This window comes from Pinus tabuliformis, chromosome X (assembly GCF_031772625.1).
Source record: "Pinus tabuliformis cultivar Carrire ecotype Pingquan chromosome X, CPIR1, whole genome shotgun sequence".
Taxonomy (NCBI): domain Eukaryota; kingdom Viridiplantae; phylum Streptophyta; class Pinopsida; order Pinales; family Pinaceae; genus Pinus; species Pinus tabuliformis.
Window position 1 is genome coordinate 1,048,140,005 of NC_142308.1, and position 63,090 is coordinate 1,048,203,094.

Consider the following 63,090-nt stretch of genomic DNA (forward strand, 5'->3'; position numbering starts at 1 on the left):
AAGATTGGGGCATCTTAGCTTCTCTCAAATAAGGAAAGCATGCAAATATCAGGTGGTTCGTGATCTTCCTGACATCAGAATTCCAGACAATACAATATGCAAATCATGTCAGTTTGGTAAGCAAACCAGAACTAATTTCCCGGAGAAGGAAGGATCAGCTAGCAGGGCACTTGAACTTGTCCATACTGATATATGTGATCCAACTAGGAAGAATTCACCTCGAGGTGAAGAGTACTTCATATTGTTTATTGATGACTTTTCAAGGATGTGTTGGTTAGGACTCATGAAGTATAAAGATGAAGCTTTCAAAAAGTTCAAATCATTCAAAGCCTTAGTTGAAAATGAATCAGATCGACGAATCAAATGTCTCAGATCTGATCGAGGAGGAGAATTTACCTCAGACGAATTTTTCGATTTTTGTGAAGAACATGGCATAAGAAGGGAATTTTTTGCTACAAGGACACCTCAACAAAATGGAGTAGTGGAAAGGATGAACAGAACGATTCAACAAATGGCTCGTGCTATGCTCGATGAATCTGGAACTCCTGCAACCTTCTGGGGTGAAGCCGCATTTGCTGCAGTAACTATTCTTAACAAGACAAATGTCCGAGTAAACGACACTCAGACTCCTCATGAACTTTGGTATGGTAATACTCCCACGGTGAAATACTTCAAAATTTTTGGAAGCAAATGCTACATTAAAAGGACTGATGAAAATCTTGGCAAGTTTGAACCTACAGCAAATGAAGGCATTCTCCTTGGTTACTCTCCCCATAGCAAAGCATATAAGTGTTACAATAAAAGACTTGGAAAAATTATTGAAAGTATTGATGTAGTGATTGATGAAGAAGGAAATACCCCTAGGCAGGAAAGATCTGAAGTTTTCGAAGATGATGAGGACTATCCCTCAACGTCAAATCAGATTCATGATGAAGAAACCCATGAGGCACCAGAAGAACAAATAAGAATAGAAGAAAAGACTCCATCCAGATACATTCAGAAGAATCATCCAGAATCTCAAATTTTGGGGCAGAAAGAGGCAGATGTACAAACAAGGAGAACCATTTTAGAAGCTTCGAGCTATCTAGCATTTCTCTCCTCCACCGAACTACAAAATGTAAGAGAAGCATGCAAAGATGAATGCTGGGTCAAGGCAACGAATCAAGAACTTGAGCATATTGAAAGGAATAACACTTGGGAGTTGGTTCCTAGACCAAAAGATAAGAATGTCATAGGGACACAGTGGATTTTAAAAAATAAGCTGAATGAAAATGGAGATGTGGTTAGAAACAATGCAAGACTTGTTTGTAAAGGATATGCTTAACAAGAAGGCATAAACTTTGAAGAAACCTTTGCACCAGTGGCTAGACTTGAGGCTATAAGAATGTTCCTTGCTCTCTCTAGCTTTCAAAAGTTCAAAGCATTTCAGATGGACGTAAAATATGCCTTTCTGAATGGAGACTTGAATGAAGAAGTGTACAGTGAACAACCAGATGGGTTCATCCTTGGAAATGATCCAAATCTTGTATGCAGACTCAAAAAGGCTCTCTATGGTCTTAAACAAGCTCCAAGGTCTTGGTATTTTCGGTTGGATGAGTACCTTCATCAACAAGGTTTTGAAAAAGGATCAACAAACAACAATCTGTATATAAAGGTTGACAATTAAAGGTTATTAATACTTGTTGTGTATGTTGATGATATCATCTTTGGAAACAATGAAGAAGACATGAGTCAAAATTTTGCCTTAGTAATGCAAAAGGAGTTTGAAATGTCCATGCTTGGTGAGCTCACATATTTTCTTGGTTTACAAGTCCAACAAAATAAAGACGGCATTTTTCTATCACAAACCAAGTATCTCAAGCAGATCTTGAAGAAATATGGGATGGAGGATTCGAAACCAGTATGTACTCCTATGGTTACAGGATGCAGTCTCAACACAAATGATGAATCAGCAGCTGTACATCAACCTACCTATAGATCCATGGTTGGTAGTCTACTCTATCTAAAAGGTACCCGACCAAACATTATGCATGCAGTAGGGATAGTTGGAAGGTTTCAGGCAAATCCAAAGGAAACTCATCTTCAGCCAGTCAAGAAAATTTTCAAATACCTTCAAGGGACTCAAAACTATGGTTTATGGTATCCTAGAGATACAGATATCACACTTCATGCATATACAGATGCAGATTGGGCATGTAGCGTGGATGACAGGAAAAGCATTAGTGGTGGTGCATTCTTCATGGGTCCTAGATTAGTATCATGGTTCAACAAGAAATAAAGTTCCATTGCATTATCTACAGCTGAAGCAGAGTATGTAGCTGTTGCATCTTGCTACACACAACTCCTTTGGATTATGCAAACATTGCAAGATCTTCAAATCACTTGTACTCCACCTGTTTCCAATTTTTGTGATAATACAAGTGCAATCAACATTTCAAAGAATCTTGTCATGCATTCAAAGACCAAGCACATACCTATCAAATACCATTTTCTTCGGGAACAAGTGCTTGAACAAAAGGTCAAGTTGGAGTATGTTCCCTCTAAGGAACAAGTTGCTGATATTCTCACCAAACCACTGCCCAAGGAGACATTTGAATACCTCAAACAGAAGCTGGGGGTAGTTGATGCATCATCTTGCTGTTGAAACCTGTCTGTTTCAGAGAAATATGGTTGTACGCGAGTTGCATGAGGAGGATCTGCGTACATACGCCGATTTATGCAGATACAGTTGCGTATATGGTGGTTTGAAGGAAATCAGTGGGGATAGACTCTGGTTGAAGAGAGTCTGATATGGGTCTGCCGAGAGACCATTTGGCACAGGTTCAGGGGGAGCAGACAATCTTCTAATAATGCATTGTTGGCATTACATTAGAAGCTCTTGGTTCGAGTACACAAGTTGTTTTGGGTTTAGGTGGATCAGCTGCAGAAGGAGAACAGAAGGAGAACATGATTGATGATCTAAATAGTGTTGCTGATATTAGTTATTGGTGACTTTCATAGTCTTGCTCTAAATTTTTCGTCTCTATGTCTTTTATTGTCAAGGTCATGTAACGGCCTATTTTGGTTTCCCCACTATGCCTAGGATGAATGATGTAATGTACTTGGTTGTCATATGTAAACTTCTGATGTATCCCCACTTGTTTGGGTGGATGATCCCCACTTGGTTGGGTGATGGATGTTTGTATAGAGTCTTTTGGTGATAGGAAGGTCTTCTATGATGTATAAGTCATGGTTCTTGAAGAACATCGTTTTGCAAATCTTGCCTATAGTCAGGGGGAGCATGGTCAGCACAACAGAGCAGAGATTCCAACATGTACTCAGGGGGAGCATAACCCTTTTCCCTTGATGACAAAGGGGGAGAATGACTTTGAGGTTGCCATCAAGTCCAAAGGGGGAGATTGTTGGCATTATGACACAGGTTTGGCGCTATGGCACAGGTGTGGCATAGGTGTTGTCCTTGATGGCAACTCACTCTGGTAATAGATCTCAATTCAGGCTCTCAGAATGAAAGAAAAAAATATATACCCAGGTTCATTGTGATCAATCTGCGTATACACGCGGGTAGATGTTCCAAAGTCGCGTTTGCGTATACACGCACTTTCACGCAAGGAAAAGCGCGTACATGTGGGAGAACTTATGTTTGGTCCGTGATATTTAGTCCTTGGTATTTGAACCTATGGTTTTGGACCATAGTATCTCGTCAGATGTGTTGATCCCAAGTTTTGGGTCTATGGTATTGGCTTGTTATGGTTTTGGACTGTGGTATTATGAAAGGCCTAAGACTATAAAAGAGGAAGGAGATCATTAGGCAAGGATCATCTGATGAATTGAATATCTGAAGACATGCAAGTGATTGGTTTGTGTGGCTAGATCTGAATCAAGGAGGAACTTGAGCATTACAAGATAGACAAGTTCCGTTGGTGGGTCGAGATCTCAAGGCTTGAATAGTAGTATCTTTTTGTGACTTGATCTGTTATAATCGACGCATAATTAGATCTATAAATCTGATAATCTGAGTATAACTGAAGTCTATTTAAGCATAAAGGGTGAATTGTCTTTTATAGATCTATACGCAGGTTCGGCTCTGAAAAGGCGCGTATACACGCAGGTTCAACAAGTGAAGAAAGCGTATACGCTGGTTGACCTTGATTCAGCTGCATATGTATGCAGGGTTATACATAGTGAAGTAGCGTACGTCTCTTGAAATATGTTCTAGCTGCTTCTATGGATTACTGCAGTGTTCTCGGTTCAGCATTGGTGTCTGGTTACTAGTATTGTTTTCTGGTTACAGCATTCTGAGCAGTTATTGGTTGATTCACTAGTTGTTTGTGGAAAGGAGATTGGTTGATGCATATATACTTGATGTTTGTTTGATATTCATGGATCCAGTCTGAAAATTGATGAAACATGGTCCCTGGAAGAGAAGAGAAGGTTACAGCCTTCTATAGGTCAACACCTACGTACTAGTATCTCAGCTAGTACAAGAGCTAAGGGGGTTGTAGCTCCCATCCAGGAGAAGCTGGAGAACGAGAGAGGGTTGTAGCTCTCTGCAGGTTGCAGCCTGCGTACTGGTATAAGTCTGCACTAGTACAGAATCATTGTAAAAAGAAGTTTCTAATTAAAAGAAGATAGATATGAATTGCAACAGGTGGTTTTCACCCACATTGGGTTTCCACATTATATCTTGTGTTCTTGTGTGTGATTGTCTTCTAATATGTTTTTACTATTCCTAGTTATTGTTTATATGACTCTGATGCACATATTAATGATCAACATCTGTAGAATACATTAAATTATAAGTCTGCATGGTATACGTTGGTTTCCTTATATGAAGTTGCGTATATACACAGTTTTCTCTAACTGAAGTAGCGTATATGATCTAGGTGTGAAATAAAAAAATATTTGACTTAATAATATTGATTCACCCCCCCTCTCAGTATTATTTCCAACAGGTCAGCCATGGTCCAATTTCACATCGTGACAAAGATTGTATCAATATGAAAATCGACCATAGTCAACCATGGTCCACCATCGCATTGTGACAAAGATTGTCTCGATATGAAAATCAATCATGGTCAACCATTTTCCAACGTTGCATAGTACAATGATTGTCTCAATATGAAAATAAACCATGGTCAACCATGTTTAATTTATGATTTATAATACCTAGAGTTTATAATATTAATCCTAGGGTTTATAATCCCTTGGGTTTATAACATTAATCCCTCATATGCATAACAATATGTTAGGGTTTATAATCTTAGAGTTTTTAGGATTAATATTAAAATCCCAAGGGATTATAAACCCAAGGTAATAATATTAAACCTTGGGAATATGAACCCTTAGATTAATAAAACCAAGGGATTGGGTTTATAAACCCAAGGGAATAATATTAAACACCAGGAATATGAACCCTTGGGATAAATATTAAAAACTCAAGAGATTATTAATATTACAAACCCAAGCATTAATATTACCGGGGTTTAATGTTATTCCCTTGGGTTTATAAGCCCTTAGGTTTTTAATATTAATCCCTTGGGTTTATTATTCGCTTGGGTTTATAATACTAATCATGGTCAACCATAGTCAACCATAGTCAACAATGGTCAATCATAGTCAACCATGATTTTTAAAATCAATCATGGTCAACCATGGTCCAATGTTGCATTGTGACAAATATTTTCGTAATATGAAAATCAACCATGTTCGACTATGGTCCGACATCACATTGTGACAAAGATTGTCATGATATGAAAATCAATCATGATCAACCATGGTCCAACGTTGCATTGTGACAGGACTGTCTCAATATGAAAATAAACCATGGTCAACCATGTTTATTTTAGGGTTTATAATCGCTTGTGTTTGTAATATTAATCCTAGGGTTTACAATCCCTTGGGTTTATAATATTAATCCCTCATATGTATAATAATATATTAGGTTTTATAATCTTAGAGTTTTTAGAATTAATACTAGAAACCCAAGAGAATGATATTAAACCCTAGGAATATGAACCCTTAGATTAATAAACCCAAGGGTTTGATATTATAAACCCAAGGGAATAATATCAAAACACGGGAATATTAATGCGGCTTGGGTTTTTATATTAATAATCTCTTGCGTTTTTAATATTAATGTGTTGGGTTTATCGATTTCTTAGGTTTGCACTATTAATAATCTCTTGGGTTTTTAATTACACCGAAGGTGTTCCCTCTCTGGAGTTGGTTTGGAAAACACTATTCACTCTAGCCAATCCCCATGCTCCATTTTCATCCTCCTTCATCCCATCAAAATTTAACACATGGAAAGTCTCCAACGACTCCACAGCATGAGCGACCTCTGTCCATGCCATCGAGTCCTTCACTTACTAAAACCCGCCAAGTGTCTCTTTCAATCGTTTCTACAAGTTCTGTTCGCTCAAGTTTCGTAGAGCCGAATAAATCATGAGCTCCATCGACCTCCACATTTTATTCTTCTTTAAAATATCCATCTATCACCGAATCTCCAAATTTATTCAGTACTTCTATGCTTTCATGTCCTAGATTGGCTGATAATTTTGTACGTTGCATGACATTGGTGAAACCATCTCTTCCTTCCTCTTGGGTGTCAATGCAATCTCAGCGAAACTGTTTGTGTTTGTTCTTTCCTCCTAAGCATCATTGCAATAATGCATAAGATTTAATGATTGATGTGTGTAAAGTTAGAGTCATCAATTAGGCCCATATAAAAGTTCCTTCCCAAATCGAATCATCAATTTAACTGTCTAGGTCATTTCCTCATTCTATGAGTGCAGGAAGCATGGGAGCTAAAGACATGAAAGCAACTTATTTCCATAAACCAAAATGTCTTAGGAAGAATGTAAGGTCATTTATGAAATAGAGGAATTATTCATAAATTGGGCACATAGGCTATTCATATTATATTTAGACATAAACTGCATATATACTTCACAAAAATTGACCCCTCGTCGCATGCCACTCCAAATTTGGAACAAAGATATGATTTAGGTACTTTAAAAAACGTTTCTCCTGAAAAATTTTCAAAACAAATTTTGTCCACAAAGCAAAGTGTTTATTCAAGAGATTTGCAGAAATAATAAATGAAAATACAAGATGCTATCCCTCATCCTTAGCAACAATAGAGCATACAATATGTTCAATGGCCCATGCAACACCATGTACAACTTTATCATATTCGCCATGTATAGAAATTTTTTCAGATTGATTCATTTTTCCTATAACTATTGAAATGGTTACATGGGGAACTCGCCACTTTCTTTGAAAATTTGACGAGGTGGTCTTGGGCATGATTTGTTCCATGGCCTTCTGCATTTGGAAAATTTTCAGCTTGAAGGCTTTTATACCCTATTTGTCTTCACAATGCAATGTGTTTGTGATTTGGTCACAGATAAGGATGGATACCATGTATTGCAGAGGGGATGAACGGCTAGCTTTCTCAAAAGACCATGTAGTGGAGGGTAAAATGAACATAAGTGTGAGACTGGGGATGTAGAAATTAAGACTCGGGAAAATATCAACACTAGTGCACCATCATCTTCACAGACCAACAGTTTCAAAGAAGCATCCCATTGGATGATTATAATAATATTTGTGAAATATGCAAAGTTGGGGTGCATTTTTATGTTATGATGGAGTAAGTTGCTTGCTTACTTATCATCAATTTTGCATTGATCCTCCTCTAGATCAGGTTCCTTCTGTGGATTGACTATGCCCAACTTGTGGTACTAATAATATTTGTCTCATTTATTCGGTTTGACTTTCTCTTATTGTTACATCATCTACAACAATATCTAGCTAGAAATATGAACTATAACAATCCAACCAGCTGGTCAAATTTGTTGTTATGGAATAAATAGAAATTCAAAAGAAGTTATTTAAAAATAAATTCCTATAAGGAAAGTGGGTGTGTGATGGCATAAATAGTTCTCTCTACCTGTGAGGTTGTTCATATTGATATTCAAAACTCTTAGACTAGGAAGCATTAGTAGTAGATGGGTGCCAACGCCTTAAGTTACCAAAATCATTGCATGATTTGCATCAACTTTTTGTTGATTTATGACCTTTTCTCATTAATAAGGCACTCGAAGATAACATTATTTCAATAAACAACAATTGCATTTGCTAAAGTTGACAACACACCTTTTTAAATTACGATGCATATCAACTTATATCACTACATTTATTCACTAGGGATGAGTAAGTAGCACATTATATGAGAGGAGGAGAAAAGGAGAAATTTGGTCCTGCTAAAATCCCATCGACTCAAATCGTGCATCAGATATTTGTGCCACCCACTTATATTGACATACAACATTCACAAGTATAATTTGATAGTAGCATGGGTGTCTTTGGAAACACCTGCTTGCAATTCATCAAACTTGCACTGAGGATTGACCATACACTATATATGGAGAACCACGATGAATAACTGAACATATGTCATTGGTGAATTAGAATGAAAGTGATTACCATACCGTTAAGAACATAGAATCTAACGACATCTATGTTGCATTTGTTATGTAAAGAAACTGGACATGATAACTTTGTCACATTGTTGGCTTTTCAAACAACCCAATCAATTCAAAATAATTCAAATACGTATTCCAAACTTCCATCAATTTTTAAATCTTTCGAGGTGACAAGGAAAAGCACGAGAAAGAAAGAATGTAGAAGGAGTAAAAGACATGTTAAAGCAAAGGAGTAACTACACAATCAAGGCATAGTGACTTGAAGACCACATCCTTTGCTATTTTGGTCAAGTAATCATTGGCCAACGTGATTGTATCTATACAGAGTGTAGGTGTGCTCTAAAGCTCATAATAGTTGTGATATCATCTCTATAATCATAAAAAATCTGAAACACGCGTATATATATCCTGAGAGATACCAATACCAACCATGAAGCTATGTAGAATGATACCAAACAAAGTCAAGAAATGGCCTGGGAGCAATAAGAGAGATGAATATGAGGTAATACAATTCAATTTCACTGTGGTGAAAAACCATCATGACTAAGAGTGAAAGAAAATGGAAGGGGATGGGGCATAGTGGTGGTGAAATTGATAATTGTGGCCTACTTTGTTGGGTTTGTGTTATATTCTTTTCACAAATAGTTGCATGTGCGGGGCTAAGGGGGGAGGGTGATATCCCCCCTGTTCATTGCTCTTGGCACAAAAGGGGTGTCACAGGGGGACTGAAGCCCCCCTGCTGGGGGTTTACTACGTGAGGTCCAGGGCAACACCCCGGGATATTTTTTTTTTCTATATATATAAGGACCTACCCATGGTATTTTGTAGATTCGGTCAAGGGAACTACAATTATGTTCTAATACAGGGTTAATGGATTGGGACTTATGAATTCTTCGACATGTATATATATGTATTGTAACAATGAAAAGAACATAACGAAAAATCAATCTAGTAGTCCCAGTTCAAGGATCTAGGGGAATATCTCTGTGTATTTGTTTCATGTCCTCGCCATTGTAAATTTTCTGTTTTAAGAATTCGTTTGCAGGTAATTGCTATACAGGGTTAAAACCTACACACTCAATGTACCAGAAAAGGATACGTCGTAGTGGCGGTGCAATTGATAGTTGTAGTCCACATGCAAGTTGTTCAAAGATACGTTGTTGCATTAATGATCATCCTTGTGAAATTGTGCTACTAAAATTCATAGCACTACACTACTCATTCCATGTATTTCAGAGGGAATGAATGGCATCACATGAAGTGTGTATGTATACTCAGAGAATTTAGTGCCATCCATTTCTTGAATTGTCAACGTAATGTCTGAGGAATTTGCATAGAATTCAATGTCTTCTTTTGTTTCTTTGGGGGAGGAGTGATGCAAAGTATATGTCTTGCCATGAAAGAAAATATGTATTTATTTATTTTAAATATAGAGTAAAACTTGGACCTGAAGTTAGCTTTGTACCTTTCTCATAGAGAAGTAAGCATCAATACCAAATTTAGATACTTCCTTCTCTTTGAGAATTGAAATCATGGTAGACTGTATTGTGAAGGGCCACGACGGGAATCAATTGAACAATGAAATCATAGAATACAAACGTGCAATAAGAGGTTGTTGCAGAAATTCCTGCACTTGGTAATCAGCGGAGGATGGTTAAAGGGACTTTCAATCAATCAAGAGTTGAATTGTAAATTGTCCTGCCATCCGTAAAAGTCTCTAAGCCTAAAAATCTAAAGAAAAACATTTTAGCACTAGGAGATAGTTAATGAATGTTTTATCTTATACATTGTTGCAGATAAATTACAAGTAGTTTGTTTTAGTTTGTCCCTTAGAGTGAACATTGAAGATTATCTTGCATGGATTAGAGTAGGCTAAAGAGAAATGGCCTAGAATCAGCTAGACAATCTCTACCTAGTCAGTTTTTTTTCTTGCCTTTTTGAAGTTATCCTCTGAGTTGTATTGGCCCTCGTGAATGTAAGGATCTGAAAAGAATGATCTCTTTTAATATTAATTCCTTTGATTTATTATTATTCCTTTGGATTTTTAATATTAATTCCTTGAGTTTATTAATCCTTTGTGTTTATAATATTAATCCCATTGGTTTCTTAATTTCTTTGATTTATATTATTAATCCTTGATATGTATAATAATATATTAGAGTTGATAATCTTAGAGTTTTTAATATTAATCTTAGATTTGATATATTAATATAGAATATTAAGTTTATAATATAGCATATATTAAATTCACACCTAAAGTTTATATCAACCACATTTATTAATATGATTATTGAGTAAGTATTAGTTGACAAGCTTAATATTTAAGGTGAATTCATCTAAACTTAAATAACTATGATTTAAACTATAAATTTCATATATATATTTATTTATTTCAGATTAAAAAAATTACTCCATAGAAAAAAAAAATGTAATATTATATTATATTTTATATAATATTACCTCACCCTCATACAGATTGAACAACCCTCGCCCTCATACAAATTAAGCAAAAGATAAAAAATGTAATACTATATTATATTTTATATAATATCACCTCACCCTCATACAGATTGAACAACCCTCACCCTCATACAAATCAAGCGAAAGAGAGAAAAAAACACAATTGGTTTGATGGTTGTCTCTCTTAAAGGGAAAAAAGAAACATTTTGTTTGATGATTTTCTTTTTTTCGTGCCAATATGCGAACCAGTGAATCTCGGGTTTGCTGTGGGGTCACAATAAATCGAATCCCAACACAGCTTATTCTCCTCCAGCTTGCCCTTTTTGTCGCAATAGGATGGCACAGCTAGTGACATGTTACCAAATAGCTCTTATTAATTTTGGAATTTAAAACAAATTACATGAGTAATTTTTAAATTTTATTAATTTGAATTATTGTAAAATACATTATCAAAATAGTTAACTTAAAGTTTACACTCATACTTTTTAAGATTTATTAATTTGAGTTATGGTAAAATACAATATCAGAATAGTAGATTTATTAATTTGAGTTATTGAGTAATTGTAAAATACAATATCAAAATTACATGTGGTAGATTTTGAACCCAGAAAAACACACTGTAGTTCAAAGAAAATGAAGACATATATTATAGTGCTCTGTCTTTTGCATTATGTCCAACAAGTTCACACCTACAGTCATTCCAAACTAAACTAAAGCGGTCTAACACAACAAGTACTTCACTCATCAAGCCAATTCCAAAGTAAAGCGTTCTACCTCCAGCAATTCCAAACTAAAGCTGTGTAACAGAACAATTATTGCTGAGCTTCTAACAAGTACTTCACTGATCAAGCCAATCCAAACTAAAGCTGTGTAACAGAACAATTATTGCTGAGCTTCTAACAAGTACTTCACTGATCAAGCCAATCCAAACTAAAGCTGTGTAACAGAACAATTATTGCTGAGCTTCTAACAAGTACTTCACTGATCAAGCCAATCCAAACTAAAGCTGTGTAACAGAACAATTATTGCTGAGCTTCTAACAAGTACTTCACTCATCAAGCCAATCCAAACTAAAGCGTTCTTCCACGACATCAACGGTGAGATCTGGAAGGGACAGCCACTCTCCCTCCATCGCCTGATCAGGAATTATTACACGCTTTAAAGATTTCAATTTGATTTTATGCAGCTTCTTCAATCCCGAGCACTCCCTCATGTCCAACCATTCTAACTTTGATAGCTGATCAAATTTAGAGGGAAGGTCCTTCAAATACCCACATAGTGAAATATCGAGATATTCTAGTTTCCCGAGACTGCAAATGGACGGTGGCAACCTTGACAAGATTGGACATGTGGACAATCTTAGCACCCTCAGTGACCTTAACCTTCCCAAGTCTTCAGGCAATTTTTGGATAAGATGGCAATTAGTGACAGACAATATTTGGAGGGAAGTCAAATTGCATAGCGTAGCTGGCAGTTCCCTTAAATCACTACAGTGATCAATATTGATTTCCTTAATGTTTGGAAAGTTGGGGGCTTCCACTTCCTTATCCAATCTAGTGATATTTTCAAGGCCTTCACATAGGCATATATACAATTTTTCCAACCTTTCCCAGGATCTACAGTTGTCGTAAAGAGGAGGCACACGCAACTTATTAAGAAACACAGACCTAATCTGGACAGGTAAAGGAAAAGAGGGCAGCCCACTGAGTGTTGCACGCTGAGAACTGTAATTGTATAATATAAGAACTTTCAGTTTTGGCATGGTCTGTAAAAATGTTGGAAGACAATATTGTGCTGCGGAAAAGATTAAGGCTAAAGCTTCCACCTCAGGAAAATGAATTTGACACCAATCATGGTCTTGCATTGCCCCTGCAAGTTTCAGAAATCTAAAAAGTCATAAAAATGTATGTAAATCACCTTTAATAAGGTTGGGACATTATTGAATAGAAATAATGAATATAATTGAATGATTAGGCAAGGGAAAGGAAGCTGTTTTATTAGGCAATAAATAAATATTATGCTATCGGGTTTTAATTGAGGGGCTGCTGTATATCTTAGGCTATTTGACTTTAATTGAGCGACTGTATATGCCAAGTGTTTGTTCGATTTTGCCGGGGCTAAAATCCAACAGTGGACATATATAGGGGCCCATAGCATAGGATTTATTTGTTGCCGTTTTATATGGAGCAGCTTGATTATCACCTGTATGAATGGAAAGAAACTGAGCGCCAGACACTTGATTTGTGAAAGTCAGCCATTCTTGGGGAATGCTGTCCTGCTTGCGAGGCACGAAAAGCCTCTTACGATTGTCGATAGACTCCTTATTAGCCAGATGCACGGCTAAATCCCGCATTACTTCATGCTGAGAAAAGGAAAGCTCGGAGGCGCAGCTGTATTCCATGGCGCCACTCCTAACAAATCAAATCAAATGATCAAAATGCTCCATATTAGTGATAAAAAAAAACTCCTTTGATGTTTACTTTGTGACAACAATCAAACTCCTTTGATGTTCAGTTTGTTTTAGAGCATGAAAGGATCCAGAAGCAAGAAGTTAGACGAGTTGGAAAAAAAGAGTGCTAAGCACTAAACAAATTAGAGATGTTAACAAATTCCTTACCCGGGATTGCCTATTAAATTTATGAGATTTCTTTTTGCAAGTTCTAATAGGACCACAAAAGCATCTATCCATTCCATCCCGCGGACATATACCCAAATGTCCAATAACGAATCTACGCTCAGCTTTCTTCCTTCAGGAAATGCCCCCAAGTCCAAAAAGCACTCCTTTGACTCATCATCGAGGACATCTATACTCATTTCCAGGCGCTTAAGAAGCTTAACTCTGTGAGAATCTGATATAGGTTGTGCTTTGGAAAGCTTCTCCTCAGCACTTTGCCAAACTGGCCGGGGTTCTCCGTGTAAAGAACTTCCAATCACCTTGAGTGCAAGTGGTAAACCATCGCACTTTGCTGCAACCTACAAATATTTGTGAAAATGAAGCCGTGACTTACAACTTTCGTGGGAGTGAGTTGTATTGAACACCAATAGTTTTGAAGTTACAAAGTTGAATATTGATTGCAAAATTAGTGTTCTGGAAGGAGTTAAGAAAGATTGAAGAGTATGTATAATTCATACCTTTTTAACAAGATTCTTCTCTGCCGTTGTTGGAATCGAAGTCTGACCAAAGGCCCAGAAGCAGAAAAGTGACAGGGCATTAACTTCCTCCAACTTCTCCACTTTATACAGATGATGTGTAATATCTGTATTTGTAATGGTGTAGTCCTGTCTGGTTGTGATAATTGTCTTGTATCCTTCTACCTCAAACAGCAAGGTTTCCAGATTTGACGTGAACCAAACATCATCCAAAACGACCAAAGTTGGCTGATGACTTCTTGACTTTAGCCGTTCATTCAGCTTGTTATGTGCATCCTCTATGCTCCGAAATTTAGGCCTTTTGCCATCAATTAGCTTATCCCACATTTCCTCTAAAATCTCTAAAGGACCGTTTACATGAAGCGAGACGGTAACGAAAATGATGTTGTTTTCAAAAAATTCTGAAAATACAAAGCTAACAAGCATTAGAAACTTAATCACAAGAAAATAAACTTGAAGTCTGGAGAACAAATTCATTAAAAATAAAATGCAAATCTTACTTTTGACATCGGTATCCCTGCAAAGGGCTGCCGCAAGAGTGGTTTTTCCACTCCCGCCCATTCCGGCTATTCCAACGACATTAACATCACTCTGCAATAGAATTTGTTTGACGTCTTTGATACGATTATCCAAACCCACAACAAATTTTGGCATATCCGGCACTTGGGAGGTGCAGATGGTGGCCTGATGAGCCGTCGTAGTTTCATGCATCATATCACAGGAGGTCTGACATACCTGAGTTGTGTTGATTTGTTGAAGCATGATGGTATTGGAAGTGGGATTATTAGTCATTCGGGCAATGACACTGCTAATTTCACACTCAAATCGTTGAAAAAAAACCCTAAAATCTTCATCTAGTTTCTCCACATCAAGGGCGATAACCCTAACATCTGCATCTAGTTTGTGCACATCAAGGGCGGTATTGAGTGGAACTTGAGTAAGAAGGAAATCGTAGACTTTCCTTTGAAACTTCTGGATCTTCTTTCCATATCGGTACTTTCTGAATATATCAAAGCTGCGTACCTTCTCTAATTTATCCACCAACGTAATGCCTTCTTGCAGGACAACTTGAAAGTCTTTGAACTGGTTACGTCTGTCGGGCGATGTATCTGAAATATTCCTGGAAATTTGATCAATGGCAGGCGTTACAGACAAGAGTTTTTCCTTGAGTTCTTTACCCCACGTTTTGCTGGAAGCAATGATTTTAACGACTCCTAGCAGCTCGGTCAATGCTACCTTAATAAGCTCACCAATAACAGGATCTACTGGCCCCAGAGACATTCTCAATTCCAGAAATCAGACACTGAGCGATCAAGCGTTTGATAATGAAAATCCAGGATTGTTCAGGACTGTCCAATATCTGAGGCAAGTGAGAAAGAAATGAGGTGGGACGAGACTTATTATAGGAGGAAATGTGGCACAGTCAGGTTTGAAAGGAATTTCATAGGAGTTGTCGATTTTTTTGGAGATTTCGGTGACGGAATCTGGCGGAAGAAATTGAGTTTAAATCTTGATTTGTTGCAGTTAAAATGGTTTTTTAACTGCATATTTGGATTCAGCACCCTCAAAACTCCTGAGACGCTTTCATTGTACAGAAACTAGCTATCAAACTTGTGATTCCAATAAATTTTTACCGGATTTCGACCGGAAAAACTTGCCGAAAAAACTTTCAAAAAATCATGTTATAAACAACTGCAATTTCATATTCTTTCACTCTAATATGAATCACGTGTACCAATAAAGATGGCCAATGAAACTCATTCCACATTCGTGGACATGGCGCTTTCATAATGAAAGTGGAACCCACAGCTTTTATTGATGTAAGTCACACAACTTCCTAGCAAGTTAATCAATTCCCACATGTAACACTATTTCCCAGCAAGTTAATCAATTCCCAGAAAGTAGAACTGTAGTGGATGTCGTATCGATTGTTAATCAATTCCCAGAAAGTGGATCCCACATGTAACACTATTTCCCAGCGAGTTAATCAATTCCCAGAAAGTAGAACTGTAGTGGATGTCGTATCGATTGTTAATCAATTCCCAGAAAGTGGAACTGTAGTGGAGCTCATTCCACATTTATTAATTAATTTCTATTTCCAATAGATCGTCTCGATTCTCCTCAACTTGTGTGAATGCATACATAATCTTGTCCGGATGGCACCACAAAATTTATGAGAACCAAAAACTTGCATTTGCACCGAAACAATTTGGCACCTGGCATAATTTAAGCGGACCAAATCTTTTTGTTACTTTGACCTAATTTGAGCGGACCAAATCTTCCCACCTAAAAATTATATTAATTACTAAAAATTCTCAACTTATGTAAATCTACTAAAAAGTTTCATCCCCACTTTCATTTGTAAATCAGTGAAATTGTTTTCATCCCGACTTACTCTTCAACTTTTGTAAGTCACACCAGCAAGTTAATCAAATGGTCTCATTCCCACTTTACCTAAATCTATCAGGTTTTGTTGTGTGAAACGATCACAAAATTTCCTAAACAAGTCAAGTCAGTCTAAAAATTCCCAAACAAATAAAGTCAAGTCAATCAAATTGTCGCGAACTTTTATATTTATCGTGTGGTCCTCAGCTTTTATATTTATTGGCTTGTTTTCCACACAAGTCAATCAAACCATGACTTCCGAATAAACCAAAAGTCTTTATCATCACAAGTAATTAATACCCGTGGGTTTCAATCAATCAGCGAATGATAGGACGCCGGCCTTGTTGTTAGCCGAACAGTGGAGGAGAATCAGTGGATAGGTGAACCGGTGACTCTTACAAAGCCGACGAATTAGGAGGTACCAGATTGTTGGGTGCCCTTGGTGGGCCTTCAAACCGTGTGTTGCGCCATGTGCCCCCACTGTAGGGCGTGGACTCCAAGCCTTTGGCTTCAGTGTGTTTGATGGGGCCTAAGCGTGTTGACGTCATTTTATTTTTGTAAAACACTGTTATTTTTAGCAGTTGTCTATAATGAGACTTTTTGTCCCGATTCTCTACATCCTAGGTCTCTCTATTCTATCATCTAGGTTATATTTTTTATGTAGCATTCAGAATGAATGACTTTATCAAATTACGCTAATACTTTCGTATGCTATGGATAACGTAGGAGGCATATTAAACATTTTTTTCTCTTCTCTCTCTTTTTACTTTTTTCCTCTCCCCATCTTTTTATTTTGGGAATTACTACCACTGTCCAGCTCCGAATCCGCCTCTGACCATCAATCAAATGTGAGTAACTTGTCTTTTTAGAGGGTGCCTCTATCCCATTTTGTTCATGCTATTAGGGTAGTTACAATCGGTTAAGGTTAAAGCCACAGAAGGTTAACTTAAATCAACAGAAGGACAAAGGACGAAGGGTAGGGTATGGGATGCTCACAAACTGAAAAGGCTTGGGATCTCAAAAAGTCTGATCAAACCAACAGAAGGACAACTTAAATCAACAGAAGGACACAGGACGAAGGGCAGGGTATGGGCAGCTCACAAACTGAACAAGCTTGGGATCTCAAAAAGTCTGATGACTTTAAGCTCATATTCTTCCCCAACTCCCAGACTGGTCAAAAATCAATTTAAAATCTAGAAGAAAATCTCTTCTTATTGTGGGACGCTTTGTTGATAAATCCCACTTGTATTAGATTTACACACCGAACTCAAACTAAACTACGAATACTCTAGAATGACAAAATTATATTTTGAAGAAGTATATAATTTGGACATTCTAGAATGGCCAAATTATATCGTTTAAGGCACCCTTAAAATTTGAGTAGATAGATTATACCTTTTAAAGAGGTCAGACACCAAAATACAAGATCTTGTGGGACGCTTTGATGAAAAATAATTTAGAATAACCAAATTTGGTTATTCTAGATTATTTTAACTAAGCATATACAGCTTGATGGACAGCCGTGTGGTTGGGTGTAATGGCAGATCCCCTCGGGACTACATTACGGAGAGTAATAGCAAATGTGGCAACCTCTGTTAGGAAGGGTCAAGCTGTCGTTGAATCTTTACATCCTAACATCATTAATGTGTATACACAACCAAGAGATCAAATTTTAATCTTTCTTGAACTGATCGAAAACCACATCCCTGAAAACCGACCCCGACCTCTGGACAAAGGGCAGGGTATGGGCAGGGCATAACCTGAAAGTAAGCTCATATCTTTCCCAACTCAAATTTTATTTTAACTAAGCATATACAGCTTGATGGACAGCGGTGTGGTTGGGTGTAATGGCAGATCCCCTCGGGACCACATATCTGTGTGCCAGTATGTGGCAACCTCTGTTAGGAAGGGTCAAGCTGCTGATTAATCTTTACATCCTAACATCTACAGCTTGATGGACAGCCGTGTGGTTGGGTGTAATGGCAGATCCCCTCGGGACCACATTATTTTTAGCTCATAATGTGGCAACCTCCGTTAGGAAGGGTCAAGCTGTCGTTTAATCTTTACATCCTAACATAATGCTTAGCTGTGTGGATTGTCATAAAATTGGATTCTATGTCGCTTTACGGGTTCCATGAATGAGATCACCCCCCAATAGCTGGGGATATGCTGTGTGGATTTTCATAAAATTGGATTCTATGTCGCTTTACGGGTTCCATGAATGAGATCACCCCAATAGCTGGGATACGCTAAAAAACTGTGTAGCCACCTATGCTCGATTTGTGGAGGAAAGTTTTTCCTTCAAGCGTGGGCGGTTATGCAAAAAACTTGGTACCCACCCTACGCTCGATTTGTTACAAATTTTAAAGGCAATTTAGCCACCTACACTCAACCTTTATTCTACTCCAATAACCTAATAGATTAAATTTGTAATCTTTTTAAAGGAGGACCCTTTTGCTCAAAATATCTTCTTCTACAAATAGATCAAATTTTAATCTTTTATAAGGCCACTCCATAACCTTAACTTTTAACTTAGCTGAGTCTTTCCGGTGGGTTTTTCCGGTCAAAATCCGGCAGCAATTTATGGGAATCGCAAGTTTGATAGCTAGTTTCTGCACAATCAAAGCGTCCCAGGGGTTTTTCAGGGTGCTGAATCCAAATCTGCAGTTAAAAAACCATTTTAGCTGCAATAAATCAAGATTTAACCTCAATTTCTTCCGCCGGATTCTGTCACGGAATCTCCAAAAAGTCGCATTATAGACAACTCCTTATTTTTATTTTCAAGCTTTTATATTTTAAGTTGTATGGGGATGTCATACTCATCTCATGAGTCATGTTTTTCTTTAAATATTAAATATTGCTTTTAAATTAATTATATAAATTTTAGTTTATATCTATTTTAATTTTGGATTTATAAAATTTTAATAGGGATCGAATCTTTCAAGATATAACTCTTTTTTTTTAGATTTAAATTTGTGGAAAATTTTGCACCTTGAAAATTTGGAGTTAAAAGTTTTATTTTTTTTATATATTTGATGTAATTTGACTAAGTCAAAATATTTTAACTAATAATTATAATTACAAATTGTATTATTATTATTATTTTTTTATGTAATTTGATAGAGTCAAAATGTTTTAGATAACATAATATAACAAGACATTAAACATGTTCTACGAGTGAATGTTATAACTTAAAGCATCATGAATTATCTTTGTGATCTTCCTCACATTTTTGTTAGATACTTGAAAAAGTATATTAAATAATTGTTTCTTCAAATTAATTATAAAATAAAATATTATGAATAATTACATAGTATATCTTAAAATAAGAGGGGAGAGTACACGTAATGCCTTCACACCCACAAGAGTATCACACACACAAGTATGTTTGGGCACCTTGGAGATAATAGCCTTAGTTTGATTATCCACAAATAGTTTGGGGTATCTTTAATGTGGCACCGCATGGGCGACATACAATGTTGTGGCACACCATCACATTTTAGGCAGTTACACGACTTGGATAAATCCATGGTTGGGCAAGTAAGTGGGTCGCACACCATCACAATGACTTGGTGAAATCAATTGCACAAGATGAAGGGTGCCATGACCAAGATGCAACAGGTAGGTCGTATAACATGGATTCTCCCAAGACACTGGGTGCAACCTCATATGAGGGTGCATGGGGTGAGAGATCCAAATTTGGGGTTTCCACATCATACGACAAAGGGCACAATTGGCACAATGGCACGGTTAGCTTGGTGACCTATGACGAGGGTGTTCATCTAGACCATTGATCCAGGTGGATATTGGTGGCCACCCACCTATTCCACTTGGAACCCCACCATTGTTTCTTTTAGTTTTTCAGTTTCCTTATTTGTAGCAAAAATTACTATTTTTGGCAGTTTTTGAGGTCCTAAACTTCCGACGCCATTTCGAAGCCCTAAATGACGGTTTTTTTGGAAAAACGAGGGCCAACATGGTTAATATTCTAATGTTGGTCGCTCGAAAGTTGTAGTCCTCATATAGATCTTTCTAACGAGGTATTGTGTGCATCAAACATAGATCGTATGCCAAAGTTACGACCCTGGGAAGTTGATGTACCAATTTACCCAAACAGGGCCCATAGTTTGGCGCTTCATCTCCTAGGGTTAGGTTTTTTTATGTTTAGGGTTTTCCATTGTTTCTCAGTAATAAATAGGCCTTTGAGCCCCATTGTAACACAGTTCAGAGGCATGTAGCTGCCACATATCTTCTCAAAGATAACCTACCATCGCCCGAGCTAGTCTTATTTTCATTCTGTTTGTAAGCATATTTCAGTATTTGATATTAATGAAAGGAAGTGTTATTTTTGTTGCATCTCTATATTTATGGTTATATCTGTAATTTTTTGTGTTCCTGTTTAAATCTGGATCAACCAGATTGGCATGATGTGATGGGCATGTATGCCCAAATGAATGAAGGAACAATTGCAAAGAAAACAATTCAGTCAACACATCGTCTAATACATAAAACAACATGGGAAGGAGAATAGACACAGGTCAATCACCTCCTATATATTCACCACAAGAGAGTTCAATGGAGAGGTACATGCAGATGAGATAGAATACAACATAGTTTATTACTGAGATGAACCAAGTGAGTCATGAACCAAGATCGAAGACTTAGGTAGAGAGAGCACAACATGGGTCTAGTGTTGGACACACCTTGTCTACCAAGGAAAAATGAATGTGGGCTTGGGATCTTAGGGACAAAAAATCACAAGTTGTCAAAGTGTTGCATGATGCTACTATGGACCAAATTTTAGGGACATAAATTCAAGGTTGTAATTTGGGGTTGTAAACGCCAAATTTTAGGGATTGCACCAAGAATTTGGCATTTTCCTTAGATCTGGTGGTTTTGGCGAGGTTTGCATTAAGGTAAAAGAGCCGAGAGGGTTTTTCATTGTTAAAATTTGTCATTACATATACGTTGATTCGGGTATTAGGTTAGTGAGCCACCGACTCTATATTTGTCTTTTTGCATGTGTTTAGATATGAAATTGTACATGTTTATGGAAATTATTGTGGTTGTATACTTGAAATTGGTTAAGTAACTTATTATTTCACAAGTAATTAACTAAGGATCACTGTGAGTGTTAGGTGGACTAATCCCTCTTGTGGACAAGATAGATCTCCCTAAATATCAAACAAAATCTAGTAACAAACAAGAAAATAGTTGCTAACTTTCCTTAGCTTACGATTGATCAAAACAAATAATATGCGAGAGATCACTTACTGGTTTAACGAAATGCCTGTTGGATTCCTTTTAGTGCCTTCCACAGGTGGCTTCTCCTTGATGCTTTAGAGATCGTTCCAGTTCTTTCCACAACTTCTCCATGATATTTCGAAAGAGATTTGCGTAGACAAAAACACACAATAGATCAAAGAATCTAGTATATAAAGTGAAAGATAAATGAAAAACTTAACTCAGCTTATATCATAAATCGAATCAATAGCCAATCATAATCTATGTGAGTTATAAAGGAATCCCACAAATGATATTAGAGAAGACATGATTAGAAAGAACAAATGTTTTTTATTAAATAAAAGGGGGAACAAACTTACAACCTGAAAGCCTTGATCTTACTCTCACAATCTCCAACCTTCTCCTTGGATGAAAAACCTTCTAGCCTTATTTCTATAGCATAAGACTAACTTCAATGGTCCTCTCCAATCCACTGGCCTGTGTTTGATTTACATGCTAAGAGGAGGAGGCTTGGGATCCTCTTCCTAAGGGATGAGATCCACAAATGGCGGGATAGGGGATCCACAAAGAGAGGGAAGTAACTCCATGATGGGAGGGATCAGGGTTGAGTAGGCATCCATTTGAAGTTGTTAGTTGGAAAATATTCTACTAACAAATCTTCTAGACTTTAATTTTTATTTTGTACTTGTGTTGAGTCATGTGCATAGGCCACAGTGTAAGACACAACACACTTTTGCGCAAATTCTAATGGTCTCTTTTACGTATGCACATAAACTGACTATGGAACTGCGTAGGAAGCCTTCCACAGGTAGCTTCTCCTTGGTTCTTTAGAGATCGTTCTAGCACTTTCCACAACTTCTCCATGATGTTTCGAAGGAGATCTGGATAGATAGAAACACACAACGGATCAAAGCATCTAGTATATAAAGTGAAAGATAAATGAAACACTTAACTCGACATATATCATAAGTCAAATCAATAACCAATAATAGCATATGTGAGTGATCAATGAATCCCACAAATGATACTAGAGAATATGTGATTAGGAAAGAATAATTGATTTTTATTAAATAAAAGGGAGAACGAACTTACAACCTCAAAGCCTTGATGTTACAAGCCTCTTCTCACAATCTCCAACCTTCTCCTTGGATGAAAATCCTTCTAGCCTTATTTTTGTAGCATAAGCCTACCTTCAATTGTCCTCTCCAATGCTTTGACCCGTGTTTGATTTATAAGCCAAAAGGAGGAGGTTTGGGATCCTCTTCCTAAGGGATGAGATCCATAAATGGTGGGGTAAGGGATCCACAAAGAGAGGGAAGTAGCTCCATGATGGGAGGGATCAAGCTTGAGTGGGATTCCATTTGAAGCTGTTAGTTGGGAAAGATTTGACTAAAAAAGCTTCTAGGCTTTAATTTTTATTTCTTACTTGCATTGAGTCATGTTCCCAAGCCATAGTGTAAGACACAACACACTTTTGTGCAGACTCTAATGGTCTCTTCTACGTATGCACATAAATTGACTGGGGAGCTACGTAAGAAGCCAAAAATAGGCTTTTGAGCCTTAAGATCCATGAATTTCATTCTCTTTGGGATTTTTTGGGTTCTATCCTTACAGGGGGATGCTTTGGAACAGTTTGATGGATAATGAAATATCCAAACCAACGGTCATTTGCCTAATGCGAAAAAATGACGTGTAACAGGTTACCCCCTAAAGTGAAAAGTTAGAAGGTATATTTGATGACTGAAGTGCTTTACATGCCATGGTTTAGTTTAGAGATTGTGGACAGAGACCGGAAATAATCAATCAAATGTTGAAATGTAATATAAAATCATCCCTGAGGTAGGAATTCTTATACTCAAAGCATAAATGTCTCAAAGAACCAGTATGGAAATACATCTGAAGATCCATATCAATAAACAACATAGTATGGACACAACCATCAATGGCTCTATGTTTACAATCATGAATATATAATAAATCCATGCAGCCTAGATGGATGAAACTAGATCCAGGGTCTTGATCTCCATCCCCCAATCCATAGTACGAGACTAGCCATGTGAGTAAATGTCTCGTAATCGAACATGGTAAAAACCACTTGATTACTGGTCAACAATGTGAACCGTTAACAAGCGCAAGAGAAACCACCAATAATGACAATGGTTCTCATGGTACTTCTAGTATAATCTATGAAGTGTGAATAGATGTGTTGAAGTCAAACACTCATAGAATCATTCGATCGAAGGTCAATGATGAGAACATGCTGTCGAAGGTGAGAAACCTACCATTAAATAGTACTGGCTCCAAGGTACTGAATATTTCTAGATAACCTCCCTAGATAGTGAGATGAAATCAATAGGAAGTGGTCCCTCACAGGAGGGCCTACAACACGAAACTCATGTGAAGTTTTGAAGAAAAATAGTTTTGAGTAATCCAGGATTGACTCAGGGATGATCGATGTGATTGAGGGCTATGCATTGCAAGGTAATTTTGACTGAGGTTGGACTTCTTTTAAACATATTGGCGAAACGCCATTCTGACTTGGTAGCATTTGACTCAAAAATAATACCCAAACCAACTAAAGACTTTCAATGAGGTATGGTGCACTCAGAGGAAAATGGATTTCCTAACCTGGACACAAAAGTGACAGATTATCATGTTCAAGAGCGGCATACTACCTTTTACAATATAAACAAATGTTCTTTCCCAATTCCTCCCCGCCATTACTGAGCCTTGATCTCCATCCTCTAATCCATAGTACAAATCTAGCCATCCCCCAATTCACAGTACGAATCTAGTCGAACATGGTAGAAACCACTTGATGATGTGAACCGTTAACAAGCACAAGAGAAACCACCAATAATGACAATGGTTCTCATGGTACTTCCAGCACAATCTATGAAGTGTGAATAGATGTGTTGAAGTCAAACACTCATAGACTCATTCGATCAAAGGTCAATAATGAGAACATGTCATCGAAGGTGAGAAACTTTCCATTAAGGCATGTAGGCTCCAAGGTACTGAAGGTGTTGGCTTATGGGGGCCTAACCCAGGTTCAGATTTAGTTAGCCAAACAAATCCCTACATTATTGGCCCTTTCGGGATCAGCGCGCGGAGCGCGGACTGAAGTCTCACCCGAAGCAATATGGGGGGATGCTGGAACCAAGTTTTCACACCCTTGAGATGGATGTGATGTTGGTTTATTCCAACTAGACTTGCCTTCATGCAGGTCGCTTCATAACATGTTCTAACCTTTAGTACCTTCGCGAAGTGTTACAACTAGCCTGCACACAACCCTAACCAGGGGCTGAGATGCTTTTGCGCTGCTAAGGCAGCAAACTGCACTATTTCCCAAATTAGACTAAGTATCTTACTTATCTTGTTGACATATCTTAATTATCTTCGCGTAAGCAGATATTCTAAGTTGCGTTCACTTAACCAATACATTTATACACATTCGCACATCATATGAGCATTATAAGTTAAATTCATACGCAATCTAACAAATGCACAAACAAGAAATAAATACACAGAAATGATAGAAACTTCTCTTTATTAATACTTCCAGAAGATTACAGACTTGACTCGCCCTGCACACTTAGTTGTAGAGGTCCACGCACTCAACTGTGGACTACTAGGCCTCTGCGCACTCAGTTGCAGAGCCTCTTCCTATGCTATGACCCAAAACTAGACTTTACATTTCAGAGCTATCTCGCATACATCTTCATTAGTCCATCTATTTCTTATTATGTTTTCAAACTACTTAGATCTCCGCTCTATTTATACAATCCCATGGTCCACAGACCATGGGTAGATCTTCTACAACTGACATTAAATTATCAAAATAAGGGAAGACAACCCTATGACTCTTTAATAACTACATGATCCGCACCCACAAAATGCAGAGTCTTTACATTGTAATTACAAAGTTGGACCAAAATCTGGGCTCTTAGCCCCAAAAATTCCCTTGGGGGATCTCGCGTCTAACAGGCCGCCAACACAAACATCATGAATCACCCTCAAGTCACTTTGTAGGTGCAGAGATCTTAGTGCGAAGACCTCCCAACTCTGATTGGATCACTGCAAGTTCAGCAGTGCACTGAGCGACTGCCTGCTGAACTTCCTCCATGCACTGTTCGGTGACCGTTGTTGTTGAATTGCTACCCTGAATCCTTTCTTGAGTTACTTGCAGTTGCACAAGATTTGCTTCAATGGATATTGTAATTGTATATGCCTCATCGATCCACGATTGTAGGCGCGGTTTCAAGACCGCTTCTTTGCGCCGAGCGACATCCACCTGCTCCTTGAGCGCCTTTGCCCGCTGCATCCTTGCAAGCCTCTATGTAAGGGACACCGTCTATGCAGTCCCTTTTACCTCATCATATCTTTGCTGCATCTCGCGTGCCTCTGTCTCTAGGCGCTCTATATTCGGGTCCTCCTGTGGGGTGGTTAAGACCTTGAACGATTGTTCGAACAACTTCATGCAGTGTGTCATTGTACTGTCAACTGCCACCATTGTTGTTGTGATCGCGGTGGTACACTATTCTCTGACCTCCGGTGGAGTTGAAGGTTGAGCCTTCAACTGCTGTTCTGTTATTTGCAGGTTCAGCTCCAGCTGAACCCTGGACATTTCTGCTCTTGCGCCGCGTACCCCTGTGGCTAAATTTCGGATGCGCACCTCCATCGATTCCTCTACTTGAATGGCCAACTCTGGGACCATCTGATAGGCTTCCTCCATAACCTACACTATTTGTTTGTTCTGCTCCACTACCTCATTACGTTGTAGGCTCAACTACTCAATGTTGATACGCTGCTCGCTCATTACCTGTATATTGCAACTCTCCCTGGCCCGAAGTTCTATGGTGGCTCCATCCTACAAAAGATAGAGCGTCTCTCGAGGGAGCATAGCCATGTTTAACCCGACCCGTTTCAAACTTTTGACCATAGGCTTGTCGGCCTCATTCTCTGCGATGAGTGCTCCATCTGGTAGCACTATTGTGTTGGTCATCTTGCCACGCAGCATTTCCTCGACAGCTGAAGTGTTGACTGCGAGGCTGGTGGACACTATGCCAGCTTGTGGAGTGGGCACCTGTAACTCCTATATTTGAGTCTGGAGAGCCCCCAATACCAACTAGTGTTGTTCCTCAAATTGCTAGAGATCCTCCGCGGTGACATCCCTCACCGTTTCGCCGATATCATGTAGATCCCCTTCAGTGAGGGTGATAGGGTCGAAATATGTCTTTGAGGCCTTTGTTCTCTTTCGCGGCCCTACCTGCTCTCGTGGTCGTAGACACTTGGGCTGGGTGGATGTTGTCTACGTGTTCGCGCCACCTTGTTTTGTGTCTGTCTCCGGTTCAGGCAAAGATGACTTCTGTCCTTTGTTCTCTTCTTCTACTGTTTTCTGCTACTCCACCAATATCGCAGCATTGCGTGCCGCTTGGGCTTTAGCCGCTGCTTCTTCTTTCCTACGCTTTTCCACCATCTGCGACATCCGCAGTTTTCTCTCTTCCTTCTTCCGCTGCACAGCGGACTTTTCTGCTTCCACCTCGGAGTCAACTAGAGCGCGTCACTCTAACAGCCAAGACTTAAGGACTGCGAAAATTACATTGTCGGTCGCTAAGTATGGTAACTCATGCCAAGTCTTCATAGGGTCCTTCCACGTCCTGATGAAGACATAGTGGAAGTTTGCTTTGAATTCTGCAAAACTCTGTAAACTGTTGTAGACTATGGGCGATAACCGCGACATTCGATTGATCCCCATCTTGATGTTCATCTCCATGAGCACCCAAAATTCATTTATTTATTTATTTATGTTTTTTTAAAATAAAATAATATATATTCATATCCTAAATATAGTATAATCAATGAGTCTTAATTAAATTAAAAAATTAAAAAATAATGCTTTAATAATTAACTACATATATATTAAGTTAGATATAGATTTAATCAAATTTATTCTAACAAACAAACAAACAAATTAATGATAGGAAGATAACACATATTAATTAATTCAATTTCAGTAATTCTTAATCCCATAACAATATTTTTTATTTAGTTTGAAATTGAAATGAATTTTTAATAATAATTATTAACGGTTATACATATGAAATTGAGAATTAAAAATTTTATTATCTAATTTAGTAGTAAACTTCCCCTACCCTTGATCTAGTCAAATTTAGTTGTAGTCTAGTCAATTGTAGCGGATTTTGTGGTCCAAATTAATTGCTTCTTTCTAGCCGTTTGAATGAGGATTCTCTCTATTTATTATGCTGCAATGATCTGATTCTTCATCTTGTGTAGCGGTTTCTGTGGTCCAGATTGGTTGCTTCTTTCTAGTGGTTTGAATGAGGTGTCTCTCTATTTATTATGTTGCAATGATCTGATTCTTCACCTTGTCCTCAGGATGAACCACACTTGCTGGTTCGAAACGCGTCGACAAATGAATTTTGACGTGATTATCTCTGAAATCTGTTCTTATAACCTATTATGGATCATATAAGTCTCATATCTTCATATTCATCCTTCTTGAAACTTTATAGATCCAAAATTAAAATAAATGTAAATTAAAATTTATATAATTAATTTTAGGGGCTTTATAGATCCAAAATTAAAATAAATGTAACCTAAAATTTATATAATTAATTTTAGCTCAATATTTAATATTTAAAGGGAAACATGATGTTCATGAAATCAAGATCTCCATCCAAATTAAAATAGATGTAAACTAAAATTTATATAATTAATTTTAGCGCAATATTTAATATTTAGAGAGGAACATGATTGTGATGAAATCACTGTGAGATCTCCATCCAACTTAAAATATAAAAGCTTGAAAATAAAAGTAACATAAACTCTTGAAAATAAAAATAACTGTGTTTTACAAAAGTGGCGTTTTAAAAAAGTGATGTCAACACGCTTAGGCCCCATCAAACACGATGAGCATCCCCCTACAGTGGGGGCACATGGCGCAAGACACGGTTTGAAGGGCCACCAAGCGCACCCAACAATCTCGTACCTCCTAATTCGCTGGCCTTGTAAGAGTCACCGGTTCACCCATCCACTGTTGGGCTAACAACAAGGCCGGCGTCCTATCATTCGCTGACTGAAACCCCCGGGTATTAATTACTCGGTGATGATAAAGAGTTTTGGTTTATTCCATCGCTGGATGAGGAGGATTTCATTTTCGGAAGTCATAGTTTGATTGACTTGTGTGGAAAACAAGCCAATAAATATAAAAGTTGAGGACCACAAGGTAAATATAAAAGTTGGCGACAATTTGATTGACTTGACTTGATTTATTTGTTTGGTAATTTTTAGATTGACTTGACTTGTTTAGTAAATTTTGTGATCGTTTCACACAACAAAACCTGATAGATTTAGGTAAAGTGGGAATGAGACAATTTGATTAAGTTGCTGGTGTGATTTACAAAAGTTGAAGAGAAAGTTGGGATGAAAACAATTTCATTAACTTACAAATTTACAGAAAGAGGATGAAAACAATTTCACTGACTTACAAGTTTACAGAAACTCTTACAGAAACTCTTTAGTAGATTTACATAAGTTAAGTTGAGAATACTAGGGACCTAATGTAACTTTTAGGTGGGAAGGTTTGATCCGCTCAAGTGCCAAAAAGGTTTGGTCCGCTTAAATTATTCCAAGTGCCAAATTGTTTTGGTTCAAATGCAAATTTTTGGTCTTCATAAATTTTGTGGTACAATCGGGACATGATTATGTATGCATGTGAACGGCACCTATGTTCGATTGGAAAAAAAAATTCACACAGGTTGAGGAGAATGGAGACGATCTATTGGAAATAGAAATTAATTGACTTTGTTGGGCAAACTTCACGGCAATTCCTATTTCCACCTCCATAGCAAAGTTAATGCTATGGAGGTACCCCTCTGACAGCCTCACAGAGCACGGCGACCACCATCGACCATACATCATCTGTCTCCGGCATCCCTCTCCGGCTGCCCATCGAAACCCCCGGCGACCCTGCCCGCAGCCACCCGCAGCCTCCCCTCAGATCGTATTGATTACGTATTGATGCCGGACGGGAGCGTGTGGCCTCCACTCAGATCATATTAATGCCCGACGGGAGAGCTCATTTACCTCACGCACGAACCGGACCAACCTCCTCCGGCCTTCAAAGTCCCGACCAGCTCATCTGCAAAACCATTCCTACTCTGCGGCGAACAAAACATTATCTGCAAAACCATTCGACGAACAGAACAGAGGAGACGTTCAATACCTGGAGGAGCTGGCCATTGGTTATCGAGATTTGCGGTTGGCAAGGTTAGTGCCCCTGAAGCTTGCGAATTCTTGGTGAATTTTAACATCTATTTCCCTCCAAATTTCATTAAAAAGGAAGTTAATGATCTTATCTAGAAGTCAAGTAATATCTTTTTAAATCTATCTGAAATCCAGGTAAACAAGTTTGATTCAGGATATGAATAATATCTTATGCGTTCTCTATAAAATTTTCAAGACATAACATGGTTTGAGACTGCAACATACACCCAACTTACAGGACAGGTGGCAAGATGTGTAAATTTGTTTTCCGTCGGTCACCATTGAAACTTACAAATGCAATTTGGATCAAGTTCGTCCTCGGTCTGATTCATATAGGTCTTTGTCTGTCGTGCTTGATCCATCTATAAGTCATGTTATATCTTTTGACAAAAACCAGTTGGATTTGCTTTAAACTTTCAATATGGAAAATATCTTCTGTGATCTCTATATAATTTTCAATAACATAACTACTATTTGACATAACTTAATTGTAAAGTTATTTTGAAAGACTGCGAACTTTCATGTGCCAGCCTTTTCTTAAGGGCAATTGATCTCTTTTTTCCAAAAAAAAATTACATTCTCCAACACCATTTATCTTGTTGATTATCGTCTTCTTGGTTGCCCATTCTCACTGACTTAGATTTAACCAACATTGTATCTGGTTGATTCTCTTGTCTTCTTGGTTGCCCATTCTCACCAATTTAGGTTTATCTACCATTGTGTATTACTTGTTGATTCTCTTGTCTTCTTGCTTACCCATTCAGAGTGACTTAGGTTTGACCAATATTGTCTTCCCACACAAGAGTAGAGACAACCAAGTCATTCACCAACGACATTCAAGCAGCAAACAAGAGAAGATGTTGGAAAGGTGGTGTCGTTAATGTGAAGCGCAGAGGCGGGAAATGCTTAATTAGCACTGCAACCCTTCAATCTGCTCCAACTTCCATCCTAGCTAAACAGTATCATATATACTTATAATAGGTTGGTATATAATGAAGAACCATCTCAAGTAACTATCTCTGTTGATCCACTGATCTTTACTCCCAATGTAATCCAACAGTCTTCTATATCGTTGAGTCATGAATTCAAACCCTTGGGAAGCCATGAAACTTGATTGCTCAAACCTTTCTACTGACCAGAAGGCACTGCTTGAAGCTACCTACGTGCATGCAAAAGCTAGACAGTAAACAGAGCATAGGATGGTAAACAGTCCATTAAATTTCCATGAAAAGGTAGACCGATATTGGATTCCTTCAATAAACATCAGCCGTCTCTTACATGAGCATTTGTAATGTAGAACCAGCAACTGAATGTTACTCTTTTAAATTATAGGCTCCAACAACCCACAATCATCACCAGTCTCAAAATAGTGAAAAATCATTCCTGAAAAAATTAGCAAGCCTTCGAGTTTAACTCCTGGATTTTGTTGATCCATACACTAGTGCTGCCAATTGGATGGATAAAAATTTATGAATGCTGTAATTTACCAATTTTTCCTTCACCAATCCCAAAAACAAAAAAAATACTTCATGAATTAGCAAGCCTTCTTCTTTTCTCCTGGATTTTGTTGATCCATACCCTAGTGCTGACAGCTGGATACAAAAACAAACCTTTATGAACGCCCTAGTTTACTAGTCTTACTCTAAAATGAGATTAAGTGTGCCTAATGACAACTATTTCATGGACCTAGCTGGTTTATAAAAGAACATCACAAATCAAGAGATAACAGATGCGTGCAGAAAGAATTCAAATATACACAAAAACAGAGCAAGTTTAGCATCTTTCATGAATTTTCAATAAAAATACATAGTAAATTAATTGGGTATATTTTAGGTGGTCATGAGGAATGATTGTTATCTTTCCTAATTAGATTCAATTCTCACAAGTGGCATGATAAACTAACATTGAATATATTATTAAAATGCTTTCAAACCTTATTTTAAAATAGATTTAACCCCTCAAAAGTATTTTACCTTTACCTAAGAACAAAACGCACCCAAAAAAAAAAGCATTTCTATCTGCTTAGCATTATACTCAGAATTAATAACTCGATAGACTCATAAATAAGTCTAGACCCAAATAGACTATACAATAAGGACCTCGTTGCATTAAAAGAATACATCTGTGCGATTCGATAGCATTAAAATTTTCAAGTTCTTTGAGGATATGCGCACCACAACTAAGTCGAGGTTAGTTTACGGGTTAGTGTAAACTAAGAAAAGGTACAAATTCATTAAGAAAAAAAAAAAAGAAATTCGATGCATTTTAGTTTTAGATAAATAAAAATGGTTAAAGTTAAAAATAGTTTGATTTATTTGTATTGCGTTGTTTAATGAGAAATTGTTTAAATGATTAAAAGTGGTTTGGATTTGGGTAAAAAGTTCAAAACTTTTATTTTTGTAAATACAGTGTTTGAATTATATTTTTATAATAGAAATAAATTTAACACTGTCAAAAATTTGCAGTACACATAATTTTTATTTAGATTTACTAAAATCCCTGCAATTTTTTTCTTTCAAGAAATTCCAAAGAAAAAAACATAATCGTTAAACTAAAATCAGACTAAAATCAGTTGATGAAAGCACTTACAGACTTTGTCCTTGCCGGATGTGCAACAGTGACCACAAAAAAATAGATATGAATATTGATTTTTATTTTAATGTGTTTTTATGATGTTTTTAACAACATTGTTGTTTACATATTCATTTATAAGGAAGTAAGAAAATGGAGGAAATTAGACATGAATGGGAGGTAACTATCAAAGGCACCAAGCAAGTGTTCACTTGTCTTGTTGGTGGCTGTGCGGGGAATTTGAGTCGATCTAAGCTATCTGGCCTTAATCATCATCGCGCTACCACCCACAATCTCCCACCAATTCCTCCACGTCAAAGAGGTCGAGCAAGAGATGCAAATGCTACATGGGCGGTCAAATCAACAAGTGCAGTTAAAAGGCAAAATGCCAAAATACAATATGACTTAGATGCAAGGCTATGTCGTGCATGACAACAAGCATATAAAAGATTTGTCAATGAAGAAATTCTTTCAGCTGTAAGTATTTATTAGTATTTATTTGTATATGATTTTTTATTAATATTGTCAATGAAGAAATTCTTTCAGTTGTAAGTATTTATTAGTATTTATCTGTATATGTTTTCTATTAATATTAATTTATTGTTGTGGACTAAATTCATTGAAACTTGTTTTCATAGTCAGTTGCTACATTTGATCAGCTTAATGACACTTCAAAGCAAAGGATTTGTGAAAAAATTCAACGTTGGGATCAGAGTCTACCTCGTAGACGCATGCAGACAATGAAGCGCATAGATATTGCTATAAAAGAGAAAGCAAGCACTGAGGTTCCCGATGATGTGGGGGAAGAAGGATCAGATGGGCACAGCCATATATTAAACTTTGATGAAACCAATCAGGACAATGACAACACAGTTGAGTCCATTTTTTTGCATATATTATTTTTTTAGACATTTTAACATTAAATAATATTTATATTTATTATAATTGTATACTAATTTCTCATTGTTATTGATATGCATAGCCTAATCAACAAAATTCCCCAAATTCAAGCCACCAACCATTGCGACGCTCACCTAGATTTCAAGGTTTTCAAGGGGTTACTGGGCCAGTAAGTTTTTAATCCATATAACCTATTCCACCGAAAATATTAATATATAAATTGTTATGTTTTACCATAATGATGGGATGAGAAATGGATGTTCTGTATTATATATCCTTATCTTTGATTTTTTTATTATTATGTGTGTGTGTGTTATTTCTTATTTATGGTGCAGGTGTTCCCTTTGGAACCATCACAATCAATGAAAACCCCTTGTAGAAGCCTTAAGAAGAATGGAAATGAAATGGTTCAAATGCTACAACCATCTTCATGTCCAATGTCACAATGCAAGGTAAGACTATATTTATTTATACTCTTATAATTTTATCATATTTTTACATTTAATTCTTTTTGATTCACATACTTATATCTATGTATAATCTAATGTTCAGAGTAATGAATATACATCTCCTAAAACACCTTTGCACATATATGATGGTGGACATGATACTCAGCAAAAATCACATTCTCCTCAACCATTGCGGCATTCACCTAGACTTCAAGATAAATTAGGAGAGGTAAGTTATATACTACATATCTTAGCTCATAATAACATTGACATATTTTTTTATGACTAGTTAATGCATTTTCTTTTCATATTCCTTACATGTTCACCATATTCTCATTATATCTATATAGATTTTGATATTTATTGATAGCTAGTCAATGAAATGTCTTTTCATATTCGTTACATGGTCAGCATATTTTCATTATATCTATGTGGATTTTGATATTTATTGATAATGTTTTAATTTCCACATAAAACAAAAAAGATAAATGTTGATGCTATGGTTAAAAGGACCAAAATCACGCCAAAGGACTTGAAAGCACGTGGGTTCAAGTCACGCAAACAATACATAGAGCATATATGCTCAACTAGCATTGCTCTCACTAAACCCACTAGGTTTGCTACTTTGAAGGCTAAACATTCCAGCAAGTTTAAATGACTTAGGCTACAATAATATAACTTTAGCCATTGTTTTATCTATAAAGGGGCTACAAGGACAATTTCAATATATGTAATCTCTGTATTTTTTAGACTTTTTAATACATCATTTTTTTTTTCCAAAAATTGTTTCCAGGTGCTAAGTATGTCTTTAAAATGCCAACATCATAAAGATTTTAAATATATTTGCATGATATTCCTCTGAAGTACTGCCCTTCACTAGCTACGTTTGCCCTTATCTGTCCAACTTTATCCTAGCTGCTATCGCATCAATCCAAGAAACAGTGAATCCGTGACTTTAAAGGCGAAATAATGCACACAAATATATACAAAGGAATAAAAACAGGATAATATATTCCTGAACGATTCAGTGCTCAGTCTCCTGGCATCCTTATCAAAGCATAATTAACAAAATCTAATGTTATTAATTATTAATGCAGTAAACCGCTCCAAGACGTCATTATCTCCATATGTGACCGCATTTCTGAGCACCCATTTCAATCATCCCTCTGCTCACGTAGATAGTTTCTGGTTATGTTAATAGCTAAAAAATTATTCAAGCAAAAACACGTTGTAAGAAGTGGACATAATTGTAGTAATAGTCATCTCTATTTATGAAGGGAATCAAACAACAATGTGAACACTTTTCATGATTTTTCACAAGGGATTTTGACTAAATAGATATAAATATCAAGAACCTAAACGATTTAGTTTAAGTTCACCTAGAAAAGAAAGGTGCTCTTACACCCTTGGTGGAAGGGTCATTTCACATAAAGATGTATGCTTCTATGTTGACCATAGTTATTCAACAAAATTATTTTTGTGTAGTAGAAAAACACTCCCACATCAATGTCAAATTTTCAATTCATTTGAGAGATGAAAATCACAACACTTATTATGTTTACACTGAACTTACTTTCCATTTCCCTTATTGAAGGTAATGATAGCATAGTAAAGGATATTTATGGTCATCAAATGAGTTCATTAAGTGGATTTCCTTCACTAGTTAAGTTATGTCATTGCAAAATGGTGAGACTTATTTCTAACAAAAGGAACATGAAACTAAAACGTGTTGAGAATAATTGAAAATTATTTTATTATATTTTTAAATGCATAAACAAATTTGAAGAAATAATTAAAAATAACAATAAACTAAAAATAAAATTAAATATTTAAACCATCATATACCAATATTACCTCTATCAACTAAGCATATTAAATGTAGATTAATTTTTTTTTAAGTGTCTTCATGTCTTAATGAATAATAGTAAGTTACTGGGTGAAACTTGATGTTCATTTTCTCACTCATAGAGGATATCTACTACATTTTTGGATAGTCTTTTTCTACAACAGAGTCATGAATTTCATTGAATAATAACTATAAAATCTTTTTTGGATGAAAATCTCTAGGAAATATAAATGAACTTCAAACTCAGGCGATTTTGAAAAAGGCATCGTGTAGGGGTTTGAATCATGCTTCAGTCTATGCCCATTGATTTAGCTTCCATGGTGCCCCCATGGGGGGGTGGAAACATATCCTTCATAAATGTGGTTGTCAATCATTCTAATCGTTATCTAGTATGTTGACTCAACAATACAATCGACAGACATCCCATCAATGCAACCATACATAAGTAATTCATGGCCGTAGGTACCAGAAAGCAACAAACCTCAGCTTTGTCTCTAGAACCCATAAGAAAAACAACACAGTTAGTTGACCCTGAGAATCTTACCAACATTTCATTATGGTCTTGTTTTATCCTCTTTTCTCTTAGGAATTATCTTTGTATAAGATTGTCAAGGTGATGAGAGGATGAATGTAGACATCTATGTCCTAGATAGTTTAATCTTTGACATAAACTCTCATGTCATATAACAATACATCTCATCCTTCCCTAATAGATCTTCTCGAAATGTGACTATTCTAGAAGATTGAGAGCTCCATCGCTTTGTGCTAATGTATCTAGGGTGACAGAGGCATGTCCATTACTCATTGTTGGCTGACAACAAATAATGTATCACCTTATGCTAGGTATGTATGAGAAATGGGGCACCTAAAATGGCTTTTTCAGCGTCACAAGTGAGTGGTTGAACCTACTAACACAAATAGATTCATCAACCAAACTCAAGCGTGACAAATAGGGTTATATAATAGCATTAATAGACTAAAATTATGGAACCCATCAATTATAAACAAGAATATGAAATCCGTCATTTCAAAAATCATTTTTTAAAATATTATGTTTTAACAAGTTAGCAAATCATTAATTTTATTAGTATCAACGCCATTAATGAAAAAATCATTCTTTAAATACTTCCATTACCATGAAGTTATTAAATCATTCACTTTGTAAGCATCAACTTCATTAATGAAAATATAATGTCTTTTGAAAGTCCTACTTCTCTAATATATTTCTATAATCGAAAACTCCTCACTTACCCTTAATCAAATATATAATATGGGTACACTTTATACACAATATTAAGATAAAATACCAAAAAAATAAAATAAATAAGTTATCAAATTTACTTAACAATCAACATATTAATCATAATTATAACAACTTTAACCTTAAACCTTTAACTAATATTAAAATCATTCTTAACCATGGACCAAAACAATGCACTATACTCCTTAACAATAACTTACATCATCTGTTATGATAAAGGAGTATATTTCCTTAGTTCGAAAACTATGTCAAAATTTTTCTTACTTTTACCTTCCAAGTACCTTTTATGTTAGCATTTAATTGAATGAAAACTTTATAGATAGAAGCCAACATTGGGAAAGGGTAAACGAACAATAACTCAAGTCCCATGGTCCCAACAACAACGAGATTGCTTCAAATCACATGGTCCAAAAATGTTGTTTGGAATGGAATGTAAAATCACCATCCAAAAGTCAAAAGTCCATTAAAGTGAAGTGGAAATTTAATTATTGAATCGGACTACAAGAAAGGCACTAACATTCCATGAATCTACTAAATACAAGATTGATTAACTTTCCAAGAGTTGGATGACTATCTTATCTTACCTAGGTGCATGATCATTGATCTTTTTTAAATGTGAAAATACATGATTATCTTAGTATTGGGCATCAATTCCTAGTTTTCTCAATCCTTGAAAAGACCAACTATTTTGGAATGCTACAGGGAGATTGAGAATGATTTGATTAAGATACTTTAGTTGTGGAAAATGGTTTTAAGTGATATTAAGATACTAGAGTTATTTTTGTTGGACTGGGAGAGACAACTAAGAGGTGTAGATGGGTCATTGGCTTTGTCTTTTACCTAGTCAACTATTGGTGAAGTTATTGGAGAATTATGTTAGTTATGATGAGTAGTTAGATGTCAAAGTAATGATAATTGTAACGAGATCGTAAGTTATTGGAGAATTATGTTAGTGATGGTTAGTGGTGAGATGTGAGAGTAATGATAATTATAAAGTGTATGGTTTTTTTTTTTTTTAATAAAAAGCAAAATGTATATTTTGGAGAAATGTATTTAGTATTTTGTTGGTATGTAGGGTAAATCGATTCATCATAATTTTGATAATTTAATAATGGGTATTAAATAAAGTCCATTATTTTCGTATAAACAAATAGATTATGAACTTGATTTTGTGATATATGGGTTATAATTAATAATATTAAAGTATTCAAATTAATTTATGAAACATGATAACATCTGGTTTGTAATTCGCAATTCTCTCACTCAAATTAATTCATAAAACTTATTATATAATAACATTTAGTTTATAATTCATGACATATAGTTACTCAAATTAATTTATTAAACTTATTAAAAGATATTTATATTTTTTTTGAAAATTAAATTTATGAAACATGATAACATCTCGTTGTAATTTGCAATTTTCTCACTCAAATTAATTCATAAAACTTATTTAAACTTATTATATAATAACATTTAGTTTATAATTCATTACATGTAATCACTCAAATTAATTTATTAAACTTATTAAAAGATATATATATATATATATATAATCAGAGATATGAATTAATCAGAGACATGAAGTTTAAATTTTTATGTAATTTTATTTATAGGATAAATATGAAAATTAAATAGAATTTATAAATACATAATATAATATTTTGTAATTTTGGTTTTTATATAGCGTAATTAATAAATGAAATGGTTTTTTTAAGAATATTTTTCTCGTTAATTTTAACCAAAATATGACTAAGACTTTTAAAAACTTGAGTTTAAATTGTTTAATAGGTAGAATTTGAGTGCTCTAGAGTTTTTTTGGGGTGTTGAATCTATTTATGCATTCAAAAATATATTTTAAACAACAAAAAATCACAAATTTTCTTGAAATTGTATTGTCGGATTCCGGTGAAAAATGTCATTTAATCTATAAGTTAGTCTACACCTTTTGACTTCTACTTTTAAACTACTTTAGCTTAAAATGCTAAATAAATATTTTTAATATAAAACTTTAGTGGAAAATGTGAAAATCCTTCTTGATTGAAATTGAATACAAAATGTATACATATAGTGAAATTAATCTTAAAATTCTTAAAATTCAAGTTGTGAATCTTTGTATGCCCATTACTATTCTAAAGTGCAAAAATATATCCACATTGTTTAAAATGTTATTTCCTATTCACTGTTTAATGAGCTTACTTATTACCCATCAACTACCAAGTGGGTTTAATCTATCATTGTGTCCATAATAGATTCATTACCCCTTTGTGTAGCACCCTAAATACTCCATATTATCCTTCTTGGGCACATTACATTCCACTATTATTCACTTGTTTCATCCCAAAACCATGAGAAGAAATCATATAATATGACTTGCTAACTAATTTAGCCAATTAACACCATGCATAAGCATCCATCCATCATAGTGAAAATGTGGATATGGGGTCCGACTATGGTATTTACTCCTTGCTCTTGATTCTAGCTAATTATTTTGTTCCATGTCTTTATTGTTCTACTTTGATACCCTTATGCATTTATTTTAGTTGTATATATTCCTCCTTATAGGGTGTCTTTTTGGTTCCATGTTAACACATAGTAATTTTTTTAACACTCACACCCTTGCCATGGTGATTATTGTTTCTTCGAGTGGTGTGGCTGGCAATATACAACAACCTTACTGATTGGTTCTTCTTTCTTTCCTTCTTCAACATGTGTTTACTTTGAGTCAATTTATCTCCTTAGCTTTCCCTTCCTTATAATTCCCTTCCTAGAGTTTTTCTTCATGTATTTATTCACTCTCAAACTTTTCATTTAATGTGTCATAAGGTATTGCAATTAGATACCTTGTAAGGACTTCTTTAAGTTCTCATGTGCGTTATTCTTTCTTAGCAAGAGAAATATCCTCCAATGTAATACTATTTTTCTTATATCAAAGTTTCAAAAACTTCTTTTGCACATTAATATTAATTGTAACAACTAAGTCCATCCAAAGATGTTACGGGAGCATTGTTTAATTTTATGGTTATATAAAGTCAATGTTCTCGATACTTCCCCTTGAGATTCACCCAAAAGTGCCTGGGAGGAGGTTAGAAGGTATAAGTTTGGACTATTTAAACCACTTTTAATCTTTTAGGCCTGCAATAAAATGATTTTCTAGAAAGCTGAAAATTCATTATGAGGTCTTGGGGTCAAAACCCCTTGGGTACGCAACATAGAAATTTGTTTCAACAAAGTAATACATTTATAAAGGGTTGAAATAACTAAATCCATGCTATATTTTCAAGATATAAACTTAATAAATAAATATGAGCTAAAACAAGGCAAATAAAATATATTTGCTTGTAAAAGGGAGCTTTGTTGAGTGAAAATATGCAAATGAAAGTTAGCTACAGCTATATCTTCCTGCACATCTGCACACATAAACTAGATATACTCGTGTAAATGTGGCAAAATAATCTTAAAAATAGATATATCAATTCCTTGGCTGTGATAAATACTTAAGCTCTTTTTCTTCAAGGTTTACTAGCGCTATATATGATAGGTAAATTGCAGGAAGCTAGTAATAAAAATATAAAAGGAATTTTTTTAAAGAACTTTTAAATGATGAGATGGTTGAAGGGTGAGGTTTTACCTTTTCTGTTTAAGCTTACCGATTTGCAGAGTTGCGATCACAACCTTTTTTTTTTGTTGATTTTCCCTTTGAGACTAGAGATGAGTGGGGAGTTGGGGGCAAGATTATCCCCCTCTTTTAGCCTTGGACAACCTGCAAGAAAATTCAACCACACTAGGAGGATCTACTCCTTTGAGATCCCCCAACTATAATAGCAACACTAGTGTCAATAGCTCACAAATGTAAAGGGAGATTCCCCCCTAAGAGAGCTTGTCCAACACTTGGAAAAGAGTATTTTTGGCAACTAGCAAATTGTGAGGTGAAGACCTGGGCCTTAATCTCCCCTTCCACATGAACCTCTACAGACTGTTGTGATACTATTGTGATAGCTTAAGTATACCTGCAACTTAGTCCTTAAAAGCACAAGATTGTAGGAAAAAACCAAGAAGAAAAGGCATAGAAGATCAACTCAATGCATAAGAGAGTATTTTCACAAATAGTTTCTTTGTATTAATGCGTCAAAATCATCTCCTACTCAACAACACTTACTAGAGGAGAGACTAGCCTTTTGTAAAACTTTTCTTAATGGTTAGATAACGACTAGCTAATGGCTAGTTGGACTCTTCCTCTATAATATGTTTTTACTAGTCATCCACATGTTGAAGACTCAATAACTTTTAATTAAAACCAATTCATGAATTTTCCCACTAAGGGGTTGAATTGACTCAAGATTCCTTTGGAGGTCCAACAACTCCTTTGCTTATGGCTTGGGAGTTGAAGAATGGTCAAAGATGATTCAACATTCCACTTGACATTCCAATAGGTGTGGTTTATTTCAGAGTAATTTCTAGTTATGTCAATAAGTATTATTTATCTCAGAATCAACATTTCTCAATTTAGATTTAAATAATGTTTTGTTTCAAATTTAATACATAATTTATTCAAAAAATATTAAATATTAATTTTAAAATGTTTTAATTAAATTAGTTTAATTATATTATATTTTTAATAAATAAATTTAGGTAAAAGTTTTCCTAAATATATTTTTGTTAGTGCTTATTCATGTTAATATCAACTATGCTCTTTGGTACATATATGACATTTAAAATTAGCCTACATTTCTATTTTCTTTCTTTTTCTTTTAAAAGGTTCTTAATAGTGTCACCTTGGAATTACGGAAGATGGGCATATACGGAAGATGGGCATATACGGAAGATGTGTGCATATACGGAAACTGGGCATATACGGAAGATGTGCGCATATACGGAAACTGGGCATATACGGAAGATGTGCGCATATACGGAAACTGGGCATATATGGAAAATGTGGGCATATACGGAAACTGGGCATATACGGAAGATGTGCGCATATACGGAAACTGGGCATATACGGAAGATGTGGGCATATACGGAAGATGTGCGCATATACGGAAACTGGGCGAAGATGTGCGCATATACGGAAACTGGGCGAAGATGTGTGCATATACGGAAACTGAGCATATACGAAAGCTGTGTGCATATACGGAAACTGGGCATATACGGAAGATGTGCGCATATACGGAAACTGGGCATATACGGAAAATGTGTGCATATACGGAAGATGTGTGCATATACGGAAACTGGGCATATACGGAAGATGTGTGCATATACGGAAACTGGGCATATACGGAAGATGTGCGCATATACGGAAACTGGGCATATACGGAAAATGTGGGCATATACGGAAACTGGGCATATACGGAAGATGTGCGCATATACGGAAACTGGGCATATACGGAAACTGGGCATATACGGAAGATGTGCGCATATACGGAAACTGGGCATATACGGAAGATGTGGGCATATACGGAAACTGGGCATATACGGAAGATGTGCGCATATACGGAAACTGGGCATATACGGAAGATGTGCGCATATACGGAAGATGTGGGCATATACGGAAACTGGGCATATACGGAAGATGTGCGCATATACGGAAACTAGGCATATATGGAAGATGTGCGCATATACGGAAGATGTGCGCATATACGGAAACTGGGCATATACGGAAAATGTGGGCATATACGGAAGATGTGCGCATATACGGAAACTGGGCATATACGGAAGATGTGCGCATATACAGAAACTGGGCATATACGGAAGATGTGCGCATATACGGAAGATGTGCGCATATATGGAAGATGTGGGCATATACGGAAACTGGGCATATACGGAAGATGTGCGCATATACGGAAACTGGGTATATACGGAAGATGTGCGCATATACGGAAGATGTGCGCATATACGGAAACTGGGCATATACGGAAGATGTGCGCATATACGGAAACTGTGCATATACGGAAGATGTGTGCATATATGGAAGATGTGGGCATATACGGAAACTAGGCATATACGGAAGATGTGCGCATATACGGAAACTGGGCATATACGGAAGATGTGCGCATATACGGACACTGGGCATATACGGAAGATGTGTGCATATACGGAAGATGTGCGCATATACGGAAACTGGGCATATACGGAAGATGTGTGCATATACGGAAGATGTGCGCATATACGGAAACTGGGCATATACGGAAGATGTGCGCATATACGGAAACTGTGCATATACGGAAGATGTGTGCATATACGGAAGATGTGGGCATATACGGAAACTGGGCATATACGGAAGATGTGCGCATATACGGAAACTGGGCATATACGGAAGATGTGCGCATATACGGAAGATGTGCGCATATACAGAAACTGGGCATATACGGAAAATGTGGGCATATACGGAAACTGGGCATATACGGAAGATGTGGGAATATACGGAAACTGGGCATATACGGAAGATGTGCGCATATACGGAAACTGGGCATATACGGAAGATGTGGGCATATACGGAAACTGGGCATATACGGAAGATGTGCGCATATACGGAAACTTGGCATATACGGAAGATGTGCGCATATACAGAAACTATGCATATACGGAAGATGTGTGCATATACGGAAGATGTGGGCATATACGGAAACTGGGCATATACGGAAGATGTGCGCATATACGGAAACTGGGCATATACGGAAGATGTGCGCATATACGGAAACTGGGCATATACGGAAGATGTGCGTATATACGGAAACTGGGCATATACGGAAGATGTGCGCATATACGGAAACTGGGCATATACGGAAGATGTGTGCATATACGGAAGATGTGTTCATATACGGAAACTGGGCATATACGGAAGATGTGTGCATATACGGAACCTGGGCATATACGGAAGATGTGCACATATACGGAAGATGTGGGCATATACGGAAGATGTGCGCATATACGGAAACTGGGCATATACGGAAGATGTGCGCATATACGGAAGATGTAGACATATACGGAAACTGGGCATATACGGAAGATGTGCGCATATACGGAAGATGTGCGCATATACGGAAACTGGGCATATACGGAAGATGCGGAAGATGTGGGCATATACGGAAACTGGACATATACGGAAGATGTGTGCATATACGGAAACTGGGCATATACGGAAGGTGTGCGCATATACGGAAGATGTGCGCATATACGGAAACTGGGCATATACGGAAGATGTGCGCATATACGGAAGATGTGGGCATATACGGAAACTGCGCATATACGGAAGATGTGGGCATATACGGAAGATGTGGGCATATACGGAAACTGGGCATATACGGAAGATGTGCGCATACACGGAAACTGGGCATATACAGAAGATGTGCGCATATACGGAAACTGGGCGTATACGGAAGATGTGCGCATATACGGAAACTGGGCATATACGGAAGATGTGCGCATATACGGAACCTGGGCATATACGGAAGATGTGCGCATATACGGAAACTGGGCATATACGGAAGATGTGCGCATATACGGAAATTGGGCATATACGGAAGATGTGTGCATATACGGAAACTGGGCATATACGGAAGATGTGCGCATATACGGAAGATGTGCGCATATACGGAAACTGGGCATATACGGAAGATGTGCGCCTATACGGAAGATGTGCGCATATACAGAAACTGGGCGTATACGAAAGATGTGCGCATATACGGAAACTGGGCATATATGGAAGATGTGCGCATATACGGAAACTTGGCATATACGGAAGATGTGGGCATATACGGAAACTGGGTATATACGAAAGATGTGCGCATATACGGAAACTGGGCATATACGGAAGATGTGCGCATATACGGAAATTGGGCATATACGGAAAATGTGGGCATATACGGAAGATGTGCGCATATACGGACCTTGTTTCCAACATTTTTCAACCATGCACGACGAACATGCGACACACATAATAATACTTTGCACTTGATCGTAGACCTGCAATAACATAATTTTTAGTGAGATTATACATTAACAATATTTTTTATGCCTCTTGTAAAAATAATAAACACATCACCTCAATGCTTCAATTTCTGCAGTAGCATCATCTGTGATGAGGGCAAGAACATGCCAATGTGGTCGCTCTTTGTTTCCAATTGCAAGTAAGGCCAACATCCATTTAGAAAGATCAGCTATAGTGTTGCGTGATGATATCACCCAAGTTATTGGAACCCCATTGTGATGTTCGTCGAAAACCATTAAGGTGTAAAGTTGATACTGCATTACAAAAAATATGCATAATTATATTTATATAAGATACATGCATTAATATGAGGTTAAATAAATGAATCGGATTTAGGATAAATATGTACTCACCCCGTACTTATTTGTACTAAAGGTTGAATCCATTGGGATAATATTATTGTGAGAGTATTTCAGCATCATTGAACACATCCACTTTGTTTGTATGCCTATGATAAAAGGGATATTTTCAACAAGATCATTGAACACATGCGCATATCTTCCGTAATCCTATGAGTTTCGAAGTGAAACTCGAATTTGGTCTATTTCCAAAATGTTTGACACACTACCAGCCTTCTTGACTTGTTCAATGAGGAAAACTATAGTGATGTAGGAACACTTCTTTCCATTTTACTTGATCATAGAAATAAAATATTGAAATGTCTCAATTAATCTCTTTTCTGAAGATTCGATAGATTTCAGTGGTCATCATCATCATCATATATATAATTTTTCATGGTTTAAATTGCATTTTAGAATGTATAAATGGATTCAACTCTTTGAAAATCCTTTTGAGCACTAGGATTACATAGATTACACAAAGTAAATTTACAATTTAACAAGTTTTTGATAAATCAATCTCAAATGACCCAAAAAAATACCCGAAAAAGAGCTAAAACATAGAATAGTGGTAATACTTAAAATGTTTTAACCAAAATAAATTATATTTTCAATTATTGAAATATTTTAACCGATTTTTTTTATTTTTCAAAGTGTTTTATATGATAAATACATATATATTTTAAATATATGTAATATGTATATATTTGACATTGAAATATATACTTCATAAGTTCATTAAAATATTTGTTATAAATTCTATTTTCCATGCCAAAATGTTTTTGCAATCTTGATTATTAGTAAATAATTTTTGAAATAAACATCAAATCACTCAACTCTCCATATTGAAATATTTAATTTATAACCTATATATATATATCTATCTTGGTTGTGTTATCAATATTTTTTAAATGTCAGAAATTTAAAATTAAACAAAATACATAGATCTCTAATTATTCTAGGAAATAACTAAATTTTTTATTCTCATTTACTACATTTTTCAAGTTCAAATATTTTTTATACATATTTTTATAAGGACTTTATTTATCTACATGTATAAAGTTGATAATCGGCCTGGAGTATGCCGTAAAACTGCTTCTAAGAGCTCGTCTTCCTCGGACGTAAGGAAACAGGTTAACAGACCCAGAGGCATCTGGCAGGAGTGAAAGCTCCCTTACGGACCATTATTTCAGGTGGCGTGGTTTTCCTTGATAACGGTGATGAGTCAAACCGACATTATAGCATGGCTGTCCTCACTGTTGGTTTGACACCTGAGTTTGATAGGTTTTGCCACCTTCGGAAAAAAAAATGTATAAAGTTGATAATGCAGATATTAAGATAGTTTATTCAAGTTTTATATTGGAATATTTTTAAAGAATGTAAGAATTATGCATTTTACACACACATATATATGACACTTTCTTTTTGTAAAATTGATACAAATTATGTTATTTCACATGAACATCTAAATATTTTGTTTTTGGTTAAGAGTGAGCGAAATATTTTTACTACATCTCTTTCATATAGGGTTGTAATATTAACAACAAACTTAGCTAAAAGAGAGTGAGATTATTGATGTTTTTAATTAAAACTTTTAAAATTGATATAATATTATGTTATTTCACATGAGCATCCAAATATTTTATTTTTTTGTTGAGAGTGAGTAAAATATTTTTACTATATCTCTTTCATATGGGGTTGTGATATCAACAACAAACTTAGCTAAGAGAGAGTGAGATTATTGATGTTTTTTAATGTTTTTAATTAAAACTAACCAAATATGTATAATTTTTTTTTTGTTTTTAATTACGTCCAACATTGTTTATTATTTAGAATAAATATATATATATACTTTTCTTGCTGAGAATAAATTATACCTCTATCGTAGTATGAGCCTCTTTGCACAACTATTATATCATTATATTGACTTTGAGTTGTGTTTTTAATTAACCGTATTCCTTGAAAATTGTAGAGCTTACCTTAGATAATATATAAAAAGTAAAAGCAAATCTTCTTAATATTTTTTTTTGTAAATTTGACAGTTATACATCTTCATCATGTCCAATATATTAATTTAACACGGCGGGTAATTGAAGCAGTGTTTTAACAGAGCACTTGATCATCGTTTATCCAAGATGAGTAAACCAAATCTTCTTAAATTTTAGTGGAGTTGTAAATTGGAAAAAAAAAATATATTCAAAATTAACATTACATCGATTTATTTATTTCAATTTAATATTACGTATATGCCAATCACTTGTTTATGTAATTTTTTTATTGCCAGCCTATACTATTCATTTTTTATAAAACAATGTTTTAAAGAAAAGACTTGAATATCAAAACCAAAATTCACAGTTTGGAGGTTTGAAATTAATGGAATTCACATTTTTGGATTCCAAATATATACTTTTATCCATCGATATTTCCACTCTCAAAAATCAATATTTCACTTTAGAATATTAACCATCTCAAAATTATAAAATACAACTTTTAACTTTATACTTCCTTACTATTTCAATTGTAATTTTATTTCGGTAATCTTAATATTCTCTCTTCTCCAATCACACCCTTAACCCCATAAAACAAAAAAAAATCAATAAAGGTTAAAGAGGTTAAATAACAAGTACATGTTTATTAAATGGGTTGATTCTCACATGTAAAATATATGGAATATGAACATAAACTATAAACTATAATTCATATGTAAAGAAATAAATGAATATTCTAAGGTTGAGGATGTGAAAATATATTTAAGCTTTCATATTTTTTTCGATATATATTTTGTTTATACTTAAGAGTCGTTGTTGTATGGTAGCTTATGATAAAAATATCTATGGTTACATATTTGTTAAGAGACTTGGTAAGAATATTTTTAAAGCGATATTGGATTGTAATGTGTGGTTATTGTCTTTTTATCTAGTATCAAGTTTGAAAGGCATATGTATTTTTAGACAGATTAATCTTGAGGTGTGAGGTATAAGTCTTAAGATTACATTTTAAACATCAAATAAGATATAAATATAAAAGTAACTTAACTTATAAACTTGATAATTTGTAACTAATAAAAACAAAATCCATTACAACTATTCATCAAAAAGTAATGTAACATTGATAGAATATAACATCGCATCCACATAAGGATTTAAAATTCAATGGAGATGTTGTCATAAACACAAATATAAATTTATGTATTTTTTATTCAAAATAGGTCCAACTATACATGTTTCTTTTTTACAAAATAGAACTTCATTTCCAACATAAATAATGGAATCTCATGCCCATCAATGACATAATGGAAAAACAACATCATGATCGATCTACCGTATGGGTCTCTAAGTCACCCTCGTCCCATGAGGCACTCCCAGGTGGATTTCCAAATTGATGTCTCTGCAAAAAATTACAATAATCAATTAGTTGTAAAAATTGAAAGGCATATAATCAATTTCATTAATTCATGATGATATTTTGATCAAATACTCATTCTCACCGTGAGGATTTGAGGCAATGGAGAAGACAACCCTTCCTGGGTAGATGGCGGAGCACTTGGTGACGGATATAGGCATGGTTCAGGGGCGCTGGATAAAGGCATGGTGGATGTGAAATAGGGAAAAGGTAGTGGGTGTGGATGACGATACACCCCCACCGGTTGTACAATAGTGGGAATCACTATAGGCCGGGGGATTAACCTAGGGGGGGAAATTGGAATGTTAAGGGTGGACGATTGAAAAAATGAGAATGGTGGATGATTGAAGGGTAGGGGTGAGCATTGGGAAGGTATTACAGAGGTGGTTATAGGCATGGAAGAATTTATGGAGGAAAAAGGTGGTGGGTGTGGGCGATGATACATCTTAATTGGTTCAACAATAGGGGGGAGCACCCTTGGGGAGGATATTGGGGTGTTAATCGCTGAAGCAGTGTTCCCAATGCTAGATCTTTTTTCGGTAGCATGTTCATCGAATAAACGAATTCGACAACTTGGAATGTTGTGAGATGTGGGTCCCTCAGCTGTAACAATAAAAATAGTTCGTATAGTCATGCAAATGTGTTGAACATGATAATATATCGCATTTAACGTAAAACAATGCATAGCATGAAATTTCCATACCAATATTGGGTATAATAGAATCTTGAATTATCTCAGGCGCGTGGTCCATATTTCCTTGTTTTTGAGAAGATGACTCCAATTGTTCATCCATTCTTTTTTTCCTTGCATGAACTCGTCCAACCCTTTCAAATTGTAGTATATCTGTCCCTGACTTTGACTTGCGACCACATCGCCTCTTTTTATTTACTGGACTCAAGAAACTATGTTTTCTCTTGGTAGTGATCTTGGATGGAGTTATAGTATTGAAAAACATTTTGTTGTATTCTTGACATGCTTTGTCTACCAAGTTGTTCAATGCATATGCCTGTTCCAAATTTGTAGGTATTATGGATCTCAATTTCTCAAGAGTTGATGAGTTAACACGTTTCATCTCATCATGTTCAGAGAATGCACTATCTTGTCGCACATTGGTCGATTCAACATTGTATGAGAAATTCTCTAAATTATCAATGATTGTTTCATTATGATAATTCAGATTGGGAGGAGAATCAAAGCATGGAAAAAGCTCTGTTTGGATTTCTGGGACCAATATAGGTGTTTCATTCAAATCAAATAAAATTCTAGGCCTTTCTGTCGTGGGATCAGTGACACCAGGTGCTACATTTTCACCCAAAATAGTGTTACTCACTAACATCTCAACTTTCAATACATGTTTACAGATATTTCCATTTAGGGCCCAATTGCAATTGCAGAAGTGTAGATTAGAACCCTTATATATGACATTGTACCAAATGTCACGAGTATCCTTATTTTGGCTATGAACCCAGTAGTCATTACTCTTTTCATCAGGCACACAATCTTCATTTGGGATTTTCTTAGCTCTACACTTGGATGAATTCAGTTGTTCCTGTATTTTTCTGGGTCGTACAAAACCAACTTCTTTTAAACAGTGCATATGATTGTAAAATAATACACCCTTTGTCAACAAAACATAGATTAACCAATCAACCCTTCTGTGGCATGCATTGTTCTTCTCACATAGGTACCTTTCCTTGATATACCGATGGTAAGATTCAATGGCGTTGTTCGTATCTTGATTTGAATGTGGAAAATTTCTGTATGCTTTTTCCCACATATCTGTAGAAAGAAATTTATTAGTTATATATTAATAAGTATACATATGACATGAAAAATAGAGTCATTATAACCACCAATAAGAAGCTTACATATTTTGTTGTTGGACAGCCAAGTATTTCTAAAATATTCCAAAAATCTTTTTTGTTCACTGAATTCTTCAAATAAGCTTTCAACTTTCTTTCGCACATATTCATCATCTTTACACATGTGCATGATTTCACCTAATCCACGAAAAATGCGTATTTGGTTTTCCCTCCCTTTGACCTTGTTTCCAACATTTTTCAACCATGCACGACGAACATGCCACACACATAATAATACTTTGCACTTGATCGTAGACCTGCAATAACATAATTTTTAGTGAGATTATACATTAACAATATTTTTTATGCCTCTTGTAAAAATAATAAACACATCACCTCAATGCTTCAATTTCAGCAGTAGCATCATCCGTGATGAAGGCAAGAACATGCCAATGTGGTCGCTCTTTGTTTCCAATTGCAAGTAAGGCCAACATCCATTTAGAAAGATCAGCTATAGTGTTGCGTGATGATATCACCCAAGCTATTGGAACCCCATTTTGATGTTCGTCGAAAACCATTAAGGTGTAAAGTTGATACTGCATTACAAAAAATATGCATAATTATATTTATATAAGATACATGCATTAATATGAGGTTAAATAAATGAATCGGATTTAGGATAAATATGTACTCACCCCGTACTTATTTGTACTAAAGGTTGAATCCATTGAGATAATATTATTGTGAGAGTATTTCAGCATCATTGAACACATCCACTTTGTTTGTATGCCTATGATAAAAGGGATATTTTCAACAAGATCTTGTTTTTGGTAGAAGAAAAAACTCTCTGGGTTTTCCTTGTACCAGCACTCCACACTCTTTGGATCACTTTGATCTTTAACATACTCTAGCCTTATGATATCATTGTAAATGTTACTTATATCTTTTTTTGTCATGTAGGTATCTCGAAGTATCCCTGTGTATAACTCACCGGATCCATCCTTCACATCAGAGATGAACTTGTCCCATATCATTGTAACATTAAAACCTCTTTTAACGAAATGTTGGACTCTAGATCGCATATGCCAACTTAAATGTGGTGCATAATTGAATCTCATGGACCTTCCGATTGCATCTGTCCCATGACAAATAACATTGGATTCATCAATATGTCTACATGCAGTATATATTATTACAGCATCATCTGGTCTCATCACAAGTTGTCGCACAAAGAAGTGACATTGGCAACCAACTTTAATACTTTCATGTCGATTGCGGGTTGTCTTTGGATCTGATGATGCACTCCTAATTCTCCTTGTCGACTGTGGACCATATGAACACCAATAACTGTACGTAAAAAAATTACTGCAAATTAGATATAATATTTATGCATATTGAAAAAATTATACATATCTTGAAAAAGCATATAGAGACTCACACACTGTACTCCAAGAATGTTGAGTAATTGGTGACTTTGATATCCTCTATTTTGTTACTTCGATGATTCTTAAGAAGAAATTGGGTGGGTGCACTTTCATTTGATTCCTCTCCACTTATGAAATCATCAAGTCGACAATATGGAATAACTGCAACTTGGTCCCCCTCAATCTCTGTCCATGTTAAGTCTTCTGCTGAAAATTGTATCATATCTTCCGGGTCTTCAACTTCCAACTCGTTAATCCTCCCCCACTTATTCATTCTTAAAATACCTATACAAATTGCATTGAAAATAATTTAGCTTGAGTAAATAATATGGTCTTGATCAATGCATAGCGTACTAAGCATGGAAGTCCCATTTTTTAGTAAATATTTTATACTTTTCACGTAAACCACTTTGGGATTAAGTAATATTCAGGGGATCTTAGATGACATTGTACGATAACTAAGATCATAAGAAATTGGGTCATTAATAAGCTTAAATATCTCTGACAAATTTAGACTAACCCATGCATGACATATGAATTCTTTCTGGAGGTGGGGCCACCATGTTATTGTCGAGGGGCGACTTGTGATGAGTCGCTGCGCTGGAATTGGTCAAAGGGAACTGCCTAACACTGACACATAAGATGGTGCGTTAATGGGTCCCTTCAAATAGGGATGAAAGGGAGAGACATAAAACCTGTCCCCAACAAACCCCCAATATCAAGAGTAATAAGCTTGAAGATTACCAATGCTAGGGAATTCCAAGGTTAATAACAAATGAACAAAACAAGGCTCTGATACTGGGGTTGACCTTGGGGTACATATTGAGGCTGGGGTTGACCTTGAGGAATGTATTGTACCACAGGTATATACTGTCCTTGAGGTTGCCCCCCAGACGCAATTTGTGTCCTCACCCCGAATTCTACGGGATGTCCTCAACAATTCGGCCACGGAAACAATCTCAGGAGACTGGCCCCGAAGTCTACGGGACTGTCTCGGTAATTCCGCCACAGTTAAAGACTTTTAACTACTGCACACGCAAACAAAGTAAAATCTCAAAGCAAACTGCCTAAAGTCTCTAAAGAACCAAACAAATTTGAAGCACACGCCTAAAGAATCTAGGGCATCAAACCAAGCACAAACAGTAGCCTTTTGGACCGAAAGCGCTAGTTGGAGATGAGACCCAACATCGCCAGATTCAGTACAGAAGTGGCGGGTGGAACAGTTACCCCGACAACCTGCTTAATGAATAGATCAGCACAAGTTCCTCCACTTTAACCGTCTCGAGTGAAGTGAACCCCCCGGAAAATCCAAGTGAGTCTAGCGGACGTCTGCTCCAGGTACAGTGGGATCTTCCCTCCACCGTCACCTCGGTAGAATCCTAAAGATTATGGTCACTAAGGTTACCAACAGCAACAAGTACACCTCGGGGAACAATCTACACTCCGAAAGCACGCAAGGACAGAGTATCAAGCTCAATCCCCTTGCCGGCTCCTTGACAATAATCCAAGGTTTACCGACAAGTGACCCCTGGCTCTTCGACAATGGTTAATCCGAGGTTTACCGTTTGTAATACGTGCGTGTCTGGCGTCGTTCCCAATGAGGGAGGATTGATCCCCTCACTGGTTCGGACACGAGCTCGTGCTTCTCCTTTAAGAGGAGCTTTCCCAGAGTATAAATGAAACAGCTGGATTTAATCTATCACAAGATAAGCTACTTGTTTGGTTTTGTTGTCTTGGAGAGTTTATTACTCTCCTACTCCAAGACACTAGCCTGATCTATATTGGTGTTTCAGAGCCCTAGTAAATAAAAAGTTACTAAGTTGATTTTACTTTAAGCGTTAATTTTATGGCTTTCTTAAGACAAAAGGTAGTGGAGATGAAACTGGTGGTGTGTAGACTCGACTCTCAACCACTACAAATATGCACCTAAGATGATTTACACTACTTTTCTTTTTCAATGAATATCCTAGCTAAGAGAGTTGGAAGAATGAAAATTTTATAGAAAACAACTTTCTTAACAAAGACAATCAAAGAAACAATTTTCTTTATCTTTTCAAAACATGCAACTCATGACCACTAATTATTCACGAAATTTCATTTTTCTTCAAAAGACTACAAATGCTACCAAAGCAAACTTTGTTTCCAAAAGAATTTTTGTATTTTTCCTATATTAATCAAGCATGTAAAACTATTTATCAAAAATCAAATTTAACAAATCTAAGGCAATCAAATCAAAATCACTCAAAAGCAAATTAAAGGGAAATTTTCCTAAAAGCAAAAACTAATGAGGGTAAATGGTTAAAACAAATCCTGGAAGCTTCTGGAAGAGGAATCTTCGAGATTATTTATAGATTGGGAATGGTTATGTAACACTTGAGAGAGATAAAAACATCTTTAAATGAGTTTCCAAAGTCAGAAGTTGAAAATGCTCAAGAGATAAGAACTCATTTACATAACACACAAGAAATTCAAGGAATCATGCCAATAATAATCACATCCATCCTAAAATTGGTAGGAATTCAAGAGCATAGGCACTCACTAATAATTTGGGAAACAGTGGAGAGGTTGGAAAGGTAGCCCATGTGAAGAAATGACTTAGGAAAAACTACACAACAATCACTTGGCTATCTTTGTAACCAACATAGATATGTAGAAGGGTCAGACATAAAAGGAACAAAGGAGGAGAGAAGCTACCATAAGGCCAAAGTCCAAAATGTCAAGAAAATCTCCTCAAATCCATTCAACAATGTTGACTTATGGGTGGTAGCATAATATTAAACTTATACATGACTTTAATAGTTTTAACATCAACTTTAAATATCATCAATTGAGAATTTTGTGGTAGTTTTTTAAAGGTGGCAATATGCGTTGTGGAACACAACATTAACATTAAGTTGTGCAATTTCTATAACATCACCATACGATGAACCTGACATGTGGTGGTGGTGGTCTTTGTAAAAGTTGCAAATCAAAAATTTACACAATATCATGGAATCTAATTGTACATTCATTAAGCATTGACTTATTAAAACATCATCATTATACATCCATATGCACAATACGGAAATCCGTGCGGGGAGCAATGCCAGATTCTGGGAGGAAGGATGGCAGCAACGAGATAAATTGGCAAGGATACAAACCCTACAAGAAGTCCAACAAAAAGCGAAGAGGGCAGGATTAGAATATGTGAGGGATTACTGGAAAGAGGGAGAGTCCAATGATACATGGAAGGTTTGGAGGAGGCCAGAGGAATGGTATGAAAATATAAACCAGGATATAGAAAAATTATATACTAAGGAGGTAGAATCGAGGAAAATTAAAATCAGACCAGGAAGGGATATCCTCAGGTGGGGAAAATCTATGAAAGGAACCTATACAGTAAAAGAAGCATATTATTTAGCAACGAAACAGGAAAGGGAGGAAGGAGCTGTTGATTGGAGAGTAATATGGGAAGGCAAGTGGTGGCCGAAAGTAACAATTTTTGCATGGTTGGTGAGCAAAGAGCGGACTCTGACATGGGACAAAATCCAGCAAAGAGGCTTCTATGGGCCCTCAATATGTAGCTTATGCATAAAAGAAGCTGAAACCCAAGAGCATATACTTAATAAATGTCCATTTGCGAGAACAGACTGGGAGGAGAAGGTCAAGCCAAACTTTAAAGGGAAAGGAATGAAGCTAGCAATGGGAAGCCATAAGCCAGTCGCTCATGCCAAAGGAGAACCTCAATAGAGAGATGTCATTGGCAAGTGAAGAGTGGTTCATGAAACCCACACAATATGAAATTGAGAAGCTTAGGGTAGGGCCTATGTAATGTTGGGCACGTGGGAGAACCATTGGAAAAATGACTTCCCTCAATGGCAACAAAGTCGCCCAAGATCGTATAACGTACATGAAGAAGAGACTGTGAACGACATGGAGAGGTGTGCACCATGCATATATGCATCCATGGACAACAGATAAGTGGATCATCGGGCCTCAATAATCTAAATGGAAGGTAAGATCAATGACCAATCCATTTCTATTTTGTTAAACCCAGGACAAACTACGTAAGCCCATAAGTGGTCGAGAAGAGTTCCTTACTCAGGACAATTCATAAGGAGTCTTGGCTAGTCCAATTGGCTATTGAGACCAGGAAGAAAGTGGATTATTCCATCCAATTCATGCCTAATCATGCTAAATGACATGCCCATTGTAATTAATTTAAATTTGTTGCCCATGGGAGTAGATTATTTGGTAATTATAATATCAGCTAGTAGAACTTAATATGGAATGTTTTGTGTAGCATTGTCTTGTTATTCTTAATATGAAAAAGTAAATTATTTATGTATTCTTAAAATGGAATGTGTGTCACTTTTGTGGTGAGGAGAGGAATGTGTATAAAAAGAAATTACATACATAAAGCAAACTGAAAAATAAAGTGTTACTTTCCCTTTAAGTTAAGCTATGTGATCAATCAAACAAGGAAAATATTTTAGATTGTTTTGCGTATGATAAAAGGTCCTATGAAGACCTATTCGTCCTTTCCACTCTATAAGTAACTGGGCTTTGCGGAGATATATTTTGTGACGGGTACTGGGGCTACGTCCCGAAAGAACTGGTGACGCTTCCAGCAGCCAAAAAATGACGGGTACTGGGGCTACGTCCCGAAAGAACTTGTGACGCTTCCAGCAGCCAAAGAATGACGAGTACTGGGGCTACGTCCCGAAAGAACTGGTGACGCTTCCAACAACGAAAAGAATCAACCAAGGTATTGAATGAGGCTTTAGTGCTTCCCACACCTCCACCTATAGGGAAAGATGCCCTAAAATTTGGCCAATAGGATACCTTCGTCTCACGGAGGCAGTCGAGTCTTTAGCTTCTTAGTAATCGGTTATCAGTACCGAGCACTATACAGGTTGGGTAGCCCCATATAGGACCGCACGCACTGAGCCTAAGCCGAACCCCCTCTAAATCGGGTCTCTGTGCTGCCTGGGTTGTCTTTTCCGTGGACTGATTGAAGGATTTGAAGCACCCTAAAAGACAACTTCTATGTTTCAAAATGTAACATGACCATGGCGGCTTATTGGATGCCTACCCCCAACAGTCCTAACCTAAACTATAAATTATTTTGTGGCCCATGTGGGGAAATTTAGTTTGTTCAAGTTATGATTGCTTTTACGTGTCTTCCTTCACTTATGGTGTGAAAAATTAAGCTTAAATAATCTAAGTACAAAGGGTTTTTACACTTGATTCCCTTTGTTCAAAGTTTAGAGTAGCTTAGTGTGTGTAGTGAAATGTGTGTGTAAGTGACATAGTGAACATACAAAGTTTGTAGTCATGTGGATATTCGATGATCCTTTTCAAATTCGTCTACTTACACTAAATTATGTTTGTTCCTTACCTGCAAATAAAATAATGTGTGGTTGATGGGCCACTTACTTCCTTCCTATTACACTATGTGAGCCTAAAAAGGGAGATGAAAAACTTAGTGCTTTCAGAAAGATTTCAGATGCAAGCCCAGGATCGTCTAAAAGACGCAAGGGAAGTAGGGGCTACTCCCTTTCTTTAATAACACCAGTTCCTAGTCCCAATGCTAATGAAGTAAAGATGCTTTGGTTAGTAAAAAATATGAGTGAATTATGGGCCACTTACTCCTTTGCTAATTAAACTATTTTACTTCGGTAAAAGAGCAAAACAAATTGAAAAAATGTGTGGATTATGGCCACTTACTTTTCCCGTTATTAAGCTATGTGTGAAATGTAAAAATTTTAAAGTAAATGCTAAGTAATTTCCCTACTAATACTGATTATTAAAACAATCTGAACTATATGGAAAAAAATTGCAGAGGTGAAGGCAATTCACTAAAGGTTGCTAGTCACCCACGAAAGAAAAATTACAATGATTGTTTTTGTTCTTTGTAAACTGTGGGGTTAGGCTCTGCACAAGTGAGCGAACTGTGTGTCAATCTGCAAGAAAATGATAAGTGTTAAGCCAAATTATAGATATTAAGAGTGAGAATGATTATAAGCAATATGCATTATCAATGTTCTAAATTTAAACTTATATGATTAAAGAACAACGTATTTTATAAATGATACTATACTAGAAATAATTTGACTAAAATTTACAATCTCATTAAAACAAATTTGTATTGAAGAACTAAAGGCAAAATTTATACCTTTACCATAAAGTCAGTTAAATTAAATGACATCTTAAGCAATAACACAAGGCCATGTGCAAGAAAATTAAAGTAGAGTATGAAGAAGTATCAGAGTACTTTGTAAAATAAATGTAGAGATAAAAAACTATACTAATTATATGTTATTAGTCAATCTGAACTGCATTATCTAATATTTTTTCTCAAAACTTTGGAAATGAGTGGATATTTATGGTAGGAATGTAGCTTGAATATGATATAGATTTAATACATTAAATTTTTTATGATACATTCCATTAAATAAATTCAATAATCTAAAATTATAATTATCTCAATTTCACACAGTGAATTAAAAAATCTTAAAAAACAAAAAATCTGATAAAAAAAAAAAAAAAATTGCATCAAAAAAATTATGATGCATTCCATTAAATAAACTTAACAAATTAAAATTATAATTATCTCAGTTTCACACACTGAATAAAAAAATCTTAAAAAAATATATAAAAATAACAGCATTAAACTACATTTCATGTTTTTTTTTTGTAAGCTGAGGTGGAACCTTTTCTATTACTGAGTAGAAATTAAACCATTACATAGTAGCAAAAATGTTATAGACCCGCCCACAAGGGGAAACCGGGTACTTAAACCGTCTATAGTTTTTGATAGCTGCCCAAAAAAAATAGGCCCATAATCTGAAAATCTTAGCTAAATAAACCAGACAATCCTGAGATTTTCTCATACTACTACTCTGCAAGAAGTATATGTCTCTATCTAAATCAGACAAAAAACTGATACTATGAAGATTATGGGATTTCCTAAACATATCTTAAGTCAAGCGTTATCCATAGCTGGAGGCGGACTTGCTTCTCGCTCTGCGTCCTGTTGATTTCCCTTCAGCAGCTGAAGAATAGTGTTCATCTTTTCCTCTTGATTCGCCATCCTTATGCGAATGTAGCTCAATTCTCTGCGAAGATCCGGATCACCCTTAGCTAAAGCGACCATCTCCTTGGCTACTTGTTCAAGGGCTTTTGCCATCAGTCCCTTCATGACCCAATATATGTGCAAGGATTGCTTGAATAAGGACATTCGTCCCCTGGTATGGCCTGGATCTTGAAGCAGAAACTCCCAATCCTCCATTTCATCCTCAGACTGATCTTGGAGGGACTCTTCCTCCAGAAGCTGCATGGCTCCTCTGACTGCCGGGTTTGTGCTTCGCTGGTAGGATCTTTCAGCTCTCCTAACTCTATGATTCACCGTCCTCCTTGGCTATCTAGCGGGATTCGAATCTTGCCCAGAATTCTCCCCTTTCTCCTTCATCCTCCTTCCCTGTCCACGGCCCCTCTTCCTGCCCTGGTCCGCACCTTTGTTCGGGTTCGTCACTCGATTTCTCATGCCGTAGCGACGAACTGTCATTTCCTTCGGAGCAGGGTTGTCGTTTCCCGTATGCTGACCCTCTTCGCCTGCAGACCTGTCTTGATAAGAGGACCTCACCTTCCCTTCCCCGCGGGGCAGCTCCTCCTCGGATTCATCTTCAATTTCCCATATCTCAGTCCGTTGGTCTTCCTCCATAATTCCTTTCCCTTTCCAGTTCTTATCCTCCACAGCAGAATCATGCTTCTCCGCTGCCTCTCTGGATTTCTGCCTTGTTTCCATATTGCCCACCGTTCCGCTGCAGGGAAATCTTTGATACTCGGGCGCCTTTCTCTTAGATTGACGTCTTTCAGCAGAACTATCCGCAACTATCCCAATTTGGAAACAGCGGAATGACTGTTTCTCCTCCCCCTTGTGAGAATATATTAGATTTTTATCAACCGCGTACGTCTTCAGGTCGGAATTCATTCGCCGTCGATTATTTGCCAGGGTGACATTGCATTCGGCCATCATTTCGTGATTAATGCCCGTCCTTAGGAGGTCTGACAGACCGTTCCCACCTCCTCTAAGATTGCGATCATTTATTTCTTCACCTGGGTTTTGATCTAGGGCCGTCCCCCACGCGTGCCGCCCCTGTACTGCTCTGCTACCTGCGATCATATCCCATCTCTGCCCCGAATGAATAAGGTTCATTGTTCGGAGCCTCCACGTCCTCTTATTGTTCCAGCTCATCCACCCTCGTATCTCCGCTTGTGGCTTGGTCATGGTCTGCATTGATTATCGCTGCCAGGTCCGTCCACTCCCTATTTCCACACACCGCTCTCCATTGAGTATCCACCTTGTTTCCGTGGTTTCTGCATCCCCAATTTGCTAAGAAATCAGCCGCCTGATTTCCTTTTCTTCTAACATGATTTATAATCCTATATTCAATTCTTTTCAGAAGGTCAGCGATTTCCTGGACAATTCCTGCTGTACGCCAACTGTTTGTAACCTTCTCCCAGCTTTGGCCGTTGCTGAGTTTCTTCAGCATCTCCACCGCAATCTGTGAATCTCCCGTAATTTCTAAATTAGTGTAACCATTTCTTACCGCAATCCTCAGACCCTGATGAAGAGCCCAGAACTCGGCCTCGTTATTGGTCATTTCTCCTCCCCAGTCTGCGAAAATCCACTGAACCTGATTGCTGCTGTCTCGGAAGATACCTCCAAAGCCAACTTCGCCCGGGTTCCCCTTTGAGGCCCCGTCGAAGTTTAATTTTATGAAATTTCCTCTGGGATAGCTGAATTTATCAGGGCTTTGAGTCCGCATATCCTGTCTGGGGGTTTGTTTGTGATGGACCATCTCAAACTTAAGATTTAACCTGTTCAGGATACCTTCCTCAACCTGGTTGGTCTTCCAATCCTCCCCCACCCATTTATCAACCAGGATTGTTTCTCGCATTAACTTGACTGCTCTTCCCCAAATTATTTCCGGTTCTTTTGCTATGTTCTGAAATATTCTGCGATTCCTCTCCTTCCAGATCATCCACAGAACAAATCCTGAAATGAGATCCCACGCTCTTCTAACCACTTTACACTGAAATATTTCCTTATTCCATTGGAAAACCAGCTCGTTGAATTCATTGGGTGTAATTTCGGGTTTGTCAAAGGTACGTTTAGCATTCCTCCACAGAGTCCTTGCAAATGGACAGTTTATCAACAGGTGATTTCTGGTCTCCCCCTCAGTACTGCACAGACAACATCTCGATGGGCCATTGAAGCCTTTTCTTTGTATTCGATCCCAGGTTAAGATCTTATTCTTTGATGCCAACCATATAAATATGGAGACTTTTGGCCACCAATTTCTTTCCCATATAATTTTCCAGTCTGGATTCTCTTCCCCTCCAGGTTGGGAAACGGTTATATAGTAAGCCTCCTTGGTGGTGAACGAGCCTTTCGAAGAATTCCCCCACCTAAGGATGTCCTTGCCATTGCGGGTTTTAATTTTCCTGGATTCGACCTCCTTTCTGTAGGCTTCCTGCTGGTCTTGGTTGAGCTCTCTGTCCCATTCCATCGGGTCAATCCATGTTCTCCAGCTCTCTTCTGAGTCATTTGTTCTCCAATAGTCCCTGACATAAGTTCGATCTCCTCCTATTCTGTCTCGAATCTGTTGGAGTCCCTGAATTCCATTCAGTCTCTCTTTCTGATGCCATCTATCTTCCCAAAAATTTGCTTCTTCTCCGCCGCGGATCTCCCAGAAGGTGTGCTTTTCAACCAAATCCCTGTTCAGGCGAGCTAGGTCCCAAATTGTTGACCCTTTAGGAGTTTCTCTCTGCCTTAAGATCTCAACTGCAGAATCAGGCATATTGTATTTTGTTTTCCATATGGTTTTCCAAAGATCATTGCCCCCCCTAATCCAGCGCCACCAGAGTTTCGCTCCCAGAACTCTATTGAGAATCTCAGGATCCCTCAACCCCAATCCACCTTTCTCTTTTCTTTCAGTTAATTGACTCCAGGAAACTAATGCCCATTTTTTCTTCTGATCAGTCCCTCTCCATATGAAATTCCTGATGACCTCTCTAATTCTTGTGCACACCCCTAGAGGGGCAGCCATTATCGATAAAGGGTAGATGGGGATAGCCTGAAGGACTGATTTAGCCAGGACTATTCTGCCAGCTATGTTTAAAGTTCTGAATGCCCAATTTGCTACCTTGTTACTCAGCTTATCCAGGACTCCTTGCCAGTTCTTCAACTTTTTGGAGGTGAAGTCCAAAATGTTGCCCAAGTATTTCGTAGGTAATTCTCCTCTTTTAAAGCCCAATAGTCTTGTTAGGTGGGTTTTGACCTGATCCATCGTGTTAAATATGAAAACACAGGATTTTTCCCTATTGATTTCCAGACCCGAGGCCTCTGCAAATAGATCCAAGATTCTTCTGAGATGCCTTACTTCTTTGACTGTTGGTTCTCCAAACAACATAATATCATCAACAAATTGTTGATGAGTTAATGGCAGATTATTTCCCCATAGCTTAAGACCCTTTATTCTGTTTGCTTCTCTCTCTTTTTTAATAAAGCGACCCAGCCCTTCAGCAGCCAGAATGAACAGAAACGGAGATAATGGGTCTCCCTGTCTAATACCTCTAGAAGCATTAAATGTTTTCGAGGGAGTTCCATTAACAAGGATAGAAAAATTTGGGGAAGAAATCAAGTTATGAATCCAGTCAATCCATCTCTTGTTGAAACCAAACTTTTCCAGGACCTTTTCCAAATAGTTCCAATTTAGTCTATCATAAGCTTTTGATAAGTCTAATTTGATCATCATACCCTTTTGCTTTTTTACTTTTAAGGAATGTATAACTTCTTGAGTAACTACCAGCCCATCAAGGATCTGCCTACCTTCAACAAAACCTGTTTGTTCAGCTGATATTAATTTGTCCAGAAGAGGTTTTAATCTCTTGGCAATCATGGATGTTATAATCGTATAAATAACATTACATAGCGCTATAGGTCTGAACCCACTGGCATCTTCCAGATTATCACCTTTAGGAATTAAAGCATAGAAAGTGGAGTTAATGGCAGGCCATACCTTCTGGTTCATTCGGGATTCTT

General features: G+C 36.6%; 2 protein-coding genes across 2 annotated transcripts; one reads left to right on the forward strand and one right to left on the reverse strand.

Moving 5' to 3' along the window:
* Positions 1–11,472: 11,472 nt before the first annotated feature.
* LOC149143387 (putative disease resistance protein At5g47280) lies at positions 11,473–15,508 on the reverse strand. Its single transcript, XM_089447163.1, has 5 exons — positions 14,600–15,508; positions 14,082–14,500; positions 13,567–13,922; positions 13,152–13,360; positions 11,473–12,818 (listed from the first exon to the last, which is right to left on the reverse strand). Exons 1-5 carry the CDS (start codon positions 15,378–15,380, stop codon positions 11,998–12,000), a joined length of 2,586 nt encoding a protein of 861 aa, XP_089303289.1. The 5' UTR covers positions 15,381–15,508; the 3' UTR covers positions 11,473–11,997.
* Positions 15,509–33,268: 17,760 nt separating this feature from the next.
* On the forward strand, positions 33,269–55,727 carry LOC149143388 (uncharacterized). The gene is made up of 5 exons (XM_089451797.1): positions 33,269–33,460; positions 33,571–33,657; positions 33,824–33,940; positions 34,041–34,166; positions 55,410–55,727. Exons 1-5 carry the CDS (start codon positions 33,320–33,322, stop codon positions 55,725–55,727), a joined length of 789 nt encoding a protein of 262 aa, XP_089307923.1. The 5' UTR covers positions 33,269–33,319.
* The last annotated feature ends 7,363 nt before the right edge of the window (positions 55,728–63,090 follow it).

Bases quoted from the DNA above. Each gene is read 5' to 3' on its own strand.
- LOC149143387 (XM_089447163.1), bottom strand. From the start codon at position 15,380: ATGTCTCTGGGGCCAGTAGATCCTGTTATTGGTGAGCTTATTAAGGTA. The intron at 13,361-13,566 runs GTAAGGAATTTG...TTGATTTGTTAG, and splicing joins AATTTAATAGGCAATCCCGG to GAGTGGCGCCATGGAATACA. The intron at 12,819-13,151 runs GTGATAATCAAG...TGAAACTTGCAG, and splicing joins GTTTCTTTCCATTCATACAG to GGGCAATGCAAGACCATGAT.
- LOC149143388 (XM_089451797.1), top strand. From the start codon at position 33,320: ATGCAGACAATGAAGCGCATAGATATTGCTATAAAAGAGAAAGCAAGC. The intron at 33,658-33,823 runs GTAAGTTTTTAA...TTTATGGTGCAG, and splicing joins TTCAAGGGGTTACTGGGCCA to GTGTTCCCTTTGGAACCATC. The intron at 33,941-34,040 runs GTAAGACTATAT...TCTAATGTTCAG, and splicing joins GTCCAATGTCACAATGCAAG to AGTAATGAATATACATCTCC.